The 72089-nt window shown below is 39.7% G+C and overlaps 4 protein-coding genes and 1 pseudogene across 4 annotated transcripts; 2 read left to right on the top strand and 3 right to left on the bottom strand.

The window, feature by feature from the left end:
• Positions 1-33792: 33792 nt before the first annotated feature.
• LOC138941626 (uncharacterized protein F54H12.2-like) lies at positions 33793-34185 on the bottom strand. Its single transcript, XM_070311469.1, has one exon. The coding sequence runs from the start codon at positions 34183-34185 to the stop codon at positions 33793-33795; it is 393 nt and encodes a 130-aa protein (XP_070167570.1).
• Positions 34186-40237: 6052 nt separating this feature from the next.
• LOC138941625 (nacrein-like protein C1) lies at positions 40238-40606 on the top strand. The gene has a single exon (XM_070311468.1). It carries the CDS (start codon positions 40238-40240, stop codon positions 40604-40606), a length of 369 nt encoding a protein of 122 aa, XP_070167569.1.
• A 14893-nt stretch (positions 40607-55499) lies between these two features.
• LOC138941926 (uncharacterized) lies at positions 55500-57255 on the bottom strand. Its single transcript, XM_070311877.1, has 2 exons — positions 56868-57255; positions 55500-56785 (listed from the first exon to the last, which is right to left on the bottom strand). The coding sequence occupies exons 1-2, from the start codon at positions 56975-56977 to the stop codon at positions 55705-55707; spliced, it is 1191 nt and encodes a 396-aa protein (XP_070167978.1). The 5' UTR covers positions 56978-57255; the 3' UTR covers positions 55500-55704.
• A 1041-nt stretch (positions 57256-58296) lies between these two features.
• LOC138941925 (uncharacterized) lies at positions 58297-60884 on the bottom strand. Its single transcript, XM_070311876.1, has 3 exons — positions 60674-60884; positions 58583-59924; positions 58297-58480 (listed from the first exon to the last, which is right to left on the bottom strand). Exons 1-3 carry the CDS (start codon positions 60882-60884, stop codon positions 58297-58299), a joined length of 1737 nt encoding a protein of 578 aa, XP_070167977.1.
• Positions 60885-62146: 1262 nt separating this feature from the next.
• Positions 62147-63947, top strand: LOC138941924 (uncharacterized; annotated as a pseudogene).
• The last annotated feature ends 8142 nt before the right edge of the window (positions 63948-72089 follow it).

Raw genomic sequence — 72089 nt, 5'->3', positions numbered from 1 at the left:
GACTTTGACGTTAGCGCAATCGCTTCGGATTCGCCCACAGGTTATATTCTCGAGGTTGATCTAGAGTATCCGCAACATCTTCATGATGCGCACGCTGACCTACCGTTCTGTCCGACGTGCGATAAGCCGCCCGGCAAGCGGCAAGACAAACTCCTCGCAACCTTATACGATAAGAAGCGTTATATCATACACTATCGCAACCTGCAACAATGCACGCGTCACGGCCTTCGAATCGCAAAGATACATCGCGTATTGCAATTCGCTCAATCCGCATGGCTCCGCGATTACAACGAAATCAACACTCGGTTTAGAACAACAAACGATTTCGAGAAAAATTTATACAAGTTAATGAACAACGCGGAATTCGGTAAAACTATGGAAAACGTGCGCAATCACGTCGATGTAAAATTATTAACAAAGTGGGACGGACGATATGGCGCGGAGGCGATGATCGCGAAACTAAATTTTCACAGCAGGAGCGTCTTTTCGGAAAATTTGATCGCTGTCGAATTGCGCAAATTCGAGGTAAAATTCAATAAACCGATCTACATCGGCATGTGCATCTTCGACATTTCTAAAACGTGTTTGTATGAATTTCATCACGAATACATGGTACCGTTATATCGAGAGAAATGTAAAATAATGTACACCGATACAGATAGTTTAATTTATCACATCGAGTGCGAGGATGTGTACAAGAACATGAAACGCGATATTGCTAAATTCGACACGAGCGATTATCCGGTTAACAATGCGTACGGTATACGGCTCGAGAACAAGAAAGTGCCGGGTTTGATGAAGGACGAAAATAATGGTGCGATCATGACTGAATTTGTCGGGCTTAGAGCAAAAATATACGCGTTGCGAGTAGATAATTAAAAAGATACAAAAAAGGTTAAGGCGTCAAAAGTAACGTCGTAGCGAGAACGATAACGTTCGACGATTACACGCGGTGTCTGCGCGATGAAATTGAAATGACTCGACGGCAGACTTGCATAAGATCCAAATTGCACGAAGTGTATACAATCAGCGAGACAAAAATTGCTCTGAGTCCGTACGACGACAAGCGATATATCGTACCTGATTCGACCGGCACGCTACCGGGGACATTTCCGAATACCCTTATAATATAATGTATATATGTATGTGTGTATGTATGTATGTATGTATGTATGTATGTATGTATGTATGTATGTATGTATGTATGTATGTATGTATGTATGTATGTATGTATGTATGTATGTATGTATGTATGTATGTATGTATGTATGTATGTATGTATGTATGTATGTATGTATGTATGTATGTATGTATGTATGTATGTATGAATGTGTGTGTATCGGGAAAACAAAATAAATATAATTCTATCTTTCTTTTATATTTTATATTTTACATGCTGTATATATCTTACATATATTTTATATGCTGTATATATTTTACATATTTCAGATACTTTATATGTATTTCATATTTTTTTTATATGTTAAAAATAAAATACAATTTGTATGAATTAAATTACATTGTCTTTGTATATCCAAGAGTTGTGCGATCCATCGAATCCCAGCCATTTCACGTAAACCTCGTCACCTCTTCTGCGCAGTACTTACTCCACGAGATACACGTCCGGATAAGTCGCGCGATGCAACTCGTATTCGTAGAATGCTCCAGCAATAGATTTTCCGCGATAGTCCTCGAGTAGATAAGTTACGGAATTAGTACGCTGCACTTTAATAATCTTAAACACTTCGGTGGTCCAATTTGGTGTCTAACCCTTCTCGAAGATCGTCTTATACTTGCTAACGCGTACCGGGTTACCTACTTTGAATCTTGCTGGTGCCGCAATCTTTACGTTGCTGTATACTGTATTTAAAAGTTTATCGGTGATCGCGGGGATAACATCGATAGGTCTCATACCGATAGTGCGATGCTTGCGCACGTTGTAATCCGACACGAGTCGCGGCAACGCGTCAACCCACTTGTAAGTTCCGTTCAGCGTAAACATTTTCCACATGTCATTCTTTAACGTGCGATTAAATCGTTCGACAACCGATGCCTTCAACACCGAATACGTGGAATAATGATTGATGTCGTGTTTTCTGAAACGTTGTACGTCGATGTTGTAAAATTCCTTTCCCATATCGGTTTGCATGTTTTTCGGGCATCTCTTACTATCTCGAATTATCTCAGCGATAACATCAGCCGTCTCACTTCCACCTTTACTCTTTAGCGGTATAGCCCACGCGTACTTGCTCAGCACATCGATGACGGTGAGTATGTAGTGGTAACCTTTGTTGAAACGAGAGTACGGACGCATCTCGACGATGTCAGTTTGCCACAGGTCATCGTAACCCCGCACTATGACGCGTCTTCGGGGAAAATTTCTTCTCGCCGAAGCATGCAGTTCCTCGACGAGTCGTAGTTTCTCGATATTTTTACGTCCGTTGAATTTTAACGATGTCATGTTTTTAGCGGTACGGCTAGTCGGCGCGTAATAATATGTGCAACGAAATTACATTATGATTTATATCTTTAACCTTTTTTTTTAACCATTTAATAGTTGTTTATTTCCGTTTATTGTCATTCAATAGCCGTTTTTTATCATCCGCTACCATTCGTTGCCGTTCGATAGCCGTTCGTAGCCGTTCCTGACCCGTCTGGTAGTCGTTCCTGATTCGTTTGTAGCCGTTCCTGACCCGTTCCTGAGCTGTTAGATAACCGTCCAATAACCGTTCTTGAACCGTTCGTTGTCGTCCGCTGTCATTCGTCAGGCGTTCGTAGCCGTTCTTGACCTGTTTGTTGCTGTCCATTGTTGTTCGTTGATGTTTCGTTGGTGTTTTGTTGGCGTTTCGTTAGCGTTCGTTGACGTTTCGTTGACGTTTCGTTGGTGTTTGTTGACGTTTCGTCGTCGTTCGTTGGCGTTTCGTTGATGTTTCGTCGTCGTTTTGTTGACATTTCGTTAGCGTTCGTTGACGTTTCGTCGTCGTTCATAGGCGTTTGTAATCTAGCGATATCCGCATGCCGAAGCTCGTTTATCAGAGTCTGTAACGCTCGCACGTCTTTCTCGAACTTTTTGTCGCGTATCAGATGTTTAGGTATTCTCGCGTACGTCTGACAGAGATAAAAGCAGTCGACGCTCGAGTGTCGACCCATTGAAAAGTACTCTCTCACCGCATTTTGCTTATCGCATGCCACGTCATCGAACACGAAGATCGAGTTTGAACGCGCCTTACACGGCTGAATGACGTCACTGTTGTTGGAGAATGTGAAGTAGTCGATTTCGTCGATCGATGTCAACAAATTTTTCAGATATCGATGTTTCGGTTGTTGCAACGACTTCGAGTACACGTACACGTTTTCGAAACGTACACCGTGCGGACTTTCCAGCAGGCTTATTAGAACATTGGTTTTACCGCAATTCGAGGGGCCACAAACGATCGCGCGTATAGTAGTCGGTAGCATCGTACGATGCTTGCGCATCTCTGCGTTGTCCCCCATCGATCGTAATCTGTCGTCGCAATTCGTCACGCGTATCGCCAAAGGTTGTCGCATGAATTTTATTTTCACACTGTCCACTGAGGAATGCTGGATCGAACGCCTATTTATAGATGCGCGGAACCGCAAATCGCTCAGTACAAAAATGTTCGTGCTGCTGTTGAGACCTTCCGATATTTGCAATTTGAGCGCCGAACAGTTACAATTTGTGCCGAAAGTCGTTCTGCTGCGAATGTGCGGCGATCACGTCCACTACATGTGGGACAAGCTTCCCGAACATATAAAAGCTGACTCAGAGGTTCAACAATATCGGCGCTGTTACAAACATTACAATCAACCGTGGCAGCGAACGCACATCGACGGTCCAGCACCGTTAATAAAAAATTGTGACAAATGCTAGCAAAAATTATAAGAGGTTGTGGTTTCTTAAATCGTGCGATAAACGCACTTCCTTTCGAGTTACATATTCCCGGCTATCAGTTTTGCGGTCCGGGCACTCATTTGGAAAAACGATTGGCGAGAGGTAATCGGGGAATAAATCCATTGCTGCGAGCACGATATAGCGTACTCCCGGAGCAACGATCTCACCGAGAGACACGCGGCTGACAAGATACTCGCCGAGAGAGCGCGAAAACGCATCGTTGCGAAAGATTCGACTCTCGGTGAGAGAGCCGCAGCCAGAGCTGTTTGGGCAGCTATGAAAACCAAGACAAAAATCGGTATGGGTATGAAGACGAAGACGAAGACGAAGACGAAGATGAGGACTACGCGGAAAAGGCCGACGAAAAAACGGATACTTCCGACAGCGAAACGAGGCGGTGTATTGCCGATTTTACCAATGTTGGGCGCGCTCGGATCCTTGATCGGTGGAGCGGCCTGCGTGGCCAAGGCGGTGAACGACAGCAAAGCCGCGCGCCGTCAGCTGGAGGAGCTGCAACGTCACGATCGCGCGATGGAAGGCAGCGGACTTTATCTCGCTCCGTATAAATACGGACAAGGACTGTATCTCGGTCCGTACAAACGTGGACAAGGAGTGGCAACGAAGAAAAAAAAAGTCGAAAAGACGCTAAAAATGCCCACGGGTGTGACAACAAACATACAATTAGAACAATTGGCGAAACGTATGCGTATACCGTACTTTAGAGGGGTTTTCATGCGTGATTCGTTACCGATCGGTGGTATATATCGAAACGAGAGCAGCATCGTAAATTTGGATATCACCAAAGAAGCGGGTACTCATTGGGTAGCGTACGCAAAGAGGGGAAATCGTGCTATATATTTCGACGGTTTTGGTAATCTTTGACCGCCGAACGAATTGATGCGATATTTCGGACGGAACGTTATGAAGATCGAGTACAATCGCACGTCCTTTCAAACTTACAATCAAAGCATCTGCGGACAATTGTGTCTGCGGTTTCTCCGAACGGTCGACGACAATCGGTGTGAATTTAAAGCCTGACGATGCGCCGTTAAGACTCAGTATTCGTTAAACAGTTTTGTCGACATGTCTATGACATTCACGCTAACCGGGAAGAGTAGCGTCCTCGCGGCACACTACCATCTAGCTGTAGATTTGAGCGACGGTGATTACGAGCTCGATCTAACTAATTTTGAAACTTATCATACGATATCGAACGTGAATTCCTCGAATAATAAATTTTATTTCGATGAGGATGACACGGAAATTACGATTCCCGAGGGATCGTACGAGATACACGCAATACAGTTTTTGAAACGTGCAATTTCACGGAAACGCCCGCGACGCGTAGTCCGCTCCGACAATCGTGTCGACAAACGCGGTGATATCACGGTGATATCGCGAGAGGAGACCGTTCGAGCGAACGGTGACGAAGACGAGGCTGTAGAATACCCGATAGTGCTCCGTGCTAATTACAATACGATGAATAGCGAGATCAAGTGCGCATACAGAGTAAACTTTAACAAACCTAACAATATTGGATCGCTGCTGGGATTCTCGTCGAAGCGTATATTGCAGCCGAAACAGTGGTATTAATCGGACATACCGATTAATATCATCAACGTAAACATTATCCTCGTAGAGTGTAACGTGACCGCGGGTGCATTCAGCAACGGCAAACGCGTTTATACGATACATGAATTTTCACCGAGCGTTCCGCCAGGATATAAAATATCGGAAACGCCGGCGCAGATTATTTACCTGCCGATCATCGCGCGGAACATTACGGATCTAACGATACGCGTCGCGGATCAAGACGGACGATTGCTCGATTTTCGAGGAGAAGAGATTACCATCAGATTGCACGTACGACGGCGACAAAATTAGCGTGCGATACATGAGATGCTCGTGTTGAACGACTCGAAACACGCGAAAGATAATAATATCTTTACGGTACCGATTGATGATATCATCCGATCATCATCATCATCATCATCATCATCATCATCATCATCATCATCATCATCATCATCATCATCATCATCATCATCATCATCATCATCATCATCATCATCATCATCATCATCATCATCATCATCATCATCATCATCATCATCATCATCATCATCATCATCATCATCATTAGGTTGCGCTAGAAAGATCAGAAAGAAGTTCAACGCATCGAACGTTAAATTTCTACAATCTTTGGGATGCGCGGTGCGAAATATCTAAGAAAACATGACCGATATCCTTAATATCGGAGATGAGCCGGTCTTTGACGATCGTATCGTCAAGATCGAGACTCACACGTACAACCCGTATGCCAATACGACGTTTGAGCACAGCGATGAGATACGAATACCCATACACAACAGGATCTGTATACTTTGCCGTATGAGAGTTTTCTGTACATCGAGGGAAAACTAGTGATAAACAAACCGGCTGAAGGATCTAGTGTGGTACTGGGGAATAATTGCGTCGCCTTTATGTTCGATGAGATTCGATACGAACTCGACGGTGTGGAGATTGATCGTAGCAGAAATGTGGGAATAACCAGCACACTCAAGAACTGTGTAACAATATCATCCGATAGAACCGTGATTATAAGGAACGCCGGTTGGGATGCGCATACTAACACGAATGGATACTTTAATTTTTGCGTACCGCTCTACATGTTATTGGGATTTTACGAGGATTACAAGCGCGTGGTGATTAACGCTCGTCACGAATTGATCTTAATACGATCGCGCAACGACAACAATTGCCTGATTGGAAATTTGGTGTTGGAGCCTGTGATCGACATATTCAAGATACAATGGCGAATGCCGCACGTCGTATTGAACGAGATTAACAAGCTGTCGATGCTGCGCGCCTTGGAAAGCGGACAATACCTTAGTATGGGTTTTCGCTCGTGGGATCTGTATGAATTTCCGCTATTGCAGCGTACAACCAAACATTCGTGGCCGCTCAGCTGGAGAAGCCACGATACGTTGTTTTCGTTCTGCAGATAGGCCGGAAGAACGTCATGTCTGAGGATACGAGTCGATTCGACGACTGCAAATTGACCAACGTGAAACTCTATCTGAACTCGGAATGTTATCCGTACGACGATATGAATCTGGATTTCGATAAAAACAGATGGTCGATTCTGTACGACACGTATCAATGTTTCTGCAAAAATTATTACGGATACGAGTATCTCGAGCCGAGTCTCACCGTCACGCAATTTTTACAAAACGGTCCGTTCGTGATCATCGATTGCTCTCGACAAAACGAATCGGTCAAGAACGCAACCGTGGATGTGAGATTGGAATTCGAGTGTAAGGAGAACGTGCCGCCAAATACCACAGCGTACTGCCTCATCATACACGATCGCGTGATTCAGTACAACCCGTTGACCAATGTTGTGCGCAAAATCACCTAAGTGTGGGGAGAGGGGAGAATGAGACGATATAAAATCTATAATACATCAGGATCAATCGCAGTCTTCTTCTTTTCGACGTGCTGATATAAAAAACGTCATGTCCGTACCAACATTCGTGGACCTACAAGGATTCTTCGTCGGGACGAAATTTGTCGTAAAGGAGGTGGCGGTGCTGAGAAAGGAGGCCATTCTGGCGCATTACATTTTTACATACCCCCTACCATGGAATCTCCTCACAAAATCTGACAATTCGTGTGCTTCCTGGCTGATTGCGAATCACCATGGATTACGATGGGAAAACGGAAACGTACCGTACAGCATGGCTAAACGCTTGATTACATCAGCCGTGCTTGGAGAAGAGGATGGCGATACGTCGACTCTCGTGTACGTCAAGGGATGCCAGAAACGAGAATGGCTGGTGGATTTACTTGAGAATTATGCGAGAGAAAACCTAATCATCGAGACTTTGGATGCTGATTACGAAGATATTGAATCTTTAAATAATCTAGATGTTACTAATACTATACGATGTGGAAAACATGTTAAGAATTGCGCATTACAGAATGTATTAAAAATATTTAACTGGTGGTTGCAACACTAAAAAAAAATATTTTTATAAATAAAATGTGTAAACGTATTTAATGTTTTTTATTTCTTATTCTTCCCATTCCTTTCCTCGCAAGTTGTTTCTAAAAATTCTTTTAACATTGATCGTTGCCCCTTCTCCTAAATTTTCTGAGCATTAATCTCCCACCACATCATATTTTTGAAAATAAGCGTATACTCGGTTAGTTTTTACACGATCAGTGTCGCGTCAACCGTTCTACTTCTCATAACTTAGAGAAATGTACTCCGCCGAAGGAAACAGCAACGGTGGCAGACGCATGAATTATTACGTTTCTCGAGATGAAATTAGGCCGTACAAGAAACCGTTTGATTTGTAAGTATCACAAATTTTCATATATATGTATATATATATTTTTCATATATGTTTTTTCCATGCTATTTCATATTTAATCGTATTTTTCAGACACGGTAAACCTCGTTGTATACTACGTATTTTGGTACGCAGATTCGCTTTGACGCGCACTGCGTATAAATACTTGGATATTGGAATCAGCGTTGAATCACAACGTGGAATCACATCTTACGTGGAATTACATCTCGGCGATAACCGAGGCAATCAAATCGTATTATCTATTGACACATGGGAATCGCTAATGCTGAAACGAGCGGACGTTGAACGACTTGTGCAAACGCCCGATCATACACCAATATGGATTAACGATTTAACAATCGAGATAGTTAAAATACACGATACGAGTGTTGTAAAACTTACGTTACGCGATTCTTGCTTGTACATGAAACCGTCAAGTATATTTTTGTAACGGGGTTACTTTTCGCGAGTGCGTGGATGAGCTCGGTCGGGATCAGGGCTCGTGAAAAGGTGAGACACACGAAAAGATTTAGTTAACAGATATCGTCTTTATTTGCCTCGTTCGGCAATGGTCGATTTACAATAGTGAGCGCGCGGCGTAGGGAGTGGTGCACTTGGACACAGTATAATTTGACACGGTGCAAATGGACACGTTACATTATGGACACGAGATTTTGCACACGGTTCAATTGGACACAGTATATTTGGACACAGTAATTTTGGATACAGTAGCTTTTGGACACATAAGAAAATACGCATCGTTTACTTGGACACCGCTCACTTGGACACTGTTCGTTTGGACACAGAAAGATGCGCACCGTTCATTTGGACACCGTTCGTTTGGACACCGTTATTTGCCCACCGTTCGTTTGGACACCGTTCATTTGCCCATCGTTCATTTGGACACCGTTCATTTGCCCACTGTTCGTTTGGACACCGTTCATTTGCCCACCGTTCGTTTGGACACCGTTCATTTGCACACCGTTCGTTTGGACACCGTTCGTTTGGACACCAAAATTTGATTTAAGTTATACGACGTAATCCACACCAAATTTTTGTTTTAAATAAGAAATAGGTTTGGGTTAGGTTATATCTTCCGGAAGTGGAGCCCCCCCGCAGGGGGGGGGGGGCGGAACCCACTGTATCCATGCATGACATCCAAATATGCGAAAGGCTAAACAAAGTGCTAAAAGCAATGTAAAATTAATGACATCAGTATCAGAGATATATAAGTATGAATATATTTTATTTTGACAGATATTATAATCTTCAAATGTATCTCCTTTTCACGATTTCATATTTTACATAGATTTACCAGTATAAAGTGTTATAAGAATACTGATTATATTTTCCCAAAATGATTTTTATTTCTCTCCATCTGTTACATATTCAAACAAACAGTGCGCATGTTTCTGTGTACAAATGAACGGTGTCCGAACGAACGGTGGGCAAATGAACGGTGTCCAAACGAACGGTGGGCAAATAACGATGTCCAACCGAACGGTGTCCAAATGAACGGTGCGCGTCTTTTTGTGTCCAAACGAACGGTGTCCAAATGAACAGTGTCCAAGTGAGCGGTGTCCAAGTAAACGATGCGTATTTTCTTACGTGTCCAGAAGCTACTGTATCCAAAATTACTGTGTCCAAATGCACTGTGTCCAATTGAACTGTGTGCACAATCTCGTGTCCATTTGCACCGTGTCCAATTGTACTGTGTCCAAGTGAAGGCCACTTCGCGGCGGATGGTGCAACGCGCTAGATGTAATGCACGTTTGTTATTCGGTGCGCGATGTTCGATATATCGAACCGCTTATAATATTCGTACGGCAAAACCGTGTTTATTTTGACGGCACGCGAAACGCGCAAGAAATCGGGCGCGGACGTTCGGCGCGTGGTTATTTTGATGGCGCGCGAGACGCGCAAGAAATTGGGCGCGGTCGGTCGGCGCGTGTACGCCAAGGCCGTGTTTATTTTGACGGCGCGCGGAATATAATGGAATATTAGGCGACAGGTATTTCGGCGCGGTGATTATAATTCGCAAGTATCAAAATGGTTTTGATCGTTGTCGCGGGATTATGCGCGTATTCCCAGTGGTAGGGAAATGCGATCGGAGATCGAGTACCCTCGACCGGGCGGAGAACTCTCCGTCCCTGCTTCCGTTCGCGGAATTGAGGATAGCGCGGCGGAGTCGAGAAAACTCGACGGGGCAGCGAACTCGCAAACCCACGGTCCGGCTGGCGGGAGCGGTCGGATGATAGACCGTAATCTAGGAGAGCGGCGAACACTCCGCTCTCGTCAAGCTAGTCGGATTTGTGTCAGGATTTCGGAGACTGAGACGGAAACCGAGAATGCTCGGCGGAGGCTGCGAACACGTCAACCTCGCGTTCCGTCGTTGCTGCGAATTTCAGGATCGGTTCTGGTATTGTATCTCAGAGCGTACTGCTCGAGTTGATTCAGGACTCGTTCTGGTAATGAGATGCCGAAACGCTGTCTTTTTATACCCGAGCGTCTATCGGTAATTGCGTCGTTCGCCCCCGGGTGGGGATAACGACGCGTTGTTTTCGGCGGGTGACGCTCGGGATCTTCCGGCAGCGTTCGGTTGTCGTATTACGGCGGAACGGCTGCCGTATAACGATCGTATGGTTGTTTATCGCAACCGCGGTAATTTAAGTATTAAAAAGGGCGCTCGGCGCCTCTGCCACTGCCCGGCTGGTGTTCGCCGGGCGGCAGACTTCCGGCTGGCTACGTGCCGGGTAACGATGGGGGGTGCATCGTTACATTTTTCTTATTCGAACTCGAACACTGTGTTAATCATGAATATTTGAAGCTGTGTGAGAATTTAGAAGCTGTAAATGAGAGTTTCGATCGATTTGTCGTTAATTTGCAAGGTAATATGTTTGGCGCCGAGAAAGATAATGCTGTTAAAATCTTGCGCGATGTTTTTGATAAAACATTTATCATAGATTGCGAACTATTAGCTTATGCTGTGGATGAAATTTTGTCTGAAACCTTGAGACGAGGTGATGTATTTTAACATAAAGAAATGTGTTAAAAAAATGAAAAGAAAGAAAAATGTTTATTTCTTTCGCTTCCCTTCCCCGCATATAAGATAGATATGTAACTGTGGCGCGACCGGGTGGGAGAAGGATAGCGCGAGGCGTTTGCGAGTAGGAAAAGGAAAGCATTCTATGGGTGTAGGAAAAGGATACCGCGAGACATGCACGAGTAGAAAAAGGAAAGAAGGAAGCACAGAAATAGTCGACATTTTTTAAATCTAATAATAATAATAATAATATTTATTTGAAATTGTGTATATAATACAAATGTGTGTGTGTGTGTGTGTGTGTTAAAAGTAATAATAAAAATAAAAAATAATAAAAATAATAAAAATATATATACAGGCGGCGCTCCTTCTGAAACAGAAAAATAAAAGTCTTATTAGTATACTAATTTAATTTTTTAATATTTAATATTTTTTTAAAATAGATACTTACAATCAACCCCATGATTCCTCTATGTCTTCCTCGTAGGGTTCGAGGCCGAAGAGACATCTCAAGTCTAAATAGAGACCGTCGGGGCCGTTGTCTTGCCAAATGTCTTGTGCGTATTCGCGGTCGTGTCGCCGCAGCGCTCTCAAATATAGCCGGTGTTCAATATTTATAAACCCCGGAATTTATATTTCGCCCGTATATTGATATTATAAATCAAAATTAAAATATATTATAATATATAATATATTAGAAATAATTGATATCATATATAAAACATAATTTTAATATAAATCAAATATTACTCACTCTTTGAAAAACCACTAGATTTAAAATGGCTCTCAGTAGCCCCATCGCGAGGTCTTCCGCCCACCATGCCGCATTAAGGCGGCCTCGACACAAAACAGCCTCGATCAGCGATGGCATATTTAAAAAATACAATAAAAGAAATTTTTGAAACTTCACTTCACTTCACTTCACCACGTAATGTTCTCACTGGTTCAGATGAGAGTGTCCTGTCGCATCGGAAAAAAAGGCGACTCGTCTAATATTGCCTCGAAATTATTTCTTTCCATTTTCACAGTGACAAAATCGGCTCTTCCTAAAAAAAAATGCGTGGGGGTTTCTCTAAGATTTAACGAATTGGACTTGTGCATAAGTGGGGATCTTCCAACTTTAATAAGTTAAAAATCATGCCAGTGTTCTCATTAGACGGAGTGTTTCTCCTACTTTTCGTATTTTACTCGTAGTAATCATCGACTGGTGAGTTTGGATATCGGTTCGAGGGTTCCTTCGCACGTGATCATGTTAGAGAAAATTCTATTTTCTTATGAATATTTCTATTGCTGCGGATCCAGCCGTGTTTATTGAATATTTCGTTAGAAAAATTATTGTCATTATGTGCAGCTGTGCTTGTTGGGTATTTTGTTAGAAGAACTTTATTATCTAGTCTGTATCTTTTAGTTTTCCACCAAAATATTCCACTAATCTTTTATCTTTTATTATATCTTTTTTTTATTTGTTTGTTTTTTTTCTTTTTTGTTATCTCGAGGAGACCCGTGTCGTTTCATCACCGATCTTCCTGTATCTTTCTCACGGTTACCGATAAATATAATTACGGTCTGTTTATTGCACGATTTGTTTTTATCATCCATCGGCAGAACGTAACAATATTATTTATAAATATTGTGACTCCCGGATAAACGACTCTTCCTAGAAAAGAAATGAAGAGGACACCGCGCCGATTCGGTCGCACGTGCAATCTTGCGAGACGCTATTTGTTCATAATATAATATAAATATAATAACCCGCCTTTGTAATACACCGTGCCGATTCGGCCGCACGTGCAATCTTGCGAGACACTATTTGTTTGTAATATAATATAAATATAATATAATATAAATTCGAGTATCCGGACATCGGCACCCATCTTTGTAATACATACGCGCCGATTCGGCTGCATGTGCAATCTTGCGAGTAGCTATTTGTTTATAATATAATATAATATAAATATAATATAATATAAATTCGAGGATCCGGACATCGGCACCCCACCTTTGTAATACATAAGCCGATTATAAACATATCCCGATCCCCCTACGGGATATGTTTATAACTACGTTAGTAGTATAGGGGCAACTATAGCTAGACACAACAAACTCCCACCACAGACCCCGACCCCCTGCTGTGTGCCTGTCTGGCCACGCCCACCACAGGTACCTATGGAAAAAAGAGGGGACTCGTGGACGTCTACGAGACAATTTTTATTATTTAAAAAAAGGGGGAGGGGATGCGTGGACGTCTACGAGACAATTTTTTATTTTTTATTTTAAATTTTTTCCTTTTAAATTTTTCCTTTTAAATTTTTTTATTTTTTTTATTTTTTTCCGGGCGAGTGAAAATTCTCGGGGTTCGAATTTGGGTCCTCCACATTTCCAGACAGGGTCCTAGTATGCTGGGCTAGCTGAAATCTTATTAGAATAAGGATTAGATGTAGTATTTGTAGAGAGTAGTCCTCTGGCATAGGGGACCCTACGCTCTGATTGGCTTCCCTATAGTTGCCGGCAGTTTGATTGGATGAGGAGCATGTTTCTGAGTGAGAGGGAAAAACGCGGCAAAATAACACGTGTGTAAGAATCGGCAAGATGGCGGCCACCGAGAATGGAGACGTCACGAGAATAGAAGGGGTCGTAAAAAGCAAGTCTGTGCAGGTAGCGATTACGATGGTTTTAGAGCTTTATGACGTCACTTAGACGAGGAGAGAAAGGATAGGAAAATAGTAAATGTTTTTATATAAGCGATTTAAAATAAAAAATTTTTATTAAATATTATACTTATGTTTAAATGTAAATAATAATTTCGCAATGTACAACATTTCTTATGTGACGGAAAATATGCAAATTCGCTGCTATATACATCGATAAAAACGAGAGCCAAGAAAAATTAACGTTCTATTATATATCCGTATGGTAACGAACAATGACTATCAATAAACCTACGTTTTAATAATACAGACTCACATACTTTAGTTTCGTGACCGGGTAGCTGAGCCTATTTGATACGGAGTCTTAGGACAGAGTCTATGACGTCACGGAGACGCAAGGAAGAAAGGAAGGGAAGAAAAATATTTTCGTCTGGTTCTTTAAAATAAAAAACATCTTTATTTATATAGCAAGGGAATATGATATAATATACAGGGAAAAATATTTACATAGTGCTTAATATTTATTTACAGAAAGATTATTTTACCGCTACGGAAAGTACACGAAATTATATTACATAATACAACGATAAAAGAGAGAAAATTAAAAAATTAATGAGAAAATAGTATGTGATTAATTTTGGTAGGAAGAGTCGGCTTCCAGGTCTGGGAGTTCATCGCTGAAATCCTGCATAGCCTTCTCGAAATTATCATCCTCGGAAGACTGTGGAGAAAGCGAACGGGGGGGAAAACTGTGGATCGGGAGAAGGACGCTCAGGAGAATATACAGGAGAGTAGCTGGGTTCAAATGAGTCGTCTTCATCGTCCGAGTTTATAAACAAAAAATAAAATTATATATATAGCATTATATATATATATATATATATATATATATATATATATGTATGTATGTATAAAATTTTCGCGTGTCGCCAAAAAAGTAATATTTACCCGATAACGTAATGACTTCGACGGAGTGCCCAGGGTGTCTTCTGCAGGACGTTTTCTTCGTATTGATTCGGCTCCTATATTCGAAATGGCGAGCATATCTATTTTTAACAAAAATAAAAATTTTATTAAAATAAAAATTAAAAATTTACTACATTTTTTTGTAATTGTTATTATTATAAGTGAAATATATTTACCTAACGCACGTTGTCGATGGTAATGCATTAGAAGATGGGTTATATAGCCGCCGATATCTTTATCCTCCTTTTTTTCCGTAGCTAGTCGGTATGTTATAATTCCACCTGCTATATTTAATAGGCGGACATCACCGCCAAAATGTCCCAAGCAAAACACTATCGCCAATGCATCACTCGAACAGCTGTTGGCGGCCTTTTTAAATAAGCGATAATTGTTTTCGCTGTCTTCCTCCGATATGCGGTCGAGATATTTTTTGATATCAAATCGCGGTAGAGTAACAGCACACAATAATGCGATTTTTCTTAAAATATCAGCGACACACATTTTCGCACACTAGGACTTCACTTAACTTAATGCACAAAAAATTTCAAGAGGTGAAAAACTAATGTTGGATTTTTCATGGGAAATCAGAATTTATACATAATCCCCCCAGTGTTTTCCAAAAGAACAATAAAGTGGGGGAAAAGGTTTCCTTATTCTAGCACTGCCCATTTTTAGTTATTTTCATTTTATGGCTGACTAATTCCCTTAGTTTCTATAGGGTTTCGCATTTGCCGCGCCGAAAGAAATTACGTTACCTCAACCAATGAAAGAATAATAAAAAACAGGCGCTAAAAAGTTCAAGCGTTTGGAGCATTATACTGTAAAAGGAAAGAGGGGAGATGAAAAAAATTTAACAATTTAAGTAAAAAAACATCCTACGTTTATTGATTTTACATAAATCAATATTCTTATTATATATAATTAAGATATTACAGAGGAGTACATCGTCTATAACGTATTACAATTCGAATTACATGATTAAACACGGCAACGCATAGCGTACAATGTTTCACTTGTTTCTTTTTTCGCGAAGAAAAATTTTACGAAATAAGTGTACGATTAAGCGATCGTTATGTTCGCAATCTTCGGTAAAAAGACTAAGAAACCGATTAAGATCATAACCGTTGCACATATAATATAAAAATACGTAACTATATTGTCCACATGTTTGAGAAAAAATTCCTTGTAATTGTTGAATATTCCAACCATGGATGATGGAGTTTCGACGAAGTCGGAGGAGAAATCCGGGGTGCAAGGGTGGTATTCCGTAGCTGTCGAAGTATGTGCCTGTACCATGCTCGTCGAGGAAGAAGGCGACCCAATGTTCTCCAGGTCGATTGTGGTCATCCGTATTAGCGACGATGGCTGTCAACCTCGTCCACACCCTCGGGACTCTGTCGGCTGGATAAACTCCCGCATGCCTGGCATTGATGTGATGCAATGCTTGTAGAATTTCGCGAGAGTTCATTATTTTGGTACGGAGGCGAACGAACGAGCGGTATTATATATTCAATAACTTCGGTTTTTACCTCCTTCGGTAGTGCGTCTTTGATCGTGCCGGCTTGTAACGCTGAGTTTTCAATGTCGGCTTGTGTGTAGTTAGTAGTTGCTTCGAGCTTGTCTCTATCCATCAACGACGATAATTCAGATTTTTCAAATTTCTCTTCTTCTTTTTCTATTGATCGCTCGGATTTTTGCAGATTTTTTTTCTCTATTTCATTTCTATCGCGCGAAATCTCATACGCGCTACTGATTTCCTCGTCGTCGTCGTCGTCGTCGTCGTCGTCACAGGCGTTTAAACTCCAATTATCCGGAGAACCACAAGTAGCTTGAGTACTAACGTTCGTATTGCCGTAGACGATATTATTTCGCTCGATCAACCAATATTTTAATTTATATACGTTGCGTAATGCGCAATGAAAGATTCCAAATTTTCGAAATCCGTGGTAACCACAATATCGTCCGCGCACTTCTCCCTCTGACAGATTTTTGAATGCGGGAAAAATATCTTCCAAATTATATATATTTCTGAAGAGTAGATTCCACAAGTAGGTTTCTTTTTTGGCACCTCTGACGTAAATGTATCGTGCCTGTCTTGTTATTTCACGTAGTTGTGATGTAAAATATTTCGGATTAGCTTCACCGTCGAACCATTCAATACCGTGATAATTTCGTGTAAGCCAGTTATTTTCATATCTTACATTCTTGGTAAATCGCCAAATGAATGCGGGGGCATCATAATCCAATGTCCGACGAATGGAGCATCAAGCGCGATAATAGCAACTTCCTTGGGGATAAACTTCGCATTGGCATCGCGGAAACTTTGTATGTCGATGACTATATCCATTTTGTGAAGACTGGAGCGCACTCGACAGCGCGGTTATAATAGTTTAAACTGCTCGCGAAGCGTCGACGTTCGTGTCTCGAATGAAACTGAATTATTTTCTGTTATATTGTATATTTTTTGATATTTTATGCTGCTGGCATTTTGATCGAATGTGATGTTGAAACGTGTACGTAGACGTCATCGGATCACCGTCGGTCTTCCTCAGCACGCACTCCAAGTCGGCGTATACGACGAATGGAAGCCGCTCCTTTCTGTTGAAATTGTTGAACGCGTGCCACTTGTCTTTATCGCCCGGTAGTCGAATGGCGCACTCGTTCATCTCTCGGCAGTCTACAGTGTGCGACTGCAATTTGTCGTCTGATCTAAAATAGTGTAAACATCTGTAAAAAAAAAATAGAAATAATTAATTTTTCTATCATATATATTATATATATATTGCATTTTTATGAAATATACGTACCGATCGCAGATATATTTTTGGCCATTACGTTTACTCAGTTGCGAGCTCACGAGGCGGGATAAATTCTTGATCCATGTAAAATGTCCGAGGTCTTGCGAATCTTGTATATACAACAAGTTGACGTGTCTATCCTTCTTTTGCTCGCTCAGACGTATCGGGATAATGTTATTCTCTTTCTCTTTCTCGATGCAGTATACATTTATTGAAATGTCGTTATAAAGTTCAAATTTTTTATTTTGACTCAATGTCATCGGAAATTCAATGTCCTGGAGATTTAACACTGTCGTGTAATGAGGATACGATGACTCCCGACCTACGTCTCGTGCAGCTGATTACAAAGCAGCGACCACCGCCCACGCAAAACACGCATTGTCTTTGGATTGCACGTTTATTACCGCTCTCTTCACATTATTATTTCTCGCGGTAATTTAATATGGCATCCCGCGCGCATTGGATTATATTTATTTATATTTATAGTTAAATCGGAGAATTCGCGACAATGCCACCCGCTATCGCGTTCTTGAAATTCTTCGAGCGAAGCAAGGGTGGGCTCGACGATGCGTCGCTCGTACCACTCGTATAAATCGGACGTGCTAAAGAGTTCACAGTTTCTCGTATTTACACTTTTATTTGCCCGTTTATCACCCGACACGAATGCACCATTGAACACTGAACCAGTGTTCACTTTCACATTAAAGTGTTTTTTCAGCACATTTTTCACGTGTTCGAGCACAATGTCTTTGGCGTCCTCGAGAAATTAACGAGGCTCGATGTGATTATAATTTATAACCGCACCAGTCAACGGCTCTCAAACGCCGTATCAATCTCCCGCCAAATGAGTCTTTCCGCGGTATTGCAATCACCACTGTAATTACCACCACTATATATAAATTGTCTCTCTAATCGAGTCCTCGCACCCTCGAGTCGTGCGATTCTGGCCACCAAAGATTGCCGAACTCCGATCGAGAGCCGCGGACGCTTGATACGACTGCATTCCTCGAGCTGTTTGATAAATTCTTCGCATCGCTGTGCCCATGCAAAATACTCGCTCAAAGTGGCGACTTGATGCGACAGCTCCAACAGGTCACGTTCAGTCTGCTCGGCGTTTTCCATGTTTTTTTTTTGTTTTACTGTGTACAAATCGGACATATGTTGCACGGCATTACCTAATATAATGCTTGTCTGCAATTGGAGCAGGAACGACCACTTATTACGTCGTACAGTTCAGTTACATGCTTCCGAACAGCATACATGTATCCATAGTCAGTGTCTGCTATAGCTATCATACACGAAGCACATACAGCATAATCACCCCCCGTAGAATAATAAAAGTATATGGCACAAAATTTTGTACGTCCGTTCAACGCAATAATTTCTGAATTAAACACTGTCTTCTCAACAATTTCCGCGAGGTTCTCGCTTTGATCGCTGTTGTAATCACTGTCGTCTGATAATGCGTGATCTTCATCAGACGACTCGTCTAGTATTGCCTCGAAATTTATTTCCATCTTCGCAGATTGGCAGAGTGACAAAATCTGGTCGCCGTTGAACACTTGACACACAAAAATTATAAAGAATCCACTATACTTTTTAAACGTAAAATCTGATCGCCGTCGAACACTTGGCACACAAAACTTTTTTAACCGATGTATACACCTTCAAATTGTGTACTACTATAATTTTGTTATAGCCCGAGAAGGCTATATACGAATTATTAGATACATATTATTTTAGAGAGATATTATTTTATACAATAAGATATTGCTCAACGTGTAACGCGAATACAGATCACGTTACGAACGTTGACCGAACGAAGCGCTGACAACGCGAGCCACGCGCGAAGCCCAAGCGACCGCGCAATCACCCATTACGAAAACGCGGAAACCAAGGCACGCGGAATAAGGATGTTGCGAAAATGCAACGTAGAAGTCCTACCGAAAAGCAGGAAGGAAATTGCGAAAATGCAAGCAAAGAAGTCCTATTTAGAACTCCTTAGCTTGCATCCGGATCTTGCCGCAAAATCGAGCGACACGACGCATGGTCTTGTCGCTAAACGATCCCCTCCTGGGAAACCAAGGGGAGTTAATAAAAAGGCCCACCGCTAACGAACGGCGGGCAGTCTTTACCATCAATTAATATTACGCGGGCCGTAACGCTAATAGTCGCGAGTAGTCACACTTAGTGAAAATCGTGAAGATCGAGAAGCGAGTCTCGCGACGTAAACCCGACTCCAAACACGCGTCCGCGAGTGTCAGATAACGCGATACGCGACACGAGTAGATGATAGACACGAGGACGAATTATAATTAAGACCATTTGTAGTGAATAAAAGTTTTATTGAATATAAAAAGTGTCCAGAATTTCGGGTAACCCGCCAGACGTATCCCAGATTCCTAAATCTAAATCCGGCAACGATCCCGAAAATTACCGTGCCTCACCCGAGGCATAACAAAATTGGTGGCAGCGGTGGGATTTGCCGGAGGACATCAGCGAATTCATCCCGCTAATACCTGAAAAAGACACAACTGTATTCGAAAACGGGCACGCCAGCTACAAATCGAGTTAAAGTTGACGGACGGAAGCAGCCAAGCCTTCCCCAAGACCTGCAAAGCACCTCGAGTGTAAACAGGGCAGGCACGCCAGCACACATAAAACGTAAGCTGACGGAAACCACAAGTAAAGCAAGGACAACAGAACGAACATCGCCGCAACAGCTGTAGCAGAAACGTGAGCCGCCAAGCCTCACAACCTACGATAATTCTACGGACAACGCACCGACGCCGGACAACGACCGCCGTACGACGAGCATCGTCAGCCGTATCAGCCGCCGAGCGAAGGACTGCAGCGTCAGCAACCTACTAACACAGCGAGCGATCATGCGAGCCGTCATAATATTGTAAGTCCGAAAAAATTTAATAATTAATTGCGTGAATGTCGGAAGGTTCGAATATACCGAAACCGATAGCGAACCGATCGTGGTTACTGAGCGAACCAGCCCGACGAGCGATTCAATTAAGATTAACACCGCGAGAAAATATTTATAACGCGCGAAAAAACTTAGAAACGCAATACTCGAGCGAAAGCGAGCCCGAGTTTCCGGAAAACGTCGTCACAGAACGCGAATTTCCGTTTAACAATTTTGACGAAAGCCTATTCCCGCGTAATACGACTGACCCCACTGACGACACTCAACGCGAGACTAGACGTACGCGACCGTATATTAGTAGAACTCCAAGTAGAGTATCCCTACGGCGCGAATTTTCATTAACTTCCTACGAGAGCGATCTATTCGATCCGGAAGAAATTTATAGCCAACAAGAAAGTAATATGGCCGAATCGCGAAATCCGCAAGAAAACACTCCCGCGAACCTGCCACAAAGCGCGGTAGACGAGGAAATAGAAAGAATGCGACGATCCATTCACCAAATGGACCGAAATATAGTGGAGGCGGATCACACACCGCCCCACGAGAGAAACCGCGAAGAAAAAGGAGATTATACACAGATAATCCACATTTTAAATGAAATACGCGCGGACATCCATTCGTTAAACATACGAGTAACGCGATTAGAGAGCGCGGACGCGCAATTACCCCGTCATACAGACATTAACAGGGAAAACGATAGTAATGCGTTTGAAACGACATATGGGCGAACGGGACGCGATATCAGAAATCGACGAAGCGTCGCCCCGAATTATCTACCGTTAAAGGAAGCGAGAATGATGATCCCCGAGTTCGACGGAACCTCGCGACATAAACTGCAAGAATTTTTAAACGCGTGCAAATACGCTGTTCAGAACATAAACCCCGCAGACGAAGAATCGTTAATTCAAGCAATCTTATTTACAAAATTAAAAGGGAAAGCGATGCAGGACTTTGAGACGCGAGATATACAAACGTTCGACGAATTAAAGCAGCAACTCGAGACTTGTTACCAGTCGAAACAAAGCACGACACATTTACAGATCGAATTCAACTCGCTAAAACAAAAGCCGAATGAAACTGCGTACGCTTTCGGACAACGCGTTGATCTACTAGCGATGAAATTATACGATTCGATGATCGAAGGACAAGAGCATTCCGCATTATCCAAACGCACGATTCAACAGACAATCCAGGCGCAGGCATTAATAAATTTCCAAATCGGGTTACACGACGAATTACAAGTGCTCGTACGCGCGCAGCGATATACGACGCTCCAAGAAGCGATAACGGGCGCGAGCGCCGAAGAAAAACTCAGACCGGGAACAGCGAGAACGAGTGGTTTTGCTAATAAAAATAAAACCGAATTTAGTTACTCGCGAAATAGTCGAAATCCGACATCGCAATGCTTTAAATGCGGAAAAAACGGACATTTCGGACGCGATTGCCGTAGCAGCCGATACGCGCTCCCGAAGCCGGAAAAACCTTCGCGAATAAACGCGATAAATAAATACTGCTCGCATTGCAAAAGAACAGGACACAGCCGCGACGAATGCTGGAGTCTAAAAGGGAAACCGAAAAACAATACAAATAAACTAAAAGTCGGAAATCAGCAAAAAACGCGCGACGAAAATATACGCGATCGAAAGAAACCGCGACAACAAAACAGAAACGCCGATAGCGCAAGTAGCAGCAGCGAAGACGAGCAGGAGGAAGCGAGAAAGAGACAACCGCGACCTGCATCTGAGTATCGCGTTACGCATATTAAAGATATGCCACGTGCGAAGAAAAAGACGGACTTATTGCTAATAACATTACCAATGCGACAAGTGAAAAACGAAAAAATACAGATGTTGTACGATTCAGGATCGACCATCTCACTAATAAAATTGAAACATTTAAAGGACAACGCATTGATACACGAAGATAAAATCGCGCTCACAGGCATAACCGGACATAAAATACATACCATCGGAAAAATGTACGCCACTATTAAAATGGACAATCACAAGGTAAAACATGCATTTTACGTTGTAAGAGACGACATTCCGATAGAATACGAAGGAATAATAGGAATCGATTTCCTTCGACAACATTCGGTATCCTGTGATTATAATCAAAATCAATTAAAAATAGGAGACGCCGTGCTAAGATTCCATACGTTTAACAAAACAATTCTAAAACCGCGCAGCGAAACCATCGTAAAAGCGATAACAAAGCAAAATCGGATAGGAATAGTACGAGCAGAGGAAACAGCTCCAGGAATCTACCTTGGAAACTGCTTAGTAGAACCGAAGGATTATACTTGTCCCGTTAGTATTATAAATACAACCGATATGGAAGTCGAGATACAGACGCCAAACGTCACCCTCGAAGACATAGAACGCGATATCGAATCTAAAATACATACGGTGGAAGCAAGAAAAAATTTTAAGTATACTAACTCGAGACACGGACAAATATGACAAATACTACGCACGCAACATTTAAATACGGAAGAAAAACAGGCACTCCTACGGATATGCGAAGAATATTACGATACATTTCAGTTGGACGGAGAACCACTGACGTGCACCGCGACGGTAGAGCACGAGATAAACACGCGCGCCGACACCTCGCCGGTGAACACGAGACCGTATCGTCTTCCCGAAAAGCACAAAACGGAAGTAAATAAACAAGTGCAAGAAATGCTGAAAAACGGCATAATCCGAACAAGCGCGAGTCAATGGAACGCACCTTTATTGGTGGTACCGAAAAAGGCCGACGCATCCGGAAAACCTAAGCTCCGAGTAGTAATAGATTTTCGGAAGCTAAACGATTTAACAATAGGCGATTCATTTCCACTGCCCAATATCACCGATATACTGGACCAGCTAGGAAACGCTAAATATTTTACTACACTAGACTTAGCGTCAGGATATCACCAGATACCGATGGCTGAGCAAGATAAACAAAAGACAGCTTTTTCAACGCCCTACGGATACTATGAATTTAATAGAATGCCGTTTGGATTGAAAAATGCGCCAGCAACATTCCAGAGATTGATGAATTCAATTCTAACAGGAATGCAAGGACTTGAATGTCTAGTTTATTTAGACGACATCGTCATATACGGATCGAGCCTAGAGGACCACAATAGAAGACTTAAGGAAGTACTACAGAGACTCCGAGAAAATAATCTAAAATTGCAACCAGATAAATGCGAGTTTTTGCGCAAAGAAGTAATTTATCTAGGTCACATTATTTCGGAGAATGGAATATCTCCGGACCCGTCAAAGCTAACCGCGATAAAAGAATTTCCGACGCCGAAGAAAGTAAAAGATATACAATCTTTCATAGGACTAGCCGGATACTACAGAAAATTCATAGAAGATTTTTCAAAAATAGCCAAGCCACTAACGAAATTAACAAAGAAAACGGAAAAATTCGAGTGGACAATGGAACAGCAAAATGCTTTTGAAATATTAAAAGAAAAATTAATGACGGCGCCAGTGCTAACGTATCCAGATTTCAACCAAGAATTCATAGTGACCACTGATGCTTCCGACTATGCAATCGGAGCAGTATTGTCACAAGGAAAAGTAGGTAATGACCGACCAATTGCTTACGCCAGCAGGGTTTTATCGCGGGCGGAGCAGAATTACAATACAACCGAGAAAGAATTATTAGCGATTGTATGGGCTGTAAAACATTTTAGGCCATACGTATATGGTACGAAATTCAAAATCGTAACCGATCACAAACCATTAATCTGGTTATTTAATGTGAACGATCCCGGATCGAGATTAATCCGATGGAGATTAAAACTCGAAGAATATGATTATGAAATCATCCATAAAGCCGGACGAGCGAACGCGAACGCCGATGCACTGAGCCGCAATGTAACAAGAGAAGCGCATGAAACAGAAGAGGAAGAACGAGAGATCTTCGCAATAGAAGAGGAAATAAACTCCGACGAAGAAAAAATATACACAGAGGAAGACAAGAAACAGATATTATATGAATATCATGATGCACCTACAGGAGGACATCAAGGAGTTGAACGCACGATAAAAAGAATCCGCCTAAATTATAATTGGCCAGGAATAACGAAAGATGTAGAAAAATACATCGCAAAATGCGAATTGTGCCAGAAAAATAAATTATCGCGAAAAAATAAAGTACCGTTAATAATTACGGATACGCCTACTAAACCTTTCGAAAAATGCGCGTTAGATATTGTAGGACCGCTAACAGTTACAACAAACGGAAATAAATATCTTTTAACATTCCAAGACAATTTAACGAAATTCAGCAAAGCGATACCGATTCCAAACCAAGAAGCGAACACGGTCAGTAAAGAATTCGTTACAAAAATTGTACTTGAACACGGAATACCGGAAAAAATTTTAACGGATCAAGGCACAAATTTCCTCAGCGACATATTTAAAAATACATGTAAATTATTAAAAATAAATAAAATACAAACAACTGCCTATCATCCGGAAAGTAATGGCGCGTTAGAACGATCGCATCGAACATTAGCAGAATATTTAAGACACTACATAAACGAAGACCAGACACACTGGGACGAATGGATACCGTTCGCAATGTTCACATATAATACGACGCCACACACAGCTACGGGGTATACACCCTTCGAATTAGTCTACGGGCACCAAGCGGATTTACCTACGTCACTAACGAGACCGCCTAAACCAACATATAATTATGACGATTACGCGCAAGAATTGAAAGAAAGACTAAGGGCAACGAATCAGCTCGCAAAAGAGCATATCAAAGAAGAAAAATTCAAAGCCAAAAAACAATACGACAAAAGTACTAGAGAAATAAAATTTAAAGTCGGAGACAAGGTATTAGTACACGACGAGACGCTCCGACGCGGACGATCTAAGAAACTTGAATCCCTATGGACCGGACCGTACGTAATAATCGAAAAAAATTCAGACGTGAATTATACAATTAAGAAAGGAAGGAAAGCGGTGCGCATGCATACAAACAAATTAAAGCAATTTATAGAAAATTAAAATAAAAAACTTACCTATTCGTTGTTGGAACGACCGACCATTCGCATCCGATATAAAGCGCGACGCATCTGCGCCATCGCACGACCTCGTTCTTCGAATTCACGTAGTGAAGGACGGAGATGAAAATCAAAAACGCGCCCTCGAATGCGTATAGGCATCTCCAACCAAAGTCGTCGTAATAAGGGAATAAATCTATCGGGAGGCTCATAACGAGGCACCCAAAAATCACTATCGAACCCGTCGTCCACCTCATTCATATCTGTTTCTTGAGGCTCAATAACCAGCACTTCACCATCATTGTCGATACCTTCCTCCGAAGAGGGAAAATAGCGAGATCGATCTTTTATATTAGCACAAACCATGCTAGTGGTATACTCAGTAAAACACGACTGAATAAAAAACCACACGACGCTAAAAGCCAGCAAGAAGAAACCTAATAAAATGAGAACCGATAAGACGGTTATATGAAACATTTAATATGAAATTACAGGATATTCGTCAGCTGGAACAGTCGACAGGCCGAGAGTCGCACGGGACAACATGAAACGGATTCACCTTACAAAATTCAAGAATTCCTACACAATCCCGGCATATATTTCGAAAAAATCGGGCAATTACAGCAAGCGACCAAAGCGTGGAAATTAGTCATTAAATTAGATATAACAACACTAAACGACAAAGTATGGCAAATAAATCAATACATCCAACAAACCAACGAGATGTGCGAACAAATAAAGTCGGAATTCCACCATAAACGCACTTGTGATAATTTAAAGGAAATCGTAACAAACGAGTCGAAACAATTAACGAAATTGATCACTCTAATAAATACGCTATATAAGACACGGACGAACGGACGTAGAGGTCTCATCGACGGAATAGGCGGAATAGCGAAAACATTGTTCGGTACAATGGACGCGAATGATAGAGAATTAATAAACGAACAATTAAATCTCCTACAAAATAACCAGCAAACCATTCAACACGTCGCGAAAAATCAAATAAAAATCTTAAATAGTACGATAGTACACCTAGATAAACTAGAAAATATATTAGACCATAACGGTAAATTATTAAATCATTATGTTCGAGAATATAGTAACCGCGAAGAAATAACCGAACATTTTACGGTAATCATCGCGATGATAACAGATTTAATTCGGGATGCGAAAGATGTAATAGAATATCTTACGCATGTACACAAGGGCATTATGCATCCCGTACTAACACCTATTAGCGACATTATAACACATTTAAAAGAAGCAGCTATCCAATTACCTCACGGTTTATATTTCCCTTTCGAAATTCGAAACGACGAATGGCTAGCACTAGAAGAATATATTAAAATAACTGCATACCGTGAAGGATCAATCATATTTACTGTATTGCGATTCCCACTAATCTCACAACCAGTATATGATATAATAAAAGTAACCCCATTACCTACTTACGATCATAAAAATATATTTACGCACGCGGAAATAAATCACGAAATAATCGTAGTTAATAGAGAAGGATTAACGTATATCATAATAACGGAGGACGACTTAAAAAAGTGTATCCAAATAAATTCCAGATACATATCTGAGAAAACACAACCAATACACCGTATTAATCCAAACGCGCCGTGCGAAATACAAATGTACTTGCAACCACAAAACCAAAACGAGGCTTGCAAAAGTAAACATGTAATTGCGACAGAAACGATATGGATATCGTTGCAACAGCCACTTACTTGGCTATACTCAACTGTACGCGAACAATCAATAATAATTCAATGCGAAAATTATAACGAGATTAGAAAAGTAATTAAAGGAACAGGGCAAATTACCCTCCAAAATAAATGTAAATTAATAACAACAGAAATGACGATCCAATCAAAAGAAGTCATACAAGGTAACGAAATAGAAACGTATTTACCGGAAATTAATATTACATTTATACGAGACAATACAGACATACTAGACACGAAACAACAGAATATCGTACAGCATTCAGAATTAACAGAATTAAGAAATAAATTGAAAGATATAAACAATGATTTACAGGACAATAATGACAAATTCTTTACGAAAAAACAATTCGTATATCCTATGGCGACGAGTGGAATAACCACAATAATTATAATAATATTAATAATTTATATAATTGTAAAAAATAAAAAGAAATATACAAAACGACCGTCAGTCAGGATATACGAAGAAGACGAACCACATATGTCCTACAGATTCCCAAAACCCATACTAAAACGAAGTCTAAGTACACGATTTTAGATAAGTATAGGAATAATAAGAAACGATTATATCTCATATTGTATACGGGAAAAATGTTGTACATTAGAATAAGAAAAAATAATTTTTAAAATAAGTTTGTTTTGCGAAAAACATCACTTTTACACCTCCGTTTTTCTTTTTTTTACGGAGGAGGGATGTTATAGCCCGAGAAGGCTATATACGAATTATTAGATACATATTATTTTAGAGAGATATTATTTTATACAATAAGATATTGCTCAACGTGTAACGCGAATACAGATCACGTTACGAACGTTAACCGAACGAAGCGCTGACAACGCGAGCCACGCGCGAAGCCCAAGCGACCGCGCAATCACCCATTACGAAAACGCGGAAACCAAGGCACGCGGAATAAGGATGTTGCGAAAATGCAACGTAGAAGTCCTACCGAAAAGCAGAAAGGAAATTGCGAAAATGCAAGCAAAGAAGTCCTACTTAGAACTCCTTAGCTTGCATCCGGATCTTGCCGCAAAATCGAGCGACACGACGCATGGTCTTGTCGCTAAACGATCCCCTCCTGGGAAACCAAGGGGAGTTAATAAAAAGGCCCACCGCTAACGAACGGCGGGCAGTCTTTACCATCAATTAATATTACGCGGGCCGTAACGCTAATAGTCGCGAGTAGTCACACTTAGTGAAAATCGTGAAGATCGAGAAGCGAGTCTCGCGACGTAAACCCGACTCCAAACACGCGTCCGCGAGTGTCAGATAACGCGATACGCGACACGAGTAGATGATAGACACGAGGACGAATTATAATTAAGACCATTTGTAGTGAATAAAAGTTTTATTGAATATAAAAAGTGTCCAGAATTTCGGGTAACCCGCCAGACGTATCCCAGATTCCTAAATCTAAATCCGGCAACGATCCCGAAAATTACCGTGCCTCACCCGAGGCATAACAATTTTGACACCCTTCGTTCTTCATTTATATATATATTTCATCTATCATCTTAAAACGGCTCTTCTTAGAAAAATTGCGTGGGAGTAAGGTCTCTCTAAGGTTTAACGAATTGGAGTTGTACATAAGTGGGGATCTTCCAACTTTAATAAGTTAAAATTATGTCAGTGTTCTCATTAGACGGGGTGTTTCTCCTACTTTTCGTATTTTACTCATAGTGATCGTCGATTGGTGAGTTTGGATATCGGTTCGAGGGTTCCTTCGCACGTGATCATGTTAGAAAAAATTCTATTTTCTTATGAGAAAGGAAAGAAGGAAGCACAGAAATAGTCGACATTTTTAAAATCTAATAATAATAATATGGGTATTTCGTTAGAAGAATTTTATTATCTAGTCGGTATCTTTTAGTTTTCCACCAAAAAATTCCACTAATCTTTTATTATCTCTCTCTCTTTTTTTTTCTTTTTTTTTTCTTTTTGTCATCTCGAGGAGACCGGTGTCGTTTCATCACCGATCTTCCTGTATCTTTCTCATGGTTACAGATAAATATAATTACGGTCTGTTTATTGCACGATTTGTTTTTATCATCCATCGGCAGAACGTAACAATATTATTTATAAATATTGTGACCCCCCCCCCCCCCGAATAAACGGCTCTTCCTAGAAAAGAAATGAAGAGGACACCGCGCCGATTCGGTCGTACGTGCAATCTTGCGAGACGCTATATTTATTCATAATATAATATAAATATAATAACCCGCCTTTGTAATACACCGCGCCGATTCGGCCGCACGTGCAATCTTGCGAGACGCTATTTGTTTGTAATATAATATAAATATAATATAATAATATATCTATACTGTCATATTTTTTTAAATAATCAAACATTAATACTAACAAATAATATTTATCAAATAGCATAGAAAATTGTGATAAATATAGATACAAGCATTTATCACAAATCAATAGAAATGCTATATTTCTTAAGTAAAGAAAAAGGAGGACTTTAGACGAATGATTGTTCCTTATCGGCATTCACCCGCGTGACGTCATTCCCCCGTGCCACCAAAATCCCCCTCCGCCCGCGTGACGTCATGCCCCCTCGCCCGCACGGTTTCCCCTCGCCCCGCATTCCCCTTGGAGGACCTGCGTTAGAGCTCTCCTAGTAATACTACTGTCCTGCCGGATTATCTTTTCGTCCTGCGCGTGACTTGACGTATGAAGATATTTGGGGAAGTGTGAGTTCGGTAGCGCAGAGCGCGGGAGGTCTCGATATTGCGGAACGCTTCGATATTCGAGTTTTTAACGTTACGGTTCCTTCAGGGCGGGGACGTGTGAAATTAACACGCGAAAATATTGCGAAGGGTTCGATACTAACAATAAAAAATTCCGATAATTTATGTTTTCCCCGAGTTCTCGTTGTAGCGAAAATTTTGAAATTATTGTACGTCGTGTAATGTAAGTTTTCGGGACGAGATAGGTCATCGGTGCTTGAATAAATGCCCGCGCTGTTTCGCAGAGTCGGCATACGCCGATTCCGTTGCGCCTATGAAATGCGATTCATGTAATCAAACGTTTTACGGTGCAAAATGTTTCGATCGTCATCGTAGTAAAAAATCGTATAACGGTAGATCGCTCGCGAGTGTTTGTAATGTCGTGAGATTTTGCAATGAATGCGGATGCGCGGTTAAATCGAATGCAAAACACGAATGCGGCATTTCTTACTGCAGGCTACGTCGGACGCCGCAATCTCGAAATCATTTATGTCATATGCAACCTCTTCGCAAAGGGGTTAGTTCCTCTATCGAACCGTCCTTGTCAACGGCGATGACTACGTTAGTAGTATAGGGGCAACTATAGCTAGACACAACAAACTCCCACCACAGACCCCGACCCCCTGCTGTGTGCCTGTCTGGCCATGCCCACCACAGGTTCCTATGGAAAAAAGAGGGGACTCGTGGACGTCTACGAGACAATTTTTATTATTTAAAAAAAGGGGGAGGGGATGCGTGGACGTCTACGAGACAATTTTTTATTTTTTATTTTAAATTTTTTCCTTTTAAATTTTTCCTTTTAAATTTTTTTATTTTTTTTATTTTTTTCCGGGCGAGTGAAAATTCTCGGGGTTCGAATTTGGGTCTTCCACATTTCCAGACAGGGTCCTAGTATGCTGGGCTAGCTGAAATCTTATTAGTCCTCCGGCATAGGGGACCCTACGCTTTGATTGGCTTCCCTATAGTTGCCGGCAGTTTGATTGGATGAGGAGCATGTTTCTGAGTGAGAGGGAAAAACGCGGCAAAATAACACGTGTGTAAGAATCGGCAAGATGGCGGCCACCGAGAATGGAGACGTCACGAGAATAGAAGGGGTCGTAAAAAGCAAGTCTGTGCAGGTAGCGATTACGATAATAATACGCTCCTATATTAAAAATAAAAATTTTATTAAAATAAAAATTAAAAATTTACTACATTTTTTTGTAATTGTTATTATTATAAGTGAAATATATTTACCTAACGCACGTTGTCGATGGTAATGCATTAGAAGATGGGTTATATAGCCGCCGATATCTTTATCCTCCTTTTTTCCGTAGCTAGTCGGTATGTTATAATTCCACCTGCTATATTTAATAGGCGGACATCACCGCCAAAATGTCCCAAGCAAAACACTATCACCAATGCATCACTCGAACAGCTGTTGGCGGCCTTTTTAAATAAGCGATAATTGTTTTCGCTGTCTTCCTCCGATATGCGGTCGAGATATTTTTTGATATCAAATCGCGGTAGAGTAACAGCACACAATAATGCGATTTTTCTTAAAATATCAGCGACACACATTTTTGCACACTAGGACTTCACTTAACTTAACGCACAAAAAATTTCAAGAGGTGAAAAACTAATGTTGGATTTTTCATGGGAAATCAGAATTTATACATAATCCCCCCAGTGTTTTCCAAAAGAACAATAAAGTGGGGGAAAAAGTTTCCTTATTCTAGCACTGCCCATTTTTAGTTATTTTCATTTTATGGCTGACTAATTCCCTTAGTTTCTATAGGGTTTCGCATTTGCCGCGCCGAAAGAAATTACGTTACCTCAACCAATGAAAGAATAATAAAAAACAGGCGCTAAAAAGTTCAAGCGTTTGGAGCATTATACTGTAAAAGGAAAGAGGGGAGATGAAAAAAATTTAACAATTTAAGTAAAAAAACATCCTACGTTTATTGATTTTACATAAATCAATATTCTTATTATATATAATTAAGATATTACAGAGGAGTACATCGTCTATAACGTATTACAATTCGAATTACATGATTAAACACGGCAACGCATAGCGTACAATGTTTCACTTGTTTCTTTTTTCGCGAAGAAAAATTTTACGAAATAAGTGTACGATTAAGCGATCGTTATGTTCGCAATCTTCGGTAAAAAGACTAAGAAACCGATTAAGATCATAACCGTTGCACATATAATATAAAAATACGCAACTATATTGTCCACATGTTTGAGAAAAAATTCCTTGTAATTGTTGAATATTCCAACGATGGATGATGGAGTTTCGACGAAGTCGGAGGAGAAATCCGGGGTGCAAGGGTGGTATTCCGTAGCTGTCGAAGTATGTGCCTGTACCATGCTCGTCGAGGAAGAAGGCGACCCAATGTTCTCCAGGTCGATTGTGGTCATCCGTATTAGCGACGATGGCTGTCAACCTCGTCCACACCCTCGGGACTCTGTCGGCTGGATGAACTCCCGCATGCCTGGCATTGATGTGGTGCAATGCTTGTAGAATTTCGCGAGAGTTCATTATTTTGGTACGGAGGCGAACGAACGAGCGGTATTATATATTCAATAACTTCGGTTTTTACCTCCTTCGGTAGTGCGTCTTTGGTCGTGCCGGCTTGTAACGCTGAGTTTTCAATGTCGGCTTGTGTGTAGTTAGTAGTTGCTTCGAGCTTGTCTCTATCCATCAACGACGATAATTCAGATTTTTCAAATTTCTCTTCTTCTTTTTCTATTGATCGCTCGGATTTTTGCAGATTTTTTTTTCTCTATTTCATTTCTATCGCGCGAAATCTCATACGCGCTACTGATTTCCTCGTCGTCGTCGTCGTCGTCGTCGTCGTCGTCGTCGTCGTCGTCGTCGTCGTCGTCGTCGTCGTCGTCGTCGTCACAGGCATTTAAACTTCAATTATCCGGAGAACCACAAGTAGCTTGAGTACTAACGTTCGTATTGCCGTAGACGATATTATTTCGCTCGATCAACCAATATTTTAATTTATATACGTTGCGTAATGCGCAATGAAAGATTCCAAATTTTCGAAATCCGTGGTAACCACAATATCGTCCGCGCACTTCTCCCTGTGACAGATTTTTGAATGCGGGAGAAATATCTTCCAAATTATATATATTTCTGGAGAGTAGATTCCGCAAGTAGGTTTCTTTTTTGGCACCTCTGACGTAAATGTATCGTGCCTGTCTTGTTATTTCACGTAGTTGTGATGTAAAATATTTCGGATTAGCTTCACCGTCAAACCATTCAATACCGTGATAATTTCGTGTATGCCAGTTATTTTCATATCTTACATTCTTGGTAAATCGCCAAATGAATACGGGGGCATCATAATCCAATGTCCGACGAATGGAGCATCAAGCGCGATAATAACAACTTCCTTGGGGATAAACTTCGCATTGGCATCGCGGAAACCTTGTATGTCGATGACTATATCCATTTTGTGAAGACTGGAGCGCACTCGACAGCGCGGTTATAATAGTTTAAACTGCTCGCGAAGCGTCGACGTTCGTGTCTCGAATGAAACTGAATTCTTTTCTGTTATATTGTATATTTTTTGATATTTTATGCTGCTGGCATTTTGATCGAATGTGGAGGGGAGAAAAAGGAGGGAAATTTTCCGAGTATTACGTTGTAACAGTCAAATACTTGAGCGTGATAAATATCTGTCCGGCAAAATCGACGATGACTTGACGAGACGAGCCGATTTCTATTACATTATCGAATTTGGCGTAAATAATACAATTAACGGTCTCAGTGAGAGCTTTCTCGAATCGCATTTCTAATCGCAAACTACCATGTCTTACGAGATTCCAATGCCCTGCGTAATTAGCAGACAGATCGGGCGTGAGATCAAATGCGAATAACGTATATCCCTTGGAATAATCGTCTCTACTTATAGAATTTCCTTCGTTCAAAAAATGGATGCCCGTTCCCGCGAAGAGAGTTTGATAAGCTTCGACGTAAAGCGGTTCCTCCGGTGAGAAAACCAGTTGTAACAGTCTACAAGGAATTTGCATACCGTCGACGTATAGCGAGAAGAAATTTATTCCGTAATTATTGAAATTAAACGGATTTAATTTTCTATCCCCATTAAGGGGATCCAATATTACCGACAGAACGCGAATATTCTTTATTTTGCAAAATCTTTTTGTTGATTATAGATATCAACAAATCCTTTTCCACAATTAAGGTACACATAGTAACGGAGTGCGGAGTTTAACATTTCATATGAAAAGTTAAAAAAAATGAGAAAATTACAGTTTTGTTATCGGCTTCTGCGTCAACATTTACTTAATATAACAAATGTATAATCTACACGTGCCTAATCAGTAAACTCCGCACTCGGCATTTCATCAAAGAGTATAAGTGAACTTAGAGAAGTGAGTTTAGAAGCTTTATAAAAAAGATTTTGCAAAATAAAATTTTCGCGCATATGTGTGTGTGCGAGATGGAGGCTCAAGAGTAAAACAGAGCAGTAGATTAGTTGCGTGATGTCGCGATAGACGGAGCTGTAATCTTACACGACAAGGACAGACATAATCGTACTACCTTTGTCTCTTTCATGCGTGTAGAGTAATATACATGTACGCACTAACATTATTGCAGTATCTTTTTTCTCTCGATCATACACTTGATACGCTCTGTCTTTTTCTAATCGTTTGCTCGCTATGTACGCTATGTACGCTATGTATCGCTTAGCTTCATGCTTCTCGCATATTCACTTACGCGTTCACTCGCGCTTCTCTCTCTCTCTCTCTCTCTCTTTCCTTCTGCTCGTTCATTATTGTATATTGTATTCTTTTATTCTCATTATTATATTCTTTTATTTGCTCAATTTTTATTCTTTCTATTCTCGTCTCCCTACATGAAAATAAATAAATTTATTTATTTATGTTTATTTGATACATCATAAATGAGATACACAAATTATTTTCTTTTTCTATTTAACTATAGTTAAATACAACACATGTACATACAAAAATACACATAATTAAATGCTTTTTCTATTTATGACATACACAATATCTCATTTATGTTGTATAAAATAAAGACGAATAAATTAATGTATTATTATGTAGGAAGACGAGAATAGAAAGAATAAAAGTCGAAGAAATAAAAGAATATAATAATGGGGATGAAAGAATACAATAAAAAACGAGGAGCAAGCAAGATGACAAACATCAAAGAGTTCCAAAGTCTCGCTCGCGAGGCTTTCTTTATCTATAATATCTCGGGTTACATGTTACATATCGTTCGTAAAATTTCTGTTTTTTGTATTTTATCGATATCAAAATAATTCTAATAGATTAATGAGATTCTTGCGATTAAAACAATACTAAACATGACATAAATCGGATAATTTTTAATCAATTATATTATTAAAATTATGATTACTTATTTCATTTAAAATTATCCGATTTATGTCATATTTGGTGTTATTTTAATCGCAAGAATCTCATTAATCCATTATAATTATTTTTATACTAATAAAATACAATATGAAAATTTCAGTTTTTATTTTATAACATGTTTATATATAGTAGATAAGGAAAGATTCCCGCGCGATGCTGGAGAGTCGACAAAAGTAAAAGCGAGAAAGAATGAAGGAGCAAGCGAGACGACAAATATCGAAGAGTTCCGAAGTCTCGCTCGTGAGGCTCCCTTTATCTATAATCTCTCACGTTAGATTAATATATATAAATTATTATAAAATTTATATATATATATACAGGGTGTCCGGCGTCAATCGCATCACCGGTCGTGTGCAGGTAGAGCAGATGAAATCGAGAAGAAAAGTCCTTTACCTTTTTTTTCTATAACACTTAATAAAAGAGTTATTATTGAGTAAAGTCTGGCCAATCAGCGCCGACCTTTAGCCGGGCGCACGTCAATGAGCCGCGCGCTGTGAAGTGTGCAGCGGCGCACACTATCAGTCGCGCGGTTCAACGACGTGCGCCCGGCTAAAGATCGGCGCTGATTGGCCAGACCTTACTCAATAATAACTCTTTTATTAAGTATTATATAAAAAATTGGTACAGGACTTTTCTTCTCGGTTTCACCTGCTCTACCTGCACATGACCGGTGATGCGGTTGACGCCGGACACCCTGTATATATATGTCATGTTACTATAGAAAATCAAATGTCTGTATTTCACATTTTATATATCCAAAAATAATTTAAATGCATTAATTACATTATTGTGATTAAAATGACACGTCGTAAAATATTAATAAATAATGTTTTTATGTATCGAATTAATTTTAATCAATATGAAAATAACTTTTTATTCGGTTACAGAATATTCGTTTATAAAGATGCGCATTTGTTTTTATTATTATGCGATATTTGTAGCATGCATGTATCTAAGTATGTTTGTACGTTCAGAATAAGGCGACTGTACTATTCACACGCACACAGCCAGGCACATCCGATAATATCAGTGCGCGGCAGTACTCAGTCTCAGTCTCAGTCATGCGTGTTGTGTACATACGCGTAACGAGAGATAACCGCAAAAGTGTGCTCAACCGTTATAACGCGTTATAACGCGTCGAATTTAAAAAACGAGTGTTGTGTTTGTGTAGTTATAGTGTCTTCATATAATGGGGCGAAAATGTAATGAGAAACGCTTGCCTCGCTTTGCCCGTAGACCTTCTTTAAAAAGAATAAGGGTCAAAAGGTTAGTATATTTATATACCATAATTCTAGAAGGAATTGTTTTAATGTATACTATATATTACTAATATGTTGCTAGATATAATTGAGCTTTTTTCCATGCAGTTTACACAAAAATATAAATATGATAATGTAATATTATATAAAAATGTAATATTTCAAATTTCTTTTTTTATTTTTTGATTATATCTTTAAAGCAATTCCTAAATAGAAAACAACATAAAGACCTTTGTATAAAAAATTGTAACATAAAATTAATCTTTAAATAGAATTTAGAATTACTACAATACATGAACATACACATTTTATGTATATGATGCACATAGTATTTAGTACTCATATAGTATTTTTGTTATAAAGAAATGGACAGACATGGGCCAAAAAAAGAAAGAGAGAGAGAGAGAGAATAGGAATGAGTAAGCGAGGGAATGGCTGTACAACGATATATCGATTAATAATTCACATCAGTCGCTAAACATTAGTGAGCATAAAGTATTGCTACGGAGAAAGATTCAACTATTTCCTTTTTTTTCTTACTTTTGGCACTTGTATAGACATTTGCACTCATATCCTCTTTCTCTTTGCCCATTCTTCTCTGTCCATCTCTTTCTGATCCGAGCATACTATATGTGTGTTATATATTATCTATATGCGATCTATTCGTGAACTGGTTGTAAATATTTCATACCAGATGCGGTTTGCATGTGCGCTCTAAATATTGCCGAAATATTTGATACCAGAAGCGATCCTTTCGTGAACTGGTTGTAAATATTTCATACTAGATGCGGGTTGTATATGCGCTCTAAATATTGCCGAAATATTTGATCCCAGAAGCGATCTTTTTGTGAACTGATTGTAAATATTTCATACTAGATGCGGGTTGCATGTGCGCTCTAAATATTGCCGAAATATTTGATCTTAGAAGCGATCTTTTCGTGAACTGGTTGTAAATATTTCATACCAGATGCGGTTTTGCATAATATATTTTGCATTATTGTTTGCTTTCCATTATATCTACTTAGCAAAGAAGTCATAAATTGTGACTTGTAGAAAATTATACACAAATATTGCTGATATCCTTTATATATATATATAATAAATATCGTTGGAAAGAAACGCCTAAATCTGCAAATTTAAATCGGAGAGATATAAAGAAATATACCAGGTATATAAATATGAAACCGGAATTTTTGCATAGAAAATACACGTTTATTGTATGAAAATGATAAAAAATATTTTATTCAAAGTATTGCCCATTGCTAGCTATACATTTTTCCCATCTCTCTGACAATTTGTGGATGCCACGCCAAAAAAACTGTTGCTCCTTTGAGGCAAACCAGTCATCGAGCCATTTTCGTATATTTTCGTAAGAAGTGAAGTGCTGCTCAGCAAGTGCGTGTCCCATCGATGCAAATAAGTAGTAATCGGATGGAGCCAAGTCTGGTGAGTAAGCCGCATGCGAAAGTATTTCCCAACTAAACGCCTCAATCGTTTCTTTGACCGGTTTTGCTGTGTGTGACGGTGCATTATTATGAAGCAAAATCATTTTGTGTTGCCTTTTTTGATATTCTGGTCGTTTTTCACGCAAAGCTTGATTCAAATCGAGTTGTTGTTGCGTTTGAACGTCATCCTCATCCAACAATGTTTGCAATTCGCTGTCTTCAAACTGTTTCGATGGTCTTCCACGTTCTTCGTCTCTCACGTCAAAATCGCCACTTTTGAATTTTTTAAACCACTCAAAGCACTGTGATTTACCAAGAGCATGCTCACCGTAAACTGCGACAAGCATTCGATGCGATTCTGCAGCAGTTTTCTTCAAATGGTAACAGAAAATCAATGCTGTCCGCAAATCGTAGTTTCCAGGCACAAAATTCGACATGTTCAACGCTATTAAAAGCTATGCTGTTGTATGAAACTTGTATTGTTGTGAGTTGAAAATCTTTATCAGATGTCAAAACAAGAAAATGGCGCCAAAGATGCGGTTTGACGGTAACTACATTGACAGCTAACGCCAACTCTGGGCAAATTCCGGTTTCATATTTATATACCTGGTATATATGGTTTCGTTCTCACGGAAATGGGCGATGGAGGGGCCCATTTTATATTTTTAATATTCAGAATATTGTAAAAATATATTCTGTTGCGATCAAGACAAACAATTTATTAGAAATCTTTATTACAAATATATAAACATTTATGTATACGAACAAAAAAAAGACATAATATAATATATATTTGTATAAATAATACATTGTTGTTATATCCATTGATTATATCAATTGAAAAAAATGAGCTGCATTGCATAGATCGCAACTTATAGAAAGTTACATGATAATATCCAGAATATATGTATATATATCATACTATATGCATATATATCATAATATATATATCATACTATATGTATATATACAGTATCATAATATATGTATATACAAATACATCTGTATACGTCTATGTACATATTATACATATACATATATATATATATATATATATATATATATACATATATATATATATACAGAGCCAAATGTTATTCCTCTTGGAAGATATATGGGAAGACACATAGCCCGTATGAACAATGTGAAATTGTGTTCAAATATGTGATAAAGGCAGACATGTCTATATTATACTGTTATCTATACGCTTAGATACGCGTGCGAGGCGATAGAGCAGTAGAAATACACAATGTTGTGTCTAATTTCAACATATTAAACACAATGCGAAGTTGCTTTTAATAATACACATAAATCTTGCATAAATATTAGTATCGGTAACGGCAGAACCCAAATTGTCGGTATTATCGATAATCGTGTCGATAATATCGACAATTTTAGTTCTGTTTAGATGAGGGCGCTAATCCGTCGGAGTTCGCTCGTCGCTTTTGGATCCCCTTAAGCCAAGTCACGAATAAAACAGATATTTATATATTTATTTAAATTCAAAGGTGTAATTTTTATTTAAATAAAGTCCGTGCAGTTCTCGGATGAAGCCCGAATTCCTAAATTCCTTCCGGCAAACGATCCCAACTACCGTGCCTCTTCGGAGGCACAACAACATGGAGAATTGAGATTCTTATTTACGAACAAACACGATCAACTACTGTGGCCAACCGGCTTACTACATATGTGGCAGCGGTGTATGTGTCCGGAATCGGACAGAAAATCGTCATTTGTCTTTGAGCAACAGAGCAGAGGAGACTGCTAGAAGTGCAGATAAGACGAGCAACAATTGAAGATGAGCAACGATATGCCGAGATGTAAGTACTTTATCCTGTGTATATACATTTATTTCGAAATAATATTTTCTATATATAATAATATAAATATATTATTAAAATTTATGAATTGTGTTACGCTGGATAAATTATAATAATGTATAATGTTATTCAAATGCATATATGTCTCTTCGTCAATATCCTTCTCTCATATATTTGCAAAACGAAGCGAAGGCAGTCTGCCTGCAAAAGTGGGGCAAAAGGCGACAGCGACGGCGACGAAGACGACGACGGCGACGTAGGAGACAAGGGCTATAAAGGCGACAACGAAGATGACAACGGGGACGCAGGCGACGCAAACGACGACGGCTACGAAGGCGACAACGAAGATGACAACGGGGACGCAGGCGACGCAGACGACAACGGCTACGAAGGCGATGGCGATGACGCCGACGCCGATGCCAACGGCGATGGCGCCGTAGGCGAATGTAATGGAAACGATAGGAACGGGCCCCAGAATGGAGCAGAACGTAAAAAAGGTTAGTTTTATCAAATTACATATACTTAAATAAATAAATAATAAGAAATAAGATATACAATATTATGATAGAATAAATTATCTATATGTATATATGCATGTATGTGTCGTGCGCGACGATGCTAAAAACGCTGAAAATGTCGATCATAATGCTGTACATTTTGATTTTCTTTCTTTTTGATGTATGCATACATATAGAAATTAAAGTAGTTACATGCATGCATGCACGCATGTAACTACTCGAAAACAAGAGAAAAGAATTTTAATTTATATACGTTAGTAGTATAGGGGCCACTAATGGTGCGTCAAAACAAACCCCCACTCCTCGGCCACTGGCGCCGACCCCCTGCTGTACCGGTCTGGGGCCTTTCTCCTCAAAGGTGTCCGTGGAAAAAAAGAGTGGTGGGGACTCGTGGACGTCTACGAGGCAATTTTCCTTTTAAATTTTTTCTATTAAAATGTAATAAACCGCTTTCGCGAGGCGGTCGTGGATAACTCGGTCGGGATCCGGGGCTTGTGAAAGGGTATCGAGAGACGAACGAAAGCTACGTGAGGTAGAATATAATTTATTGCGTGTAAGTATGTGTGTATACAGAGTGAGTGTATAAACGCTGTATGGGTGTGAGCGTGTGCGCTTGTGTGTGAATGAGATGATAAGCGAGCGAGTGCGTGTTCGAACGTGTAATATCTAAGTATGACGTACAATGTATCGGAAGTATATGGGTGCGAACGTATAATATCTAAGTGATATGTGTACAATGTATCGACAGTATATGTGCGAGGCGAATGACGATGTGTGCGCGACAAGATGCACTCGTGTATATGTGAGTGTCGGAATCGGTTAACGGTGTGGTCGTGTCGGTCCGAATTACATGCACGGAGGCGCGGCGCGGAGCGCGATTTCGGTGATTCGATATAATATCGATTACACGAGCGGATCTGGATTTCGGCAGAGGCCGCTAACTACCGGGCGGTAATTTCGGTCGGTCCGGTGGGCGGTCCTTAGACGCGCCGGTATTGATTCGATTGCGTCGATCGATGTCGCGGCAGGATTAGATCCTCCCCCTTGAGCGGGACTTAGCGCGCCGTATTAATGGCGAGTCTGATCGCGGCAATGACGGTCGCGGAATTACTGCTGGTTCGCGGATAATGCAGTCTGGTTTCGTCCGGGATGGTTTTCCCCGTGGAATGCAGGAGTGCAACGGCCGACGGGAACACCCGTCAATGGCAGGGAACTCCCTACCACTGGATGATCGCCGTTGCACTTAGGTGGACGGATTCGTGCGAGGTGTCGAGAACTCCCGACGAAGGCTGAGTGCGCCCAACCTCGTGTTCCTCGGTCGTAGAAATTCGAAGGATCGCTCTCAGAGATGCCGCAAACTCTCGGCGGAGGCTGGGTACTCCCAACCCCGTTTTCTCTCTCTTTGAGCGGTTATAGAATCGTTCTGGATTCCAGGCGTCTTACAGACTCTGGTGGTTGTTGCGGAAGATCTGGTAGCGAGATGGAAAATGTGCTCTTATTTATACCGCTTTTTCCGGCGGGTGCGCGTGCGTAATATGCCTGACTGTTTTAAGGCATATTGTTTAATGTTGAACCGCCGCGCGCGACTCGGGCGGTTTCGGGAACGGTCGGTACGGTTACCCGAGCGCGGCGACGGTTCCCGGTAAACAATGCGTCTTCAACGGCGGTTATAAATTCGAACGTCTTTCTCTACATTTTAAAAATGGGCGCTCGGCGCCTCCACATTATGCCCGACCGGTGTTTGTCGGGCGGCGGACTTCCGGCGGATCGACGGCCGGGTAACGGTGGAGGGATGCATCGTTACAAAAAATTTTTTTTTTCTTTTTTATTTTTCCGAGCGTGCGATCGGGGCTCAAACTTGGATTCTCCACATTTCCAGTCAGGGTCCTAGTATGCTGGGCTAGCTGAAATCTTATTAGAATAAGGATTAGATGTAGTATTTGTGGAGAGTGGCCTTCTTGCATGGAGGTCTCCGCACTTTGATTGGTTCGCACCATAGTGGCCGGCAGTTTGATTGGACGAGGAGCATTGTTTTTGAGGGAGAAGGAAAAGCGCGGCAAAATAACACGTGTGTAAGTATCGGCAAGATGGCGACTACCGAGGATGGAGATATCGAGCGGTATACGCATCCCCGCTTCACCACCCCTACAGAAAAACCGAGAAATGTACGGTATATTTCATCCTCCCCTCCACCCTCTTTGTGAAAATAGAAAATCGGATAAGGTACTGCTAGAATAAAGTAACTGATACGTCGGGGCTGAACATGTGCGTACATGTACGGATAGAGTTGACCGGGCGGTAGAGGCCGCACTAGGCAGGTAGACGTTCGGTAACGTCATCACTGGAGAGGATAGAAAGAGTCATGAAATACTGGTACCTGAGACTGTTTGACACGGAGTCTTAGGACGGAGGCTATGACGTCACGGAGACGGCGGGAAGAAAGGATAGGAAAAGAGAAAATGTTTTCGCGTAGCATTATTTTAAAAACAGTTTTATTTATATTTATTTATATTTCTTACATAAGAATATTATGCTTTATACAATAAAAAATTATTTACATAAAAATATTATGCTTTATACAATAAAAAATTATTTTACATAAAAATATTTGTACAATAAAAATTCTTATTTACAATTAAATATAACTATATTGCGTAGCAAAAAAGATTATCTCTTAGCACGAGGGAAAATACGCGAATTCGTTATATTGCAACTTTAAAAACAAGAGTTGAGAAAACAGAGAAGAAACGCCGAATTGCTCTAAACCGTAAGTTTATCGAAGTTTCAGCCGATTTTTCTTCATTTTTTTGATTTTCCCGTACCCTTTCTTTAGCTAACATCAAATTTCTAATACTAATAAAATTGATTAGTTGAGAGTTTTCAAAATTTAAGGTTATGCCCTTCACTTTGCAGCATTCGTGTGTTCGTCCGTCCGGTGCACCAACAACGTACGCATAAAATTTAGGGCCACCCGATACGAATGCCTTGATATAGCTACCGCGGCCGTAGCTTTCAAGCTCGTCCGTCATGCCGCCCAAAACATTTCCCGTACGCGATTCGTACTCATTCGGATTAGCTGTGCTTACATAAATGCACGAATCCGTATCGTAATATAGAACGCGACGATCTAATCGCTCTAACTAAGAATATAATTTTAAACGCGCCTGCGCCGTCGTATATGCAGCTATTACAAAATTCGTTATCGGTGAAAGAACGTCTTTTCGCAATCGCTACGAAACATATATTACCTCGTCGTTTACGAGTAATATGCCGGTTATCTCATGCTCAGCACTCGTCATCAATGTCGCAAGACGCTGAGGCGTTCTCACGACTACGGTATTTGGTAAATTGGATCGCTGGCCGAATTTTCCCCAAAAAAAATTTAAGCACAGCTTCGCGACAGAACGTAAACCGGGATTTCGAGTGACGTTACGTTTATCAAGAACGATACCTTCGGTTTTCTCGTACTCCCTCAGATATCGTTCTTTAGCCTCGTCTTCGTTTTCTCCGCATTCGCACGACCATCCACTGGCTTCTTGTTTAAGCTGTAAGAATGTATTTATATATTCGGTGAACAATCCGCCTTGATTTATCGTATGATCGAATTGGCTAACTTTATATTGCTAAATCTCGCTTACAGCTGTCACGAGATAACCCTTTTCGATGGCCTTGCGTAATTCACCCACGTACCCTCGAATTCGCGTTCACGAGTATCGTCATGTGTACAGGGCACCTTCGAAAATATTTCGCAACTAATGCGGCATAAAGCAAAAAGCTATTTTCCCTGCACACGATATGGGAGTACCGGATGAAGTAGGTCGCGTGGTGGGAGTACTGCAACGTATGAGTCCTTCAAGCGTATCGAAATTATAATTCGGTGCCCTTCCGATTATTGCGGAACATTCCTCGCCGACGTAAATATCTGGATGGCCGATTGGGAAAGCGCCCGGTCTTCAATACATAAGGGTACAAAGAGCACACGTCCACGTATTGTATTTTCTCCGTACCCGTAACCTCATAACGAGTCACGATATTTCCCGTGCGGCCGCCGAAAAATGCATCGCGAGGATCGAGCGGAGGTGTTTCCACCATTGGATGATTTTCGAGATATTCGCGCATTTCGTGATTATCGCGCATATCCCGGTCGAAAGAGCACTCCCACTTTTCCGTTACGAGGTATCCTCGTTGTCGAAGCCGCCACGAGATTGCGAAAGTTCATTCGTAACGCGAGTCGATCGTATCCTTGCAATCCGCTGACGAAACTGTTCTATCGCGATTCATGGGAAAGCAAGTTGGACATCCGTGCCAAAAACACCTGTGAAATTGAAGCACGTGGCGCTGAGTTGTCCTATTGTCAGATGTTTCGTAGTATCCGTCGACGAGCGTGCCATCGACTGAACGATATTCGCGCGCACGTCCTGCGTAGTTTATAGAAAAACCGAGCTCGTGTTCCATCTATACTAGCCACTGTAGAGCTTTACGCGAATGATTTCTATATCCATCAGTTGGAATGATTCCTATCGTATTCGGCTGCAAAAAGTTTTTCCGAAAAACTGTCATGCATGTCGAAGCAATAGTTGTGCATTCCTCGAATGGACATACGTTCCCGAGATCTATGAAAATTTTTCTAAACGCCATATATGTTCGACGAAGAATATCAACGTCGGTATGGCAATAACGAACAATCTCGCGTTGGAAATCGAACACAATATTTTTTTGTCGCATATCAGCATGCCATACAAGAAAGCGCTCTTTTTCGCACTCTTCCGATTTCATTGTCTCCGGAGAAAAATAATGCGTGTCAGGCAAGGGGCCGACATATGACTGATTTTCGATAGTGTTAAACAAATGCGGAAAAATGCCTTTATCCGACGTATTTTGTAATCCGAAAATCTTTGGTAACTCGGATAAGCGTATTGGCATATAATTAACACTATTGACGAATTTCGTATGTCCCACTGTTGTAGGATTTTATGGATTTGGAGTTCCATACAAATAATAACTTCTTCTTGATTTGAACAGAATATATATTTGAATGATTTTGAAAAGGCGCCTGTAACATGGGTTTTAATGTTTAACTAAAACTAATGGTATATATGTTACTGGCTAGATATATAACCTAAATATCATGCATCGAAGCATTCACAATTATTATTGCACGTTGTGATTAGATACCTTTTCTATCACATTCGCTTCAACCTACACCCTGGAAGTGTCTGTCTTTCGGCAATTTGCAATTAAAGCAATTTCACACGTCTTTAATATAAGTGAGATCGTTTTAATAGAAGAAGATTAGCACGTGTTTCGACTTTTTTTTTGTTCTTACGAGCATGAACTATAAGAAAACGCTATATGCGCACTACCTCAGTAGAGTGTATACGGTCTAGGTGCTTGAGGGTAGTTCACATTCAGAGTTTGATGCATGACTTACATAAAGATAAGAAATAATTACATCTCAACACCCACCGTTAGCACCATGACTTTTGTACCATTTAAAATTATTTTAGGCTCTAAATTGTTGGGATTTTCAAGAATATATTGTAAAATAAATTGTGCGTCGAACGCTTTCGCATTATGCGCTATGTATATAATTTTCTTGAAATATTTTGTCGTTTGCATTGTAAAATCGAAAAATTGTTTTACCGGATCGTGACGAAATATGAATTCTCGCACGCCGCACCAACGACAACGCACGGTCATGTCATTTTTTTTCACGCTCACTTCGCAAATCTGCTGCGCAACGCAACGTTGGAACGTGTTTTTTTACATTCATCGTACCTTCGAGCGTCTCGTCTTGATGTGTTTCGAAATCGTAAAATACGAATGCTACGCGCTCTTTTTTGCGTCCGTATGCACGTTCGTTTGCCTCTTCGACGTTAAAAACTCTCCTCCGCGGCATGTGTAACCGTTGTCAGCACAGTCAATGACGTAGATGACGTAGACGACGCTTCAACGGAAGAATTATTATTACGACGAAGAGGCTGCATGAAGCATAAATGGTTTTCAGGCTTCGGCAAACGGCATAGTTTACAGTAAGAAACGCCGCATTCATGTCTGATTTAACGATGCGACCGCATCCGTCACAAAATCGCACAATATTGCAAATACTTTTGGTCGATTTGCCATCATACGATTTTATATTACGATGACGTTCAAAGCACTCCTTACCGAAAAATGTACGTTTACACGCGTTGCATTTTATGATTTTCGCGTCTGTTTACACGACGGTACAGCGAAACATCGAGGACATTTATTCGGACAGCGATGACCGGTTTTATCGTTTTGATAACCTTTATTGCACGGTACGCAATAATTCCTGCAATCCGCGGCGGCGTTTAAATTTATATTTTTGTCTCGTTTTGTGCTTTCGCGTCCTCATGGTGAGTGCCTCCTTCATTTAAAGTTTAATTTTTACATAACAACGGTGATAATTTTCGCAGATCAAATGCATTTGTTGCATCTTTTCTAATGGTTGGAACTGTTAGGAAGCTTCACTTGAAGATGTGGAGCGCATGATGGACGTAAGGTTAAACTCCGAATTTGATAACTCTTGACCTTTTCTTTTTTATATATGACGTACGTCTTTTATCCGGATTGCTTATATTGTTTTTATCCACTTTTTTTAAATAATTGTTACATCGTTTATCATTGTTAATTTTCAGTCATGGACAACTTTTGACATTTATATCTATACTGAAGATGGCCAGAAGATGGACCGAAACGTTTAAATATATATTGAATTATTAATTTTAATCTTAGATTTATTTTGCGTCCTCTATCTTGCGCACGGCTCCTATTAGCCCTCTACAATATTATTGTTATTTAACATTGTGAGCCTTCAGGATTATTATTGAATTTACGTAGGCTGAAAAATGCGTCCCCATACTTATTTTCGTTTTTTTTAATTATATTAGATTTAACTTTGGAGATGGAATTGTTAGAGATATGAAGAAGTGGATAAATTCACAGAAATTAATTACAAAACTGAAAACGCGGATTAGGTTCCTAAAAAACTGCATCAGACACAATATCATACCTCCGCATTTGAATTGTTATTCACACCTCAAAAACAATCTACGTCACATAAGATCTATTTCTAAATTCAATCATTTATTACATCGTTTCATTAAAAGACTGTTGGTCAATGAGATAAGAGATGCACATAGTTCAATTCGTGCCACAAGTTTTATGATTATGAATCTTGCCCGTACGATTTCAAGCATCTTACCGATTACTGTTTGTAATAATTTTTTCTCGAAACAATACAGATCTCTCCGATTCCATTTTGCGAGTGAGCATTCGAGATTAGACGAGAAATTCAAGTGGATATTAAATAAACATCTAAAGTCTACTCAAAGCCTTATTAGCCCGATTAGATATTTTTGCTCCGTTCACAACACACAACGGATAACATCATCAGAAGAAATCCTCAATTCTAATTCCAACGATCCGAGTGAAGCATCTTTAGAAATTTATTCCTTCACCAATAATCCCTCTCCTTCTTCTTTCTCTTATGAAATTATCTTGGATCCCTCTAATTTCAAAATTCCTATTACATCTGTTTTTGATAAACAAAATAAATGGTTTGTTAATCTTTCGAATTCAATCATTCCAGAAGAAGTACAATGCCTTCTACAGTTAGGTGAATATTTTTGTTTACCGAATATCAGCAAACAAAAAACCACCATTTATATTAATAAAAAAAGTTGAACATAATATTAGCAGACTTTCTGTTAACATTCGACTCACCATCAGAAACAGATCTCTCCAGATAATAAATAAATTTTCTCATTCCAACACCCGCAATTCATCAGTAAACAAAATCTTAATTAACGCTTCCATAATCACTAAGAAATTTATGCAGAATAATCCGAATATCATTTTCTCGAGGGCTGATAAAGGAAATGTCACAGTAGCAATGGATAAAAATACGTATCTTTCCAAAATGTTGGATTTATTTAAAGACAGCAATACATATTTACCCATTAAAAAAGATCCTACTAAGAAATTGATCGGGGATCTCCATTGCTTGCTCGCACGATGGAAAAATAATAATTATGTATCGAGTGCAAAGTATAAGAGTTTGAACTGTACTGATGGCGTTTTACCGAGAGCTTATGGGCTGCCAAAAATTCACAAACCGGATTGCCCTTTACGTGTCATCGTCTCCTCGATCAATACTCCGCTTTATTTTTTCGCTCAATTTTTACACGATATAATTTACGATGCTATTCCGAAAGCGAAGAGTTATGTAGCTAATAGCTTTCAAATAGTTAAAAAATTGAGAGGTATTCGTGTAGATGATCGGTACAAACTGATCTCATTGGATGCAGTCTCTCTTTTCATCAATGTTCCGTTAGAATTAGCAATGATTAGCATCGAGAGCAGATGGAGTTATATACAGAGCGAATGTAGTATTCCACGACATGAGTTCTTAAGGGCGATCCGATTCATTCTCAACTCTACTTTTTTCTCATTTAATAATTCTTGTTTCCAACAAACTTTTGGCACACCCATGGGCTCACAAGACCTGGAGAACAGGGCAGTTGCGACCTTCTCATTTGCCCTCCCATTTTACTTTCGCTATGTTGACAATATCGTGTTAGCGGTTCTCTCCTCTGAACTGAATTTCGTATTAAATACTTTCAACTCTTTCCACCCGAGATTGCAATTCACAATGGAAGAGAGTGTTGACAACCGTTTAAATTTTTTAGATATCACCATTATTATAAAGGATAGTCTCATTGAGTTCGACTGGTATCACAAGCCTACGTTCTCGGGGAGGTACCTCAATTTCGGGTCGCAACACCCTCTATGTCAGAAGAAGGGTACAATCATCGGGTTAACGGACAGAGCTTTTTCGCTTTCCCATCCGAGATCTCAACAAAAAAACTTAGAAAACTTACTAATCAATATCCTTCTTAATAACGGATATCCACTCCCTCTCATATTCCAGGTAGTGAGAGAACGTTTGCATTTTCTCATATCAAAAACATCGAGTAATAACAATAATTCCTCGCCCAATACCGTGGATACAAATAACAAAGAAAAAACATCTTATTTTAATATCCTATTTTTGTTATTACATTCCTTTAATCTCTGAATTGTTTAAAAAAGCCACAAAAGATTTAGACACAAAAATATCATATACCGGAATAAACAAACTCAGCAAATTTATTAAGGTGCATAAAGATGCATTATCAAAAGAACTACATAACAACGTAGTTTACAAAATCTCATGTTTAGACTGCGATGCGTCTTATGTAGGTCAAACCGGCAGACTTTTAAAAACAAGAATTTGTGAACATAAGAGACATATTAATAGAAATACCACACAGCACTCAGTGATTACTGATCACAGGTTATTTAATCACGAATTTGATTGGGATAATGTTAGGATCTTGGATGAGGAGCCGATTTTTATTAGACAATTGTTATCAGAGATGATACATATAAAAAAGCAGTCAAATAGTTTAAATTTACAGAGCGACACAGACAACCTTGATCAAGCTTATTTACCGATATTGGAGAATCTGTTTGAATGTTAGACTATTTTTGTTATTAATTCTGATTTTTATCTTGAACATAGTTGTCTACAAATTAGTCGTGTTTTAACAATTGACATGTGCGGTTGTTTTGTCTCGTTTTGTGCTTTCGCGTCCTCATGGTGAGTGCCTCCTTCATTTAAAGTTTAATTTTTACATAACAACGGTAATAATTTTCCCAGATCAAATGCATTTGTTGTATCTTTTCTAATGGTTGGAACCGTTAGGAAGCTTCACTTGAGGATGTGGAGCGCATGATGGACGTAAGATTAAACTCCGAATTTGACGACTCTTGACCTTTTCTTTTTTATATGTGACGTACATTTTTTATCCGGATTACTTATATTGTTTTTATCCACTTTCTTTTAATAATTGTTACATCGTTTATCATTGTTAATTTTCTGTCATGGACAACTTTTGACATTTATATCTATACTGAAGATGGCCAGAAGATGGACCGAAACGTTTAAATATATATTGAATTATTAATTTTAATCTTATTGTTAGATTTATTTTGCGTCCTCTATCTTGTGCATGACTCCTATTAGCCCTCTACAATAGGTTTACAATTATTGTTATTTAACATTGTGAGCCTTCAGGATCATTTTTTAAATTTGTAATAGGATTATAATGAGGCGAACACTCGTAATACATAATATTTAAGCGTAACGAGGGTTCGCGCCCGAGAGAAGCAAGTATCGCGATTCCGTCGTACAACGGTTTCGTGCCGCGGCCAAAAGTATTAAAATTAAAAACGACAATGGCGATATTGTCAACGATAAAATAACCAGCATTCCTCGTTAATTGTAACGCTAACTCGCGTTGAAGCGAGAATTGAGGATATCTTACGGCATTCCATTTTTCATGTAATTCCCCCGTACGCAAGTTTACCGCGTTCGCGGTAAATACGCGCTACTACGAGAGCACGAGGAAAACATAAATTGTCGGAATTTTGTATTGTTACTATCGATCGTTTCACAACGTCTTCGCGAGTCAATTTAACACGTCCGCGACCTAAAGGAACCGTGACATTAAAAACACGAATGTTAAAGTGTTCCACGATATCGAGTCCCCCAGCGCTCTGCGCTACTGAACTCACGAGTTTCCAAATATCTTCATACGATATGTCTCTAGCCGATCGAAAGGATAATCCTACAGGACCCTGCGATAAATTTGCCGAATGGAAAGACATTCCCACATAATCTCCAGGCTCGCATAAATTTATCGTATACGCGTTAATTTCACGGAACGCATTTTCTAATAAATGATAGATATCTCCACCTCTATGTAATGGACGTATTGCGAAACGTGCTTCTCTCCCGATTACACCGAATCTCCGAAATTGTCGCGTATTTTTCGATAATAATTCTATGTAATTAAAATTAATATCGACCTCAGGACGCTCTTGTTGTCGTTGTTGCTCCTCTTCCGCCGGCTCCTCTTCGCCATCTTCTGTCTCCGACGAGGGATTACAGCGTTCATCAGGAGACATTTCTTTATTTTGCCCATCACCGCCTCTCTGCACCGTCGAAGCAGAAGAAAAATTTAATTATAAATAAAATAAAAATGACATCTAAATTATTTTTATTCTTGTAAAATTTTGTATCTCACCTCATGATATCTGCTTCGCTGCCGTTTTCATTGGAACGTGCTCTTCTTAAAATTTAATATATTATCAATATTGAATATAGAATTTGTATAAAGATTAATATTTATATTTTATTTTTTAACGTAAGACTTATCCGAAAGTCCTGTTTCGAGCTCTTCTTCATCTCTGCGTTTTCGGGTCTGAGTGCGAGTCTCTTGTACGCTATTCGCCGGGGTGATCTACAGATTATGATAAATTTGTAAATTTAAATTGATCAAAGCCTTTCGTATTCGATTACATTACACTCTCCCTAATATAAATAAAACATTTTGCTTACCATTTAAGAGGTTTTCTCGAGGTTTAGATAACAGGAATTTTATAAGATCTCCTGCATCTTCCTCCTTATGTTCGAATGTTTCCCGCATTTCTATTATTTCACCCGCGATATGCAGCAATTCATCATAATCGGCGAAATAGCCTAAGTAGTATAGGGGCCACTATAGCTAGACACAACAAACTCCCATTCCTCGGCCACTGGCGCCGACTTCCTGCTGTGCCGGTTTGGGGTCTTTCCCCCCAAAGGTGTCTGTGGAAAAAAAAGAGTTGTTCGGGAGTCGACCTCGACGAGATCGCCCGAATCTTGAGAGAGAGAGACGCTCAGAGATGAGCGAGAAGCGGTGTGTAACGCAAATCCGTGGATTCGCTGGAGGACAAGGAGAGGTCAGAAAAGACTCCAGTGCAGATTGTTTTAACTATGCGTTTTATTTAGAATACTAGGAGCGAGCGACGGCACGTATTCCGCGAGTCCGACGGAAATTTTCAAATTGTCCTGTTAATTGCTGCCTCTTTTTCGCGGTTCGGAAATCTTGATTAAGAGCTTCTTATTGCTAGAAACTCTCGCGAGAACGGAAATCTTGCACGCGGACGCCGGATGGAATTTAACACGAGGCAGAGGATTTTCGCGAGGCAGGGAACGAGCGTCGACTCTCGGATTCCTAACAATTAACAATCACAAACTCAATAATTGTAGAGCAGGTAGTAATACAGGCAATGAGTCGTCTTTCGCACTGAGTTCGATGCTCGATCGTATGCTAGAAGGTCGGTTGAGAATTTACAACGAGAGTGACGAAAGCGCATACGACACGAGCGAATGAAACGATAAGAAATGTGCGAACGAACGACACAAGCACAAATTACACGAGCGATGGTCACAACAGCAGCGCGAATGGTCTATAAGTACCGCGACACGACACGAGCGAGAATACGGCACGAGAAATTATGATCGATTGCTATCGACCAGCTCGAATCGTCGTCGGCGACAGAATAATTTGTGAGATGTTCCGCGAATTGACCGCCGTGCGAATATGTTCGCGATCGGACGCGAGACAATTCGGAACGATTCTGAGACGAGTAAGCTACTGTATCTCCGATACGAGCGCGAATAGAGAAAAGGATTTGATCGAGCTCGCCGAACGTCGACCGGCTCGAAACGTCGTTACAGGCAGACTAAATTGACAGACCGCGGAAACTCGCGCTCTGCCGTTGAGAATAACAGGGTTTTTTCGACGTCGAACCTTCGAGATCCAGCTGTTTGTCACAGTTTTTCATTCGAATATCACGCGATCACGCGCTGATCGGCTGATCGACGGTGTTTACTCTCGCTCGTGTTTTGATTTCGGCTCTTACCGTTCAGATTTGTCGGTTGGATTTACGGTTTAAATTTATCGATTAAATTCAACGACTGAATTTAATGTTTCAATTCTGAACAAGAGTGGAAAGGACTCGTCGACGTCTACAAAGCAAATTTTCCTTTTAAATCATTTAAATAAAAAAGATTTTTGTTTCTAAATTTTTTCTTTTAAATTTTTTTATTTTTTTCATTTCTTTTCCGGGGCGAGTGGAAATTCTTGGGGTTCGAACCTGGGTCCTCCACATTTCCAGACAGGGTCCTAGTATGCAGGGCTAGCTGAAATCTTATTAGAATAAAGGCTAAACTACAATGTGCTCTTTGTTTCCTGTTTCTTGCTTTTTGCCTCTTGCCTTTTTGCCTCTTTGCGCACTGTTTTACCGACAATTGTGTTTTTTGTCACGTGTTTCTTGTTTCTTCTGGAGTTCGTCAACTTTTATCTCGGGCGATAGAAAACGAAGAAACGTCGCGTTAAATACGATGATATCGCGGACACAGCGGAGTGAACGCGAAGTGCGAGATAAACAAAAAATAATATGTCGGACAAAGAAAATCAGGTGGATGAAGCTTTTGGCGAACTGCTCGCCAATTTCGTCCAAAGAAATCCTTGTCTTTATGATAAAAAGTGCAAAGAATATAAAGACAAGAACTTCGTCGCTGATACATGGAGCTCCATCGCAAGTGCCTGCAATATGTCAGGTAAATAAACAAAAAATGTTTTAATTTTGAGATAAAAATATGGACTCATTTGTATAGTTTGTAGATATTTTATGGATACTGGATGGTCGCATAATTCAAGGGATAAGTTTAGGTTAGATTAGTTTGGAGAGATTATAGTTCATTTTATTTTGCAGTGGACATGGTACAGAAACAGTGGAAAATTCTTCGCGGTCAATTCACTCGAGAACACCGCCTTGAGAAGATGTACGAGCCATCGGGTACAGGGAATGACACTTCTAAGAGGCCACGGAAAACATGGTACTTGTATCACTCCCTTCTCTTTTTGGCACCACATGTGGCCCATCGCAGTACATCTAGCAACTTTGTGCGAGGGAGTACAATAATCACTCAATCATCCCCGTCAACACCACAATCTGCACTACAGTTAGCATCGCAGTCAGCATCTGGATCATCGTTTAGCAATGTGTGGACTCCAAATCTTTTTAGTGATGGTTCAACTCCACCACCAGAGAGATCAACGTCTTCAGAATCTTTAGCAACTTCAGTATCTTCAATTAGTCAGTCAAAGTCATTAGCTATTGCAAGGAGAGATTTACTTTCCCCATCACCTGACCAATCTGCAACTCGGAGACTAAAGGAGTCTCATAAAGAACAGGAACAGCTGTCTAAAATGATAGGCAATACGACTGAGACTATAAACATGCTTATGCATAATTTAACAGAAAAGCGCTCACAGCCTGTCAGTGACGATAATGGAGAAGAGGCAGCAATGGCAAAGGCTTTAATTTATGCATTGAGAAGAGTAAGCTCCAAGTACAAAATCCAATGTTATATTGAATGTTTATCTGTTTTGGATAAATATCAGAACCTGACAACAGTGGAAACGGTTCAAAATCTGTAATTCTTTTACAGCTGGAATACTTGTGTAATTATGTTTTGTTATGTAGATTAAAGATTTTATAAAGTATATATATAATTTAAGTATATAAAAAAATTATATATATATACAAAACATATAATGATTAGAAAAACATGATTTTTTTAGTCGCTATAACATATTTTTTCGCGAGATATAATATGACTTTTTGAGTTGTTAATAACATTTTATTTTTCATACATTTATGTGCCTGATATAAGACATAATGTGATTTTTTAAGTCATTAATAACTAATATTTAATTCTTTTTGTGATAATTTTTGTTCTTGGACAAGTGTTCCTACTCTTATATTTAATTATTAAGAAGTGCAATGTGTTCGTGGTCAAAGTACAAATGTTTAGTATTTGATGTCAGTATTTTTGTTTTTTACGTTAAGACTATTTTCAGAACAATAAATGAAAGTGATTATTTAATATACATTATATTTATTTTCCCAACTTTTACAAGCTTTATGTATACACTTACTGTTTCATTGAATTCAGTTAAGCGTTCGAATATCACATTGAAAAAATACAAATAATGACAATAGATAAAAGTAAAACGTAGATCATTCATGACTATTGAACATTATACATAAACTTAACACTAAACTTAAACTTAATTCCTGTTATTAAACTTAACTTATTATATATTAACTTATATTATTAAGGGGGATTAACATTATATGCCCTTAGCGCTTGTTCCCACTGCCAATCTAGCTGGCCAATGTCTGAACAAAAGTAATCTTTGAGGATGTTTTGCTGAGCATCAGCTCTCACTGTGGGATTGTTGGACCCAAGTCGACCAACATCAGTGATCGGTCCCCTGTACATTTCTCTTCTCCAATCACCTTCGATGACATCTCCATCTATTCTTTCTCTATCTAGCATAGATGCAGGGCAATAGGTCCTTTCCAATGGTGCTAAATCGTCTTCAGATACCATCAGAAAGTTATGAAGACACACAATTGCTTTTACAATGTCTTCCGCTGTTTCTGGTATGCAACACAGATCCCTTCTCAAGATACGCCACCTTGATGACATGATTCCAAACGTATTTTCGATGGTACGTCTGGCACGACTGAGTCTATAATTGAATATTCTTTCTGCATTGCCAAAAGTTCTGTAAGTTCTGGCATATGGACGCATCATATGGATGCCAAGTGGGAATGCTTCATCGGCGACAAAAGTGAAGGGAAGGATGACATCACTGCCAGGAATCTCCTTTGGAAAAGGAAAGTCAATTTCACCTGCATCGATAGCCTGGCCGAAAGCGCTGCTTGCCCACACATCTCCATCACTTTGAGATCCTACAGGAGAAGTGAAAGTGAAGCTTACGTAAGTCAATATAATGCAAGTTATAATATCTCGGTGATTGTCACAGAGGTACTCATCATAATCGCCAATATCCACCCACGTGAATCGATATTTAGCATCACATGCAGCAATGAGGATTATAGAAAATCTTTTCTTGTAAGAGCTATAAAACTGAGAACCAGTTTTTGGGGGGCACTGTATCGATATGTGTTTACCGTCAATAGCTCCGATACAATTGGGAAACTGCCATTGGTTAAAGAAATCCTCAGATATCTGCACTATAGTCTCTCTTGTCAATGCCTGCAAATATATCGGTTGAAGAGCTTTCCATAAAGCACTGCAGGTTTCCCTAAACACTTTATATGCAGTGGAACGTCCAATTCTATAACTCCATGAAGATGTCCTAATTGATGTGCCTCGCGCTAGCATCCTTTAAGAAAATAACATAGAGCTCACTCAGTGACACAAATAACTTAACATTAGTAATACATAGAAGTTGAAAATGTACTTACTCAAGAGTGATGGCCACACGTAACTGTAGAGGCAGTGGAGTTCTGATGCTTCGCTTAGTTAGATATGGTCTCACCAAATCACAAATGTAATCAAACTGCTGTACATTCATGCGTGTATAATCAAAGAATTCTTCGTGGTTCTCAATTCTCTAAACAGATTCCTATAGATTCCCTGGGTTTCTCGACCATAATTAAGTGGACGCACCCACCAACGCCTGATTCTTTTTTTCTTTAATTGCTTTTTTGCGAGCAAAAGCATTAGAAGGAGATTCCAACATTGGGCGCTAATCAAAACATTTAATAATTCTTCGTCCATTTTAAAGAAAACACAATTTGTAGCGATCACATAACCTTATTACAATAATACAACGCCGATTGATTTATTCTATGGTCGATATTCATAGCTCATATATTAAGATATCTTAAGTATTGCCTTAAACATCATTAGCCAATAAGAATGCTGTATTAGCATCTGAGACTTTTATTTAAGATGGTCGTAATATAAGAACGGACTATGAATATCGGTCTGTGATTGGTTTATGTGAAATAACATTTCTCTTCGAAAATTCAGAAGGGACAAATTGTAGATGACGATGTTTCTCGTGGTTTCTCGGCTTCATGTGACAAAAATACAAGTAGCAAAAAAACAGAAGGCAGAGGAGACAAAACAAGACGCAAAAAGTACATTGTAGATTAGCCTTAAGGATTAGATGTAGTATTTGTAGAGAGTAGCTCTCCGGCATACGAGACCCTGCGCTCTGATTGGCTTCCCTATAGTGGCCGGCAGTTTGATTGGATGAGGAGCATTGCTTCTGAGCGAGAGAGAAAAACGCGGCAAAATAACACGTGTGTAAGAATCGGCAAGATGGCGGCCGCTGAGAATGGAGCCGTCACGAGAATAGAAGGGGTCGTAAAAAGCAAGTCTGTGCAGGTAGCGATTATGATGATTTTAGAGCTTTATGACGTCACTTAGACGAGGAGAGAAAGGATAGGAAAATAGTAAATGTTTTTATATAAGCGATTTAAAATAAGAAATTTTTATTAAATATTATACTTATGTTTAAATGTAAATAATAATTTCGCAATGTACAAAACTTCTTATGTGACGGAAAATATGCAAATTCGCTATTATATACATCGATAAAAACGAGAGCCAAGAAAAATTAACGTTCTATTATATATCCGTATGGCAACGAACAACGATTATCAATAAACCTACGTTTTAGTAATACAGACTCACATACTTTAGTTTCGTCCCGTGTTACGATCTCATGAAACGCGGTGCGACGAATTGCTCTAAAACGTAGGTTTATTGAAGTTCCAGCCAATTCTTCTTTGTTCTCTTCATTTTCTCGTACTCTCTCTTTATTTAGCAATAAATTCCTAATACTATTAAAATTGACTAACCGCGAATTTTCGTAATTTAGGGTTATGCCTTTAACTTTATATGACTCGTGCGTTCGACCGTCGGTGCGCGTACAACATATGCATAAAATTTCGAACCACCGGACACGAACGCCTCAATATAGCTGCCGCTCACGTAGCTCTCGAGTTCACCGGTCATATCGCCTAGAAAATTTCCCGTACGTGGTTCATACTCGTTTGGGTCACCGCTGCTCACGTAAATACATGAATCCGTATCATAATACAAAACGCGACGATCTTATCGCTCTAAATAAAAATATAACGTTAAACGAGCTTGTGCCGTCGTATACGCCGCTATCACGACATTAGTCAGCGGGGAGGAAACAACAGCTTCTTGTCGCAATCGCCATGAAACATATATAACCTCATCGTTTACGAGTAATATGTCGGTTATTTCATGCTCGGCACTTGTCAGCAAGGCTATAAAACACTGCAGCGTTCTCACGACCTCGGTATTAGGTAAATTGGAGCGCTGACCAAATTTGCCCCAAAAAGAATTTAAGCACAGTTTCGCGACAGAACGTAAACCGGGATTCCGCGCGACGTTACGTTTATCAAGAACGATACCTTCGGTTTTCTCATACTCCCGCAGATATCTTTCTTTAGCATCGTCGTCGTTTTTCCCGCATTCGCTCGACCACCCGCTGGCTTCTTGTTTAAATTGCAAAAATGTATTTATATACTCGGCGAACAATCCACCTTGACGGGTCGTATGATCGAATTGACTAACTTTATATTGCCAAATCTCACTTACAGCCGTCACGTGATAACCCTTTTCGACGGCCTTGCGTAATTCGCAGGATACCCACGTACCCTCGAATTCGCGTTCCTTAGCACTGTTATGCGTACAGGCTGATTGTGACAATGTTTCACAGCAATTGCGACATAATGCAAAAAGCAATTTTCCCTGCACGCGATATGGGAGTATAGGATGAAATAAATCACGCGATGGAAGTACTTTGCACCGTATGAGACCTTCGATCGTATTAAAATTATAATTCGGTGCCTTCCCGATTAATGCAGAACATTCCTCGCCGACATAAATATCAGGATAACCGATCGGAAAAGCACCTGTTTTCAAAACATATGGGTACAAGGAGCATACGTCCACATAACGTATTTTTTCCATACCTGTAACCTCATAGCGCGTCACAATATTCCCCGTGCGTCCACCAAAAAATGCATCGCCCGGATCGAGCGGAGGCGTTTCCACCATCGGATGGTTTTCGAGATATTCGCGCATTTCGCGATCGAAAGAGCACTCCCACTTTTCTATCACAAAGCATTTCCGTTGTCGTAGTCTCCACGAAATCGCGAGAGTTCGCTCGTAACATGAGTCAATCGTATCCTTGCAATCCGATGTAGAAAGTGGTCTATCGCGATTCATAGGAAAGCAAGACGGGCATCCGTGCCAAAAACATCCGTGAAATTGTAGCACATGACGTTGAGGCGTCTCTGTATCAGGCGTTTCGTAATATCCATCGACGAGCGTGCCGTCGATTGTACGATATTCGCGCGCGCGCCCTGCGTGGTTTATAGAATGTCCGAGCTCACGTTCCTTCCATATCAACCACGGCAGAGCTTTACGGGAATGATTGGTTGCTTTTCTGTATCCGCCAGTTGGAATGACGCCTATCGTATTTTGTTGCAAAAAGTTTTTCCGAAAAACAGTCATGCACGTGGAAGCAATTGTCGTGCATTCCTCGAACGGACATACATTTCCACAATCAATAAAAATTTTTCTGAATGCCATACATGCTTGTCGAAGAATATCAACGTCGATACGACAATAGCGAAGGATCTCACGTTGGAAATCGAACACTGTGTTTTTTGTCGCATATCAGCATGCCATACAAGAAAGCGTTCGCGCTCTTCCGATTTCATTGTCTCCGGAGAATAATAATGCGCATCAGGCAAGGGGCCGACGTATGACTGATTTTCGACAGTGTTAAACAAATGCGGAAAAATGCCTTTATCCGACGTATCCTGTAATCCGAAAGCCTTCGGTAACTCGGATAAGCGCATCGGCATATAATTAACACTGTCGATGAATTTCGTATGTCCTACCGTTAACACCACGATCTTTGTACCGTTTAATATTAATTTAGGTTCTAAGTTATTACGATTTTCAACAATATACTTTAAAATAAATTGCGCGTTGAACGCTTTCGCATTATGTGCTATGCAAATGATCTGTTTGAAGTATTTCGTCATACGCGTTGCAAAATCGACAAATTGTTTCACAGGATCATGTCGAAATACGAACTCTCGCACCCCGCACTATCGGCACCTCGCGGACAAATTATTTTCTTTCGCGCACGCTTCGCAAATTTGTTGCGCCACACAAAGAGTTGGAACGTGTTTTTTTAAGGTCGACGTACCTTCGAGTGACTCGTCCTGCCTCGTTTCAAAATCGCAAAATACGAATGCTACACGCTCTTTCCTGCTCGTGCATGCACGCTCGTTTGCCACTTTATCGTCAAATTCTGTGCTCTCTTCTGTGCTTCGCATAACTGTCATCGCTGGAGCCATTGCCGATAATGAAGACGACGGTTTGGTAGAGGAACCATTATCACATCGAAGAGGTTGCATATAGCACAAATGATTCTCAGGTTTTGGTGAACGGCATAATTTACAATAAGAAACACCGCATTCGTGTCTCGCACCAAATTTAACGATGCGACCGCATCCGTCGCAAAATCGCACGACATTGTAGATACTTTCAGATGATTTACCGTCGTACGATTTTACACTGCGATGACGCTCAAAACACTCCTTACCGAAAAATGCACGATTACACGCGTTGCACTTTATACTTCCGGACTGCTTACACGGCGGCCCAGTGAAACATCGCGGGGATTTATTTGGACAGCGATGACCCGTTTTATCGTTCCGATAACCTATATTACACGGTTCGCAATAATTCCTACAACCCGCGGCGGCATTTAAATTTACAATAAGGTTATAATGACGTAAACGCTCATAATACATTATATTTAAGCGTAACGAGGGTTCACGGTCGAGAGAAGCAAGTAGCGCGATTCCGTCGTATATCGGTTTCTTACTCGCGCGCCTTATATGGCATGCGCTTATACTCGGTGGTGGATTATCCGCCAGAGAAACAAAGAGCGCCTACCCGTATACCTGCAATCCGACAAAGGTAAAGAATTTATTGCTCGGCAAGTACAAAATTTCTTAAAAGAAAAAGATATTCGTTTTCGTGTAGCTCGTAATCCTGATATTAAAGCAGCTATAGTGGAACGTTTTAATAGAACGCTCAAGGAACGGATGTGGCGATATTTTACTCATAAAAATACACGACGCTACATCGATGTTTTGCAGGATATCGTTCGCGCTTACAATCATACCCGGCATTCCACCATCAAAATGCAACCTGCAGTTGTTACGAGAGAAAATGCGCGAATCGCGCGTGAAAATATGAATCGTCGCTGGAACGACAACGGCGATGGGGCGAAGAAAAAGAATCGAGGTCAAAAGGCTAAATATAACGTGGGCGATTTCGTGCGTGTCAGTAGAGCAAAAGTAGCCTTTGAGAAAGGATACGAGGCAAAGTGGAGCGAAGAAATATTTCGAATTCACCGTGTTCTCGAATGGAGAAAACCGCACGTATACGAATTAAGCGATTTAGCTGGCGAAGGTATAGACGGAATTTTTGATGAACAAGAATTAGCATCTGTTGTTAGAAACTTGCAAGAAGAAGAATTTATCATCGATCGTGTGATAAAAAGTAGAGGACGCGGTAACAATAAACAATTATTAATTAGTTGCCAAGGATATCCTTCAAAATTCGATTCTTGGATACCCGCTTCGAGTTTAAAATCTTTGAATAAAAAATGAGGGAGGAAGGATTTTATATGATTCTCCCGAGTAATAGCAGTATGCGTTTTTTCCGGAGAATAAAACCACGTGTTTCACTACTGAATTGCCTCAACGTATAGACTTGCAAGGACGTTGGGAAGTAGCGCTCACGGAGATTCAATTTCCGACTAGCTTTCTTCATATATGCCCTGGAGAAGGAATCATAAGATTTATAAATATTCAAGATGTTATGCCTCGGGTGAGGCACGGTAAATTTCGGGATCGTTGCCGGATTAAGATTTAGGAATCTGGGATGCGTCTGGCGGGTTACCCGTAGCACTGGATACATTTTATGTTAAATAAAACTTTTATTCATTACAAATGGTCTTAGTTATATTTCGTCCTCGTATTTATTATCTACTCATGTCGCGTATCGCGTTTATTGACACTTGCGTGCGCGTGTTTGGAGTCGGGTTTACGTCGCGAGACTCGCTTCTCGATCTCAACGATTTTCTAAGTGTGATTACTCGATATTGCAATAATTACCGACGCTTGCTGTTGATACTCGCGGCTGTTAGCGATACTGCCCGCGTAATATTGATTATGGATTAAGACTGCCCGCCGTTTGTTAGCGGTGGGCCATTTTATTAACTCCCCTTGGCTTCCCGGGAGGGGGTCGTTTAGCGACAAGGCTGTGTGTCGTGTCGCTTGATTTTGGCAATATCCGGATGCAAGCTAAGAAGTTCTAAGTAGGACTTCTTTGCTTGCACTTTCGCAATTTCTTTATTCCTTTTTATTTCGTTTTTAAGTAGGACTTCTACGTTGCATTTTCGCAATGTCCTTCTTCCGCTTGCCCTGATTTCCGCGTTTTCGCAATGAAATGATCGCACGGTCGCTCGGGCTTAGCGCGTGGCTTGCGTTGTCAGCGCTTTGTTTGGTCAACGCTTGTAACGTGATCTGTATTCGCGTTACACGTTGAGCAATCATATAAAATAATATGTATTTAGAATAATATATTTAATAATTCGTGTATAGCTGTTCGGGCTATAACAAAGAATACACGATAGGTTCCCAAAAAAAGAAAATCAATGCTAGGAAATCTGAAATATCATCGGGCATTTACTTGAATGTACCCGATCTTATAGAAGCTGTGAATTATTCAGCAAAATCCGCGGGTTCGCATATCCTTTAGCAATTTAGTACTATTATCGGACGCAAAATTATTATGAAACTTTCCTGAGATATTGCGAAATGCGATATGATTCATTATGTAAACTTTTCCGAAAAACTTTGTCGAATACTCGGCTTCGATACGCACAATAAGCTCAATGTTAATGCTGTGGATCATTTACCGTTATGGCTTTTTAGCGAAACCGACTTCGATATACAGAATGCCGATGAGAAACATGATAAAATTGAAAATAATACCGGTACATCGGGCGTTTTACCTTTATGGTTTATGACGATGTTGAAATTTATACATCGCCATTTTACGTATTTCCGCACGAACGAGTAATAATAGCCGCCGAACCAGCTGTTGAAACCAGTTTGTTGCGCAGTATTCCCGACAAGCTCTTTCTCTATTGCGATATTTGCGAACCTTATATTACCGGTGATGTACAATCTCCTCTTTTGCGAATAGTTGCACTTGATGTTGGAAATGATTACGCGTTCGCGTCTACTCAAATAAAGCATTTCTCGCACACTCAATACATTGCCCTGCGTCAAACGTCTTTTCGCACAATCGAGATAGATATAAGAGATCAACTAGGACAGAGTATACCATTCGAATTTGGAACGCTGACAGTGACATTATACTTTAGACGTATCGAGTAGATAACATAATAATAATAATAATAATTAGAGAACGCGATAAAAAATTAATCATTAATGGATTATTATTCGACGTATTGCAATGAGTTACAAAACGGCGGCAGTCGCGGCGGTGGAATTCGGTTTTCGTGGGATCGCCCTATCAAAGAGGTCACGGTATTGGCAGTTTTGTCGGAGGACTGTTCAGACGTGTATTATCTTATTTAACCAGAGGCGTACGGGCTGTGGGGAAAGAAGCTTTACGGGCCGGTGCTAATATAATCGAAGATGTTGAAAACAATATGCCGTTTAAAGTACCGGCTAAACACCGATTTGAAGAATCGCGCGACAATCTTAAGAGAAATGCTAAAGAAAAAAATAAGTAGTCTGATGAAGGATTCGGGTTATAAGTCGGATGCAAAAATGCATGTAGCTCAGTTTCTTTTCGGCGGGCTCAACACGCGCATCGTTAAATCCGCGACATTACGTAGACACCAGGCTCGTAAGAAAAATTCGTCAAAGTGCAAGACGCGGGGGAAAAAAAGAACAAATACAAAAACAGTGAACGCAAACTAGTAGCGAGAGTTCGCAATAGATTCTTTACAAACCCGTGACTTTACTCTCAGACGATTCCCCGATAGAATTCGTCATTCCGGGTCACGGAGAAGAATATTTACATCTCACGCACACCATGTTAAGTCTTCGCGTACGCGTAGAAATGTCGGGACATACTGCGGGCGCATCCGCTGCAGTCACTATAGGCCCCGTATATTATTTACTTCATTCTATGTTCAATCAGATGGACGTGTATTTCACCCCCCCCCCCCTCAGAGGATCTGAGTTAGAACCCGCATAGTATCACTACTAGTGAAACATTATACGCTATACGTTGTCGTGTTTAATCTTATAATTTGAATTGTTATACAATATAGAAAATAAACGATGTACTTCTATGTAATATTTTAATTATAAGTAATAAGAATATTGATTTATGAAAAATTAATATCAATAAAAATGGGAATTTTTACTTAAATTGTTAAATTTTTTTCATCCGCCCTCTTTCCTTTTACAGTATAATGCTCCAAACGTTTGAACATTTCATTGGTTGAGGTAACGTAATTTCTTTCGGCACGGCAAATGCGAAGCCCTATAGAAACTAAGGAAATAGTCATAAACGAAAATAACTAAAAATAGGCAGTGCTAGAATAAGGAAACTTTTTTCCCCACTTTATTGTCCTTTGGAAGTGGAGAGATTATGTATAAATTCTTATTTCCTATGTGAAAAATCCAACATTAGTTTTTCGTCTCTTGAAATTTTTTGTGTAGTAAGTTACGCAAAGTCCGAGTGTGCGAAAATGTGTGTCGCCGATATTTTAAGAAAAATTACGCTATTATGTAGTGTCGCGGTACCTCAATTTGAGGCTAAAAAATATCTCGAACGAATATCGAAGGAGGAAGATAACGAAAATAACTACCGTTTATTCACAAAAACTGTCAACATGTGTACGAGCGCCGCAATAGGAATATTATTCTGCTTAGGACATTTTGGTGGGGATGCCCGGCTATTAAGCATAGCAGGGCGTCTAGCTAAGGAAAAAACGTCGGATAATGATATCGACGGATTTGCGGCGCATCTTCTAATGCACTACTATCAACAACGGGCGTTAGGTAAATATATTTTATTTATAATAACAATTAATGCATAAATGTAGTGAATTTTAATCTAATTTTTATTTTAATAAAATTTTTATTTTTGTGAAAATAGATATGCTCGCCATTTCAAATATAGGAGCCGTGGCGAGAAAACGGCCAGCAGAAGAGGCTCTAGCAGGACCATCACGAAAGCCCCCTGACCATCCCATTGAAGTTATTACGTTATCAGGTAAATATTGCTTTTTGGCGAAACGCGAAAATTTCATACATATATATATAGAGCTATATATAATTTTATTTTTCGTTTATAGACTCTGATGATGAAGACGACGCATTTGAACCCAGCTACTCTCCTGTATATTCTCCCGAACCACCGTTTTCCCACCGTTCGTTTTTTCCACAGTCTTCCGAGAACGATAATTTCGAGAAGGCTATCTAGAATTTCTGCGATGAACTCCCAGACCTGGAAGCCGACTCTTCTTATCAAAATTAATCACCTACTATTTTCTCATTAATTCTTTAATTTTCTCTCCTTTATCGTTATATTATGTAATATAATTTCATGTACTTTCCGCATCGGTAAAATAATTTTTATGTAAAATAATTTTTTATTGTACAAAGCATAATATTCTTATGTAAGAAATATAAATATATAAATATAAATAAAACTATATGTGTAAAGATTCCAGTAATGTTAAAACGAAATGGGGAAAAGGCTAAGGAACCAGCACAGAAAATCAAGTGCGAATTTAGTTTATTAAGATATAAAATCTAGCGAACGTTTCGATCCATTTTTAGATCCTCTTCAGCACAAAAAAATATATAAAAAGATATACACCCGTTACAATTGTTTACAAATCAATTAATGCAATTAACGCTATAAAATTGTGCGATACAAATGCAGAGCATGTCGAAGTCACGTTTAAAATTAAACTATACATGTCATTTGTAGGCTGTGTTCTTCAATGTTCGTAGTAAAGAAGTAAATACGGTAGCATAAACTTCGCACTTGATTTTCTGTGCTGGTTTCTTAGCCTTTTCCCCATTTCGTTATAAATAAAACTGTTTTTAAAATAATGCTACGCGAAAACATTTTCTTTTTTCCTATCCTTTCTTCCCGGCGTCTCCGTGACGTCATAGTCTCCGTCCTTAGACTCCGTGTCAAACAGTCTCAGGTACCCGTATTTCATGACCCTTTCTATCCTCTCCAGCGATGACGTTACCGAACGTCTACCTGCCTAGTGCACCTCGGCCGCTCGGTCAACCCTACTCGTACATGTACGTACGTGTTCAGCCCCGACGTATCAGTTACTTTATTCTAGAAGTACCTTATCCGATTTTCTATTTTCACAAAGAGGGCGGAGGGGAGGATAAAATATATCGTAGATTTCTCGGTTTTTCTGTAGGAGTGAGAAAGCGGAGATGCGTATACCGCACGATATCTCCATCCTCGGTAGTCGCCATCTTGCCGATACTTACACACGTGTTATTTTGTCGCGCTTTTCCCTCTCCCCCAAAAACAATACTCCTTGTCCAATTAAACTGCCGGCCACTATGGTGCGAACCAATCAAAGTGCGGAGACCTCCATGCAAGAAGGCCACTCTCCACAAATACTACATCTAATCCTTATTCTAATAAGATTACAGCTAGCCCAGCATACTAGGACCCTGACTGGAGATGTGGATAACTCAGGTTCGAACCCCAAGAATTTCCACTCGCCCCGGAAAAGAAATGAAAAAAATAAAAAAATTTAAAAACAAAAATCTTTTTTATTTAAATGATTTAAAAGGAAAATTTGCTTTGTAGACGTCGACGAGTCCTTTCCAGATTCGAGCCCCGATCGCACGTCCGGAAAAATAAAAAATAAAAAAAATTTTAAAGAAAATATTTAAAAGGAAAATTGCGTCGTAGACGTCTACGAGTCCCCACCACTCTTTTTTTTCCACAAACACCTTTGAGGGAGAGGGCCCCAGACAGGCACAGCAGTGGGTCGGCGCCAGTGGCCGAGGAGTGAGGATTTGTTTTGACGCACCATAGTGGCCTATACCACTGACAACATTCTGATAGTAATAAGGTATATAAAATTATGCATAAAGCCAATGGCACGATGCTATTTTATCTACTAGATTGCTACCTGGATTTGCATGCTTGTTACCGTGTGGGCAGCTATGTTGGCAATGCTACTGACTGTGTTACTGGCTTGGCTTCAGACGATGCAAGCTTTGGTGCTAGTTCGTAATGACTTTTGTACTGGTATCCTATAAATATAATATATAAATAAATATGGAGCAGGCAATTGCTACTGCAATAACGGCAAAAAAATGCAATTGCATTATTTATAATTAGTAGACGTCATATTTCTTTCCATTCAACACTTGTCAAGACTGTGTCTTGATTGGCTTTTCTCGTGAGCCAGTAAAGAAACATGCTAAAAAATAGCACGGGTTCAATTACCAAATTGCAACAGGCTAGCCTGCAGCATGTCCCTCAGTGACGTCACTTTCTATCACCGTTTGCAACACAACTGCTGTCACAATTTCAAGCAAGCGATCCAGCAAATAAAATAGCATTGTGTGCCGCTGGCTCTAGATTAATTCTGAAGTCATTAAACCATTTGCATCTACATAGAAAAGCAATAGTTGATAACAATAAGGAAATACAATATAAAAAAGAATTAAATCATCAAAACTCATAGAGATGGTTCAAAATGATACAAAACTGTATTTTTATTTCTTTGATACACTTATAATCATATAATAAAAGATAAAAGAAATGATAAAGAAGTTTCGTAGTATTCATATATTTTCTATATTTCTTCCATTCAACTAAAGTTATTGTCAAATTAAAAATGGCAAGATCCTCGATTTTTCTTTAACTGATGATCACTATACTGGATCACTTATACTGGATACTTTTTTCATAAAACAGTAAGATTTTTCTGTAATTATATTTTTTTTATAAATTAATGTACAGTCGTGGTCAATAATGCCTTCCACCTGTAGTCAACTATCCAGGTAGCAAGGTGTCGTCATTATGACGTTATTTTAAGATAATTTCTCGTCATATGACGTAAGTCGACTAAATAAGGACGTAACACAGACGTGATATTTTTGATAACATATTATCGTCACAGAAATAACGTCATATAAGCGTCTTTTTAAGTTTATTTACTGATTAATTAAGTAATGTTGTAAATACGTCAATATTAAAATTAACGTATTTATATAAGGAAAATAATAAATATTTTATGATATTTATAAAGTTTACATGACTTTCTGCCCAAAATCCTTAAAAATACGATATTATTATATTACGAAACTCTGAAATATTGTTTAATATTAATAATTGAATTTGATGTACATGTTTATCTATATCCAAAATTATTATTTTTTAATATTTTATAAAAACTTTTACTGCGCGCAACATTTCAAAACTTTACAAAAAGATAGTTCATACTTCAGCCGCTAGTTCATTTATATACCGCTATGCGTCCTATCTATTCGTAATTTAATTGAATCAAATTTTAGTTTTATATCAGAAATAGGTTTGGGCTAGGTTATATCTTCCAAAAATGAAGCTCATCATAAGAGAGGGGAGGGGGGGCGGAACCCACTATATCCATGCATATACTTTACAATGCGAAGCAACGTTCAGTTCAGAATTGTTGTGTGAATGGGAAAGTATATGCGTGAACGCAGTGGGTTCCGCCCTCCCCCCTCCCAACGAAAGGGCTCCACTTCCGGAAGATACAACCTAACCTAATCTAATGTTTTAAACGCGATCTCTTTAGAATTTTTTAAAATAATTAATTCAAGAACAAAGTTTCAATACTCGATTATTAATTACATTTACGATATAATAATTCTAAAATATTATTAAATTATATTCGATAGATTAAATTTGTTAAATGTCTCGCGCGCGGAAACTCTTCCCGATATATAAATTAATAAATAATTGTAAATATAAAGTTTTATAAAAGACGCTTTTATTAAAAGCACGAAATACTTATGAACGATATTATTTAAGTTATGGACTGTTGGATATCCCCAGTATATGATGTCATTATATAAATTAGAATAACATAATTATAAATATTATATTTTTAGCAATAAATTTCTACGTCACCTGAGGTACTATTGTTGACGCGTTTTTTTTTTGTGGTTTTCCCTGTAGGCCTAGTCCACTAAAGAAGAAGAATAACGAAAAATAGCCACCAACTAAAGGACGAAATAACAAAATTAAAAGAATATAAACAATTTTAAAATTTATTAAATTAAAATTTTGTACGGTTACGCCGTTCGCATGATTCGATGATGGATGGAATATCTATCTGGATATTTGAAGAACTTATTCGCATCAATGAAGATAATGAAGAGTAGTATATCTAGGAGAGTTGTAACACAGGTCCTCTGAGGGGGGGGGGGGGGAACCGGCGTGGGGGTATGACGTCACGCGGGGGGATCGCGGTGGAACGGTAGGCGCGGGGGCCGCGGAGGGCGGGAGGGGGACCGCGGCGGAACGGATGGCAGGGGTCAGCGGAGAGGGGGAGGGAGGCCGCGGCGGAACGGTAGGCGCGGGGTCAAAAGGGAAAAAGGGAACGCGAAGGTACGATGTCGCGAGTAGGTGTTAGAGAGATAGCGCGAGGCGTCCGCAATGTGTAAGAGAAGGATAGCGCTAATGATATTCTATTGGCGTGGGAGAAGGATAGCGCGAAGCGTCCATATGAGCGTAAGACAAGGATAGCGTTTGCATGCACGTGGGAAAAGGATGGCGCGAAGATATTGCATGCATGTGGGAGAAGGATAGCGCGAGGCATGCACTTGATTGATTGATTGATCTTTATTAGCTTTCTCAGCTATTTGTAATACAAATCTAGTTTACATTAATTACAATATACTCCTTTAACATTCGCTTAAACGGCACAATTCTTTCATTCCGCTTTATTTCAGCTGGCAAGGCGTTATACATTTTCACTCCTTCGTAAAACATACTCTTTTGCGCACTCCTTGTTCTGCGATATTTTATTGCAATATCCCCAGCTTGTCGTGTTTGCCTTTCACTCTCATTTCCCACAATTTCTAACCTATTTCTTAATTGCTCCGGTAACATGTTCCTTAAAACCTTAAAAATAAATATACACACATTATAATATAGCCTCTGTTTTATGGACATAAACTGCAGCGCTTGCAGCATACGCTCCACTTTGGTATGTCTATCACATTGCAATATGATCCTCATGGCCCGGTTTTGTGCTTTTTGCAATTTACTCAGCTGTGTTTCTCCCATATCAATTAACAGCGTCGCACAATACTCAAAGTGAGGTGCTATAATTGTCTTATATACAATACATCTAGTGTATGCCGATATATAATTACCTATTCTATTCAAAAAACTCGTTTTTTTCCCTATTTTCTTTAGCATATAATCACAGTGGTCCTTAAATCGTAGTCTATCGTCAATAATTATGCCTAGGTATTTCATTATTTCCACACGTTCAATCTCAGTTCCATCCAAACATTTCAATGTTATATTACCTCGCAGTTCTTTTCTTATACTTCTAACAATCATATATTTCGTTTTTCTTGCATTCATTTTTAACTTATTTATATTCATCCACTCTTCTACTATAGTAAATGCCATATTCATTTTGCCCTCTAATTCCGCGCTGCTTTCTCCAGTTACATATATTAACGTATCATCTGCAAACATTTTTATACTTCATCCTTCTGGACAGATTTTTATTATATCATTTATATATACTATAAATAATAAAGGTCCTAATACAGATCCTTGCGGTACTCCATATTCTGTGGTCATTAATTTAGACCATTTATTGTTAAATTGAACCTGCTGTGTTCTATCCTTTAAATATGATCTTAACCATTCTATAACCATTCCCCTAATTCCATATTGATATAATTTCTCTAATAATCTTTCTCTATCTATTGTTTCAAAGGCTCGCTTAAGATCCATGAAAATTACCCCTACCATTTTTGCCTCACTAACTATCAATTTCCACTCATCAATGACTGTTTGAATCGCTGTTTCACACGAATACTGTTTTCTAAAGCCCGACTGATGTTCTGTTATAATACAGTTATCTTCCAAATATGTTTCAATTTGCTTTTTAACTACTAGTTCTAACACTTTTTCAAATATTGGTAACATATTTATAGGCCTAAATTCACTTGCTTTTCTAGCTTTCTCTACTTTTGGAATCGGTATTATTGTAGACGTTTTCCAACCTTTTGGACAGCAACCTTCCTTCAAAGAATTATTTATTATATCAACAAATTCCTCTTTTATTACGCAAAATGCTGTCTTTAATATATCGCTAGTTATTCCCTCCTCTGTACCTTTCTTTTTCGGTAGTCCCATAACAATTTCCTGTAAATGCTCTATACTAATCATTTCAAAATTTTCCATAATTCCCTCGTTTTCAATAACATAAATAATTCTTTTACATGCATTTCCAGTTTTACTCCCATTTATAGATTTTACTATACTATTAA

This window comes from Polyergus mexicanus, unplaced genomic scaffold (genome assembly GCF_030449975.1).
Source record: "Polyergus mexicanus isolate NDT 795.1 unplaced genomic scaffold, iyPolMexi1.0 SCAF_20, whole genome shotgun sequence".
NCBI lineage: Eukaryota > Metazoa > Arthropoda > Insecta > Hymenoptera > Formicidae > Polyergus > Polyergus mexicanus.
This window is presented reverse-complemented; position numbering and strand designations above follow the sequence as displayed.

Bases quoted from the DNA above. Each gene is read 5' to 3' on its own strand.
- LOC138941626 (XM_070311469.1), bottom strand. From the start codon at position 34,185: ATGCAAATTCCTTGTAGACTGTTACAACTGGTTTTCTCACCGGAGGAA.
- LOC138941625 (XM_070311468.1), top strand. From the start codon at position 40,238: ATGCATATATGTCTCTTCGTCAATATCCTTCTCTCATATATTTGCAAA.
- LOC138941926 (XM_070311877.1), bottom strand. From the start codon at position 56,977: ATGAATGTACAGCAGTTTGATTACATTTGTGATTTGGTGAGACCATAT. The intron at 56,786-56,867 runs GTAAGTACATTT...ATTTTCTTAAAG, and splicing joins CGTGTGGCCATCACTCTTGA to GATGCTAGCGCGAGGCACAT.
- LOC138941925 (XM_070311876.1), bottom strand. From the start codon at position 60,884: ATGCAACCTCTTCGATGTGATAATGGTTCCTCTACCAAACCGTCGTCT. The intron at 59,925-60,673 runs GTACGTCGACCT...AAAATACGATAG, and splicing joins GCAGGACGAGTCACTCGAAG to GCGTCATTCCAACTGGCGGA. The intron at 58,481-58,582 runs GTATACGACGGC...TTACGTGAGCAG, and splicing joins ACTAATGTCGTGATAGCGGC to CGGTGACCCAAACGAGTATG.